This window comes from Aythya ferina (assembly GCF_964211825.1).
Source record: "Aythya ferina genome assembly, chromosome: 8".
NCBI lineage: Eukaryota > Metazoa > Chordata > Aves > Anseriformes > Anatidae > Aythya > Aythya ferina.
Window position 1 is genome coordinate 20869993 of NC_140304.1, and position 72089 is coordinate 20942081.

Consider the following 72089-nt stretch of genomic DNA (forward strand, 5'->3'; position numbering starts at 1 on the left):
ACACAGTCCTTTGAAGAAGAAAATAAAATGGCCCAAATAAAGTTCCTAAAAAAAAAAACAACAGGATACCTAAGTGCAGAGGCCTAAAAACAATAATAGCTACTGTAAATCATATTAGTAAATGATTCCATGATACCACAACCTGAAGTTGTAAAATACTACCTGTACCTTAGCTTGAAAGTATCTAGTTCTTTGCAGTGGTGTTTGTACCTAGTTCTTTACAGTGGAGTTTATACTTAATATAGAAATTTCTTAATATGTGACTGTGATGTATGATTAAAAATCTGTGGGTGGAGATATTAACATTCTTAGGATAAAGATTTCCAAACTAAACATGGCTTTTTCTTTTTTTTTAATTTTCAATTCTGTGTTACCATGAAATCAGTAAAGGCATACAGAGAAAGTGAGGAAGAGGGCAGAGAGAAAAAAAAATATCACACACAACAAAACAGCAGCTACTCAGAAAAAAAAGAAAAAAAAAGAAAGAAAGGAAAAAGAAAAAAAAAAAAAAAGAAAAAAATGCCTTTGGGATATAATGACTCAACTTTTTATACTTAACTCAGGAATTTTACTTCAGATCTTCAGTCCCACAGTCCCACATGAGTCTGGTCCCACATATATTCTGGGCCAAGTGTAGGGCCAGAACAAAAAATTAAAACAAACAAATTATTATGATTATGATTATTATATTATATTAGTATTATTGTTATTATTATAAAAATAATAATAACAATAATACTAATATAGTATAGAATAATAATAATAATAATAATAATAATAATAATAATAATAAAACAACAACTTTCTTCCATCTATGGCTGATACATTTAGTTCATCTAACTTCACACTTGCATGAACACAGTTTCAGTGTAAGAGTGTTTTCTACTGAAGAATTCCAAGGAAGGTTTGTGCAGGCTTATCCTCAGTAAAGTGTAATTCAGCAGTTTATCTTAGAGATGGGTGACCTGACCTTTACCTTAGTGGTCATATCTCTAAAAACTGGCCAACGACTTCTTAATGACTCCAATTTAAAGTCAGTAGTCAGTGGTGCAAAAAGCACATAACCAACGAGCTTGGTGGAATGCTATGATAGAACAATACCAGCCTACAGGGAAAGGCTGAAAGTGAAAGAACAGTAAAAGAAAGCTGAAAGCTTTTCCACAAGCCTAATTAGAAGAAAGAAGGGGGGGAGAAAAGACAGATGGAGTTCAGTTGGCTAATTTTCTACCTGACTGACTGGATGAAAAACAGAGATGTGCTGACCTTGTCCATCTGTATTTCTTAGAAGTTCAGATAGTCAGTCTGCTCCAGTTAACCAAAAAGCATGGGTTGAATACTCACTAACTGAACCCTAATCACTCATAAAATGTTTCTTAGTATTTTAAAATGGTCAGAAATGTTCTTTGCAGGTATGTTCTGCTACTCATCATGAAAATACCACTTTCCAATATCAGATGGGTGAACAGCTTTCACTAAAATAAGAGCAGAATCTAAATTGTTACCTAAAGCTTACAGTAAATCTCCCACCCACCCACTCCCAAATTCAAAATAGCTTTGTACCTCATTGATTTGTTTTTTATCTTCACACTTCATTTCCTGTTTCAGGCCAGGACCAAAGTGCAAATATGAACATCTTGAGATCAAAGGTGGTCTTTAAGATTAGATTACCTCAAGTAAATTAAGCACTCAGCTCCCCATGACTATCACTTTCTAGCTGAACCAGAAAGGAGAATTACTGAAAATCATTTCATTTTTCATTCATTCCTTTTTACTTATCACATTTGGTTCAAAAGTACTTATTCATTATCACTCTTTTAAAACATTTTAAGATTCTTCTTCCTTTTAAAGCACTATTAATGGTTTGTGCAACACTAATCTTAATAACCTCTCTTGTGCCAATAAAAACAATTTCTGAACTACAATGGGATTGACAAATTGAGTTGATTAAAGTAACAGGAAATTATTAAAGTTGATTGGGTGAATGGTGCACTTACTCTCCACACAAAATTATCTGATGCATTTTCATTTCTACTATCCTAAGCATCACTACAGGTATTACATAAATTATGCAAGGCCATCACTGTAACAGGCTTTGACTTTAGGTTTCCACAATGTTAACAAGCCAAAAATAATAATAATAATAATAATAATAATAATAATAATAATAATAATAATAATAATAAATCAACAGAGTTAAATTTAGAGCCACAGCTTGAGCTGGGTGCATCCAAAGAGGCAACAAAGGAATCCCTAGACAATTATGCCCATACACGCTACATTCTCAACCCCTCATCTGACAGTTCGAACCAATAGTTATATTAGGATCGGAGGTCTTTCTGCTCTGGATCTGTCATTTTCAGATGATGGAGCTTAAATTATCAGTCATTTATGGTGGACATAAAACAGTGATGTTGTCCTGTAGTCAATGTCTACATCAGCAAAACTACTGACCTCACACAGTCCTTGAAAGCACAGACTTTTCTGTTTTCCTTAAATATTTTTTTTTTTTTTTAGAAAAAATAAAAGGTGTTATTTCATGTCAGTCAAATGAAAAAGAAAAAAAAAAATAAATTATCATAAATGTCAAGACACACGACCTTAGTAAATCTCCCTGACTGTTAGTAGGGAAAAAGGAAAAAAGGAATACATGTACTTATAATTTTCCCCTGCCCCCCAACTTTTTTTTTTTATTTTTTTTTTTTTTCTTTCTATCTGCTTTAGTAATCCTAGCAGTCTTAGCTTCCCTTGCAACCTTCAGTCATGCCAGGAAGGCTAGCAGTATTGGGATATCTCTTTTACTACACACTTCTCAAATTCCTGCTGCTCTTCTCATACCCTGACTTGCCCACGTTGCACACTGTGCCTTAAATTGCTGCACACCACTTTAGCAATTCAAATATTAACCATATACCCAGCACTCATGTTTTTACTCCTCTGAGCTATTTACATCTTGGATTTATTAAAGGGTTTGCAATAGCCTGATTCCAGCTGCTACTGCTCACTTTCACCAGTTGTTTATGTTCTTCTATGCTTTCCTGTTTAGGATTCTTTACCATCTTTTGGAGTGAAGGACAGGTCTATGTGTCTTGACCACCCATGATGATATTTTTTGTTTAATTGGCCTGAAGAAAATTGGTCTACCTTATGTACTGCCATATAAATTTTACAGGCTTTTGCTTCTACATCTCTCAAACCAAAACCAGGAGTATTTGATCCTGCCAAATCATAGTATATCCGTTAACTTTAGTTAATGTCCAATTTTCATGTTCTCTATCTTTTTATTTTTTATGTTGGCTTTGTGTGTGTGTGTGTGTGTGTGTGTGTGTGTGTGTGTGTGTGTGTGTGAGATTTCACCAGTTCTGAGCATGTTCTGTGGCATTTCAGAAGGAGCTAGTATACCAAAAGAGTAGAATCATAACTTTTCTTCAAAAGCAAATGACTGTTGTTGTCATTGCTACTTTATTTGACATTTCTGGCATTCAGATTGTTAATATTACTGATAGAAAGGGGGTTTGGGACAGTCCTGACCGTTTTATATCTTATTGTGCCTTCTTAATACAGAAGTGATGATCTCCACAGTTCCTAAACCTAGGAAATAGACTTCTGAGGAATGTAGCATTATACCTTCTGTTGTGCTCCCAGCTGAGAAACTGTAACGGCTCTGTATTGAAATGTGGGCAACCTACTTCGTACCAAAGCAGGCAGTGCCCTAATAGTAAATTCTGTCATGTTTGGTGTGTGACCATACTTACAGTTTCTCATAATTTATTGTGTACTGTAAACCAATATTTGCTTTGTCTCTTTGGCAAGACTTCAAAGAAAGAAAAATCCTAGGAAACTGGACAGAATATTTTAAAAGATTTAACACTTTTTTTTTTTTTCTTTTTTTCTCTTTCATTTTTTCCCCTTGGTATTTTTAGCTTTATTTCCTTTTGGTCTATCTCTACCTGTGGCAGGCATGACTGATCTGTTTTATTAAAGCCAGTAAGATTGTGCTCAGTATAGGCAGATGATTTAAACTTGTGTCCTTCCTATCTTTTCTGAGACCATTTGGGAATTCTTAGTCTGGAAATGACCATGGATCATCACAGCTTACTCTAATGCAGAAGGAAACTTCTAATCAGTATTGCTGTTAATGTCATTAAGATGCAAAAATGTGCATCTTTTGAGCATCTTTTCATATTGACTTAAAACTCTGGCTGATGGTCATTTCTTGAAAATACTTTGAAATTAGGTTGCTAACAGGGGTTTTTACTTTCCCCTTCATTATTGTCAAATATATATTTAAATTATTTGAAGTAGAAATTAACTTTTCACTGAAAAACACTATGGCAAAACATTTTTAAATGTTGGAGCATCACCAGATTTGTTATGCAAATATTTTTAAATAATATTAGATGATTCTTTTGGAGTTGCAAACAAAGACCTATGAAACACTGCAGTAATGCTGATAACAGTGAGAGTTTTTCTTCTGGTCTCTGAAAATGAGACTTGTGCATGTGTCTTTTGCTTCTGCCTGATCTTCTTCAGGTTTCTCAATGATTACAGAACTTGCCAGACAATTCCAATAATATTTAAGAAAGTGATAAGGGAACTTTGAAAAGTCCTACAAGAAAAATGTAACAATGGTTGCATAAAAAGCAAGACCCACATTATCCTTCTGCAGGGAAAAGTGTTCTGTTTGGTGTTTTGGCTAAGTCAATGCTACCTGCACATGTTCAGCCTGAAATAGAGCAAAATTTAAATTGCCTCTAGTCTAACTAGCAATGAGAAAACTTACATTTAAGTTTTGAAGGAACATGCTCTGAATGGGGAGAACATAGAGTCATTGCAAAACAGTTTGGGGGATGCAAGACATCATTAGAACTAGTGCTCATTGAATAACTCCTTTTATTTATTTATTTATTTATTTATTTATTTATTCTCTGTTAATGAGAACCATGCTTGTGTAAGTCTGCTTATTTGTTTTTGATATACATAACTACCCAGACAGGTGGACTAAGTGAGTACATATCCATTCCTTTAGAAAAAATACTTCAAGAGCTCCATTTGATGCTCTGTAAAATCTGTTTATGAAGTATAAAAATTAAACAGTCGACACTGATATAAAGACACTATGAACAAGCCAAAATTATTTTAAAGGCTCCAGGAAAGATATCTTAATAAATATAAATAATAAATAATATAATAAATCATAGAATCATAGAATCATAGAATATCCTGAGTTGGAAGGGACCCTTAAGGATCATCAAGTCCAACTCTCGACACCGCACAGGTCTACCCAAAAGTTCAGACCATGTGCCTAAGTTCACAGTCCAATCTCTTCTTAAATTCAGACAGGCTCGGTGCAGTGACCACTTCCCTGGGGAGAAATTTAGAATGCCAAGAAATAGAAATTTAGATGCCAAGAGCCCATCTTGAAATTGTTTTAGAAGCCCGTACTTAGGGATTATAGCTAAGTGTACACACTGAACCTTTCTAAAACATTATTTTATATTTTTTGGTGAACTGAAAGGCTAAAACATTCAGTTATGTCAAAAGAAATTAAATGGTTGCCCAGCTTCCATGAAAATGAATGGGAATCGATCATCCAAATTCCCCAAGCAACTTTGAAAACATCTAAGTCAATCACAGTTATTAAATAATAATAATAAATAATATTAAAAAATGTGTCTACGAAGTGTAACTCTTTGAGTTTTAGTAGCACCTGTGCAGAATTTGTTTAAGTGCAGTACAACCATAAAAACATTATTTTATAAAATAGAAGATTTGTTGTTGTTGTTGTTGTTGTTGTATTTTAATGTCAAAGGAGAAATAATTTGATGTATATTGGTGCTGTCATAAACTGGGTCCAGGAACCAGGCAAATAGTGTACCCTATTACCTTTTTTATCTTAATTCAAACTACAAGAATCATTTCATAGTGAAGAAAAAAAAAGATCCAGCCAAACTCTTGTCATTGAAAACCTGAGTCATGTTTTGGGGCTTAATGTAGATTTCCTATTGCTGTTTCTTACTGGTTTCACATTCAGTTCTTCTTCAGTCATCTGCCAAACTGCTGAAAGTTCTGGAATTAGTTTTACCGTAAAGAAAACTGGTCAGAGTCATGTCAACAACTTGAATCTATTGCACTACTCTTAGATGTTTCATTAATGTGAGAAAGGAAATGATGCATGTTTAGGTTGTGAAAGGTTAAAGATTCTACTGACTAATTTCACTACAATCTACATCAGTCTGGTGATATTTTTTCTTTCAGGGAAAAAATGTTCCTCTAGCTACTAAAGACAGTAAATGTTTCCTTCTTTCTGCTTTTCCATTTTCTTCATTACAGTCTTTGCTCTTCTGTCTCATAGGGGAGAAGATGATTAAAAGAAGGAAAAAATATATATATATATTTAATTTCTTAGGCTGGAGGGCTGGCATTCAGAAGGTTAAAAGATCTGGGACAATAAAAGGAAACTAAAAGAAAAAAAAAAAAGTAGAAAATGTCTAGATATAAGGTAAAGAGAAAATAAGGGTGAAAAGAGAAAACATGGCAGTTAGAAATGAAAACAGAAAATCAAGGCTTGGTGGAAGACTAGGAAGAAAAGGAGACAATTTAAATGGAAGAGAACAAAGGGATATGAAGGAAAGGCCCGATATGAAGAAGTAGAAGAGACAAACACGTATCATGAATGATGTCATTTAATCAAACTATTAACCAAACTATTAACCAAATACTCCTTGTATCTTCTGTAGAATTCAGGTTTTGTTTCATCATGTTACATGGGTTTGACCTCCAGCGGGAATATCAGTTATTCAATTGTCAGTGACATTTGACAAGGTAATAAATAAGAGAAGGCATTATTACAGTTCTTAACTATTTTTGGCAATTCACAGTCTGAGAAGAACATATAACAGATTTAAATAATTTAATTCCTACTTCTACTGAAAAACTCTTTTATATGGTCCACATCCCTCTGAAAAATCCCAGATTTGTGTCAAAGAGGAAAAATGTGTTGCATCATATCAGAAGGAAAAAAAAAAAATCAGAAGTGGACTGGAGTAAAAGTCAGTTGTAATGAGGAAAATGGACAGTGCCAAATAATCAATGGAAAAAGTTTAAAAAATATTAAATATGTTTGTAATGAGAAAATAATATTTGATGTTTTGTTTTGCCATACATTGCATACTGAAAGATGATGGGACCATCAAAGAAATATGTTTTGTTAACCTAAGTCAAAAGAGACCTTGGAAAAAATGAAATTTTAGAAACAGCTACTCAGCATTACTGAAAACTTAGGAAAGCCTTTAAAAATATGAGTAGTTGAAGGAAGGAGTTATGAACAGGCTAGAGAATAGTGCAGATATAGCATCAGGAATAAAGAAACAGCATAAGTTCCTTTCTGGTTTATTGCATATGAGATTTGTTGCCAAATACCTACAATAAAATGTAGGATGTACAAATGCAGTACATAAACTTGAGCAGCTGAGTATGTGAGGCAAAATTTGGCCTTTTTTTTTTTTCTTTTTTTGGTATACAGTAAATTACAATTTCGCAGTAATAGCAGGGTACATGCAGTCACTTCTGAAAATATTTTTAGTACTTATATATGCTCAGTATTGCACATAATTGCCTCTGAGAGAGCAGTTGAACATTGACTTACTAATAAAGCAAAGGTCACTTCCACTCCAATAGATATTAATAAAAATTAAATAGTTGCCTACCTAATAACTATACTGTTGTCCTGTTTAGTGGTGGTATCTCTGCCCATAGCAGTGTGGGTTTTCTAATTGAGCAGAAATGTATCAGCAGTGATGTTTTGTTTTGGTGTGTTTTGTTCAAAGTCCTACTTTCTATTTTGTACTTGGTCAGTGCAAGAAGCAGATTAGGACATAGCAATGTGATCCGCAGTCTTCCTTCAACTTTTCTCTGCTTTGAGCCTGCCTCGTATCTGACAGAGTGCTTATCTCTCAGTGTGGCGCAGGAAGAGAGACAGTCAGGATTTTGATGCTGGTTGTTCCATGGAAGGTCTTTCCTCCCAGTTCCTGTCCTTACACTTTTCTGTGAGAATGAAACCTAAATTCTGTTTTGCCATAATGCAGTGGAGAAGAGGGAGAGAGAATGATCTGAAATTATCCTTTGAAATTATTTTCAAAAGTATGGTCAAAGAATAGTCATTTCTCTAAATATTTTTATCAAAATTGCCAAGGAAAAATATAATCAAGCAACGTCCATGTACTCTGGTGTCGTTAGAAGTAGGATTTTGGATTTCTACTTGTACAGAATGGTATGAAAATTAAGAGATGCTGAAAACAAACCAAGTACAACAAAGAAGTAAATCAGAAACCCTTGCATAACTGATTTTGTTTGTATGTTTTTTTCTGTTTATGAGGCAATAAAAGGGCAAACAAATATATTATGGATCTCCTTTCCTTTCCTTTCCTTTCCTTTCCTTTCCTTTCCTTTCCTTTCCTTTCCTTTCCTTTCCTTTCCTTTCCTTTCCTTTCCTTTCCTTTCCTTTCCTTTCCTTTCCTTTCCTTTCCTTTCCTTTCCTTTCCTTTCCTTTCCTTTCCTTTCCTTTCCTTTCCTTTCCTTTCCTATCCTATTCTATCCTATCCTTATACATGAAAAAATGCAACTGAAGATGCTACAGATAGGTGTGATCCATCCAGAAGAGTACACAAAATGGAAAAAAAATTCTACCAACCCTCAGGTTTTAAGGCAACTGTTAACAAGAACTATTCTAGCTTTGTGTTGCTTAACATAACACTAACGTGATTCCATAAGCAATAGCACCATGGCCCCAGAAGCTGCAGGAAGTTATGGACTTAGAGAGCTCCTAGGACCTTTTACTAGGTATAAAGTACTAGGAATACAGCACTAGCTCTGAAGGGAGGAGTTAGTACCGTATTAATTTGCTTCTCAGCAAATACAGAATCATTTTTGAAGACAGGTGAACTAAAGGTTAAAAATAAATCTCAGCTACTTGAATCTCACATGGCTATTTCTGTTTTGTCCAGGAGGATTTGGCCTTTCATTGATACAGTGTTAAAAATTTCCTTTATATGCATATAAGCATAGTCAAAATTTTCCCAGACTTTTAAAGGAGAGACATATTGATAAATAACTGAAATTAGCTGAAATGCAAAAGAACAATTTAGCTGGAGGAAACACGTGTCTGGTTCATCAGAAAGTCATTCTAACTTTCACCATGAAGATTTCAAAGCATTCAACTTCATCTACTGCAGCAACAACATTTGCAGTGACTTTTACAATCTTGATCTTGTTTTGCTTTTTCTACAGATTTTCTAGGTTGGGGCAGTAAAGGTAGGGGTAGTGTCCTCCCTTCCCCCTATCCCCCCCGAAAGAATTTTCTGTGTATCCAATGTGTAAAACTTCATCAGAAAAAAATGATTCCCTGTAATTATCACTTAAGACAATGGAGGGTTAACTCACTGTTGTCTCTTCTGCTCCTACCTGCCTAGCCACATTACAGCAATGCTTGTCTCCACTCCATCCACAGCCAGGAAAAAATAAATAACTAAATAAATAAATAAAAATGAGGGGATATTATTTGGAGCCTAATTAACAAAGCTGTGTCATCTGAGATTGAATCAGTGGGGTTTCAAACTGTGGTAGTCAGACCATACGCCATACACTGACATTAGAACTGTCCCTTACTGTCATTTTAGAAAAGTTCAATGCATAGCTCCAAAAAAGGCATTCCACAAAGTGATGCAATCCAAAGAAAATTAACAAGGAGAAAAAAATCCTCCTTTTTCCTATAGAAGAATGAAACATCTCACAAAGACTAGAAAACTCTCAGGTAAGAATTGAACCTGGTATGTAAAATAACAGATTGTGTCACCTCCATAGTAATTGGTTGGTACGCATCGCAACTAGGATTAAAATTTCAGTTTTGACTTGTGACTTTCATTACTGTTGAGGGTTTGTCTCAGGTTATTAACATCATTTTATTGCAGTACTACTATGTAAATTATAGAAAAAGTGGTATATGCCAGCACTATGTAATTATTCCTCCATATTCACAATAAAGTACAATTGAACATATGGTAGACATGGTTAACTGTACTTTATGCTAATCTCTGCATACTGTTTAGCTCACCTAATTAACTATACATGGTATACTAGACACTGCCTTGCAGCAAAAAAGCAGGGAGGAATCCCCAGTATGAAGCATAAAATACCTAAGAGAAGAGGAAAATATATCATAGTTACTTTATTATGATTTCCCTTTCCTAACTGTTTTTTTGTTTGTTTGCTTGTTTGTTTTGTTTTGTTGTTTGTTTGTGTTTTTTGTTTGTTTGTTTGTTTGTTTTGTTTAATTTTAAGCATATATTCTTTCTTCAGTAGCCAAGAGATATAAATCCTGGACCATATCATAGAATCACAGAATCATAGAATCATAGAATCATGGAATGGTTCAGGTTGGAAGGGACCTTAAAGATCATCTAACTCCAACTCCCCTGCTATCGACACGGATGCCACCTACTAGATCAGCTTGGCTAAGACCCCATCCAGCCTGGCCTTGAACACTTTCAGGGATGGGGCATCCACAACTTCTCTTGGCAACCTGTTGCAATGCCTTACTACTCTTACAGTGAAGTACAATCTAGGTGTAAAAATAGAGTCACTCAATGAATAGTTTATAAGTTGTAGTTTTCTTATAGAAAATCATCAAACTAAGAAAATACATTCATTCTAAAACAAAGTTGCTGTTTTCTCAGTTGCAGTAGGTTATTTAAAAGAGAAGATTGCCAAAAAAATACCCTTTTTGTTTGATCTTAGATAAAGATCAAATAAAATGCACCTATTCATAGTTCCTAAAAATTCTTTGTATGGTTTAAAACATACAAAAGAAAATAGCACCTACCTATCTTTTACATATAAGTGCCCTGTCTGTTTTAAGGATGGATATCTCCATGGATAATTATACACCTGCTGACCTGTTTTAAATGTGTTACAGAAACTATCGTCTAGTAAAGATGGACCAAGCTGGTGAGGATATTTCCTAGCTAACACAGAGACAAATGGTAAAGTAGCTCCAAAACTAGGAGTGTGACACAGTGTGGCCCATTCCCAGGAACTGCTATTAACTTGGCCTGCCTCCCAACTCAGGTTGAGGAGTATGCTTTAGAGAAGAATCCCACTTTCTCGTAGTCTCCTTCAAGTGGTGTTGGTTTTAATTTCTCACAGCCAGTTCAGAGCCCATCTTGTAGTCTCATCAAGCATCTCATCTATGGTTCACATTAACCATTAGACACATTTAAAAACCATTTAAAAACACATTGTTTTTAAATTTTATTATTAAATTATTTATCTCATATATCCATATCTATATATATTATTATAATATAATATAATTATAATTATATTTTAATATATTTCATTTATTAATTTACTTGCTTACTTACTGGTAGTGCTTATAATTCAAAAAAATTTGATTTCTGCCATGAAATTCTAGACCAGTGTTTCTTCACAACAACATGGTTGGATACAGGACCCCTTCAGCTTACATAGTTTTTCTATACTTGTTGTATGATAGCAATAACCTCATGGAAACCTCATGTTACCAAGATACCTTATTGTATGATTTAACAAACAGCTTTTCTTTCCTTTGCTGCCTGTGTGCTGAATACACTTGCTTCTTGATGCACTTTATAATGCTGCAGTAGAGGGTTATGACTTAATTAAATGTCTCTTCCTTTTTTTTTTAAGGTTTTATTTCAGTACCTGAAACAAAACAAAACAAAACAAAACAAAACAAAACAAAACAGTCAACTTCTTGTCTCTGATCCAATTTTATCCCTCTCATTTACAATCTGAGGAAAAATGAGCACACTGGATACCTCCTAGTGAGTGTCTGACAACTGAAGATGAACAAAACCTAATACTTTGTTATTATCTAGCTTACAGAAAAGTTTACAGGATAACCAGCTATTGACCTTTCCAAGTAAAACTATTTAAGAATTCCATGGTTGTGGGGAGCTTAGAAAAGCCACAGCATGAACCCTTCAGAAAATGTACAAATGCTTGTACTTAGAGTTTAACCGTATCACTGAAACATTTTTTTTATTTTTATTTCTTACAATTGTCTAACACTTCACAAGAATGCAATAGAGCTGAGGCTCAGTTTTTCACATTATATATATTATAAACTAGGTGTACAGTTTGAGTGTTTCTCAAATGGCACAAGTGCACACTTGCTCACTAAAGTGCCAGCATGCCTCACCCACTAAACTAGTGGAAATGCAGGTATTCAAAGTATATACTTTTTTTTCTTACTCTTGCTCTTCCTTTCTTTTTTTCTTGTTTTCTTTTTTCTTTTTTTTTCTTTTTTTCTTTTTTTCTTTTTCCTTTTCTTTTTCCTTTTCCTTTTCCTTTTCTTTTTCTTTTTCTTTTCCTTTTTCTTTTTCTTTTTCTTTTTCTTTTTCTTTTTCTTTTTCTTTTTCTTTTTCTTTTTCTTTCTTTTTCTTTTTCTTTTTCTCTTTCCTTTTCTTTAAAGGAAAGGGCACATTCAAATAAGCTCATTTTAATTAGAATTCCATTTAATTGACTATGGACAAGATTAAAGCAGGGTGGTTTTTCTACACAATAAAAATATATACATGAAAAAGAATAATGTATTTTTCGATTGCTGTCCATTTGCCATGGGGAGTTCTGTGCTGCAAGTTGATATAGAAAGAGCAGGAGATTGTTTTCCAACATGAGTAACCAGAACAGATGAGCCTTTCAAGGTTGTTGCTTCCCTTAACTCTTCAGAAAAAAAGGTTGAAAATTCACACAAATCTCATAAACTGTGAACATATTTGCTTTAAATAAACTTTCACTGGTTGCCTTGAAGTTTTTTGTTGTTGTTGTGTTGCTTTTGTTTGTTTGTTTTTTTGTATACCTTTCTATTCATGTGATAAATATACATCCAAACTGAGCATACCTGTATTATCAATTTCCCTCTAAAACATCGTACTTGAGTTTTCTCTTCCCTTCCTGAAGACAGCAACATGCAATGAGATGTGTTATGTCTGATTACATTGTTTTAAGTGCTCTGGTACCCTTTATTCCTGCAGTTGGTTTGTTGTTGTTGTTTGGTTGTGTTGATTTTTTTTTTAAAAACTACCATGTTTACTTTTATGCTAGCTACACCGTAATGTATCATTCCTAGTTAATGTTTGCAAGCTTAAGCATACAAGTGTCAAAAATCCTGACAGTAAATAATTAAAGTATTTAAACAAACGTGTGTCTGTATGGTAGTTTCGTGGTTGTAAAAATTTGTAGAGCAAGATCTTATGCTGATCTATAATTATAGCTGCCACTGACTATCATGATCCTTACTGAGTCAGATTAATTTACACATTAAGCAGCCATCTGTAGAAATTTTCATAGTACCTTGTTTGTATTGCCAGGGTTCACATGGGGATTCAAAAACTAACTTGGCCTCTAGGGATATTTTTTAACATTGCTATTGGATACATTTATTGTGAACAAATTGTTCTAGACACCGATACCTTGTACCCTTTGTCGCTGTTTTATATTATGATCAGCAGAAACTTTTTTAATATTTTGCATGTATAATGACATAGCAATTTGTAAGCTAAGAACAGTATTTTAAATATATACACATATGTATATTTAAAGTCCTGGACCCACTGTTAAAAAATCTTTGCAATACTTATCAACCAGAACAGATTTGCCATCATCTGTAGTCATAAAAGATAAAAACACAACATATTTTGGCTACAGTAAGAAACATATTGCAAGCCTATTGATGCTAATTCTCTAAAAAAAAAGAATAACAACTATAGTGTTGAAATAAGTCTTATGCATGAGTGTTTTTAAGTAAGCACAACTTGTGTGCTATAAAGGGGAAACAAAAAAAAAAAAACAACAAACAAACAAACAAACAAACAAACAAAAAAACAATTAACCTGATATAAAAATAAAAAGTAAAAGACATATGAATACAGTCAGTACACCCAGTTTTCCAAAATGAAGTGTCTGTTCTTCAGTTATCTTGAATCAAATGGGTGAACATGAGAGCAGCTGGAGTTTGAAAATGAAGGTTATAGTCCTCACTTCTGTCATTAACATGCTCTGTAATGGGAAGTAAGTCACTTCATTGCTATGCTCTGCATTTTCCTTTTTCACTTTTTTCTGTATTACCTGTTCAGACTACGAATGTTTTCAGAGAGGAAAAGTTGTCTAGTTCTGCTAAAGCACCTACACTATGGAGCTTTAATCCACATGGGGGCTCTGAGCATTATTGTAATACCAGTAAAAATAACTGTAGTGAAACAGCAAATGCACAATCGCTTGCCAAATTCAGTCACAAAAATGGGTTCTGTAATATGTAGACAGTGTTCTAGTATGCAATAAAATATTCATTATACTGAGGCCAAAAAAGTCGTGGATATTCATGGAATGGATCCAACAATAATATATTAAGTCACTTTCCATCTTAGAACAGAGCTTTTAAAAAGAGGCGGAATGATTTAGGATAAATCTGTAATATTTAAGAGGTTCTAACTCACAGCAGAACAGAATCCAGTATGCCCACTTTCTGACAGAACAGTCTGTGAAAAATGGTAGCAGGAGTCCATCCAAGCTAATTAAATCTGATTTAAAAATATACTGGAATAAATCAAGCTAATTTGTACACACATGCACACATAAAAAGAGTCTAATGCCAGTGAATAATGAGTTAATTATTTCTAATATTTCCCCAAAATATCAACTTATGTTTATGTAGGTATCCTCATTTACATATATGTAGGTATATGTGTATGTACCTATACATGTATATGTAACATATAGAAACATATCTATCCCTACAACCCAAGGATAATAAGAGAAGCACCAGTTGCTACAGTGATTGTAACATCAGAGGAACAGAGCAAATCAACCAGCATCTTTTTCTCAGCCACTAGAGGTCAGATGCAGATTCTTAAGACGAGCATATAAGACCAAGGTAAATGTACCACCCCATACCACAGTAGAATGCTCTAGGTTGTGATTCAATAGCTCATACTCTTTCTGAGTGTCTCATCCAACATATTTAACAACAACCAGTAGGGATTTTCTTCAAAATAATTCACATCCCTTCCTGAATGAATTTTACTCTTGTTATTTACAGCAGCCCGTGTTAGTGAGATCCACAATGTCAAGCTATGTGAAAAGGTGTTCTTTTTGTTGGTGTCTTTTTGTTTGTTTCTTTGTTTAAAATCAGTTTATTGGAATTATTTAGTGCTTATTTTATTAGAAATATTGAATAGTATTATTTCCTACTCATTTTCTTTCCACATATGTTTATATGGGCCTCTCAGTCATATTTTGCAGAATGAATTCTAAAACCATCTTTTTTTCAAATTTTCTCCTCATACAGAGACCAGACGAGCCCTTCACTAGTTTTTTTCCCACTCCAAACCTTCCTCCTGCCCATAGAGTTCCCTTCACTCTTCAACATTTTGGTTGTAACCAAACAAAAATTTTGCTTGGGCTAATCCTTCTCACAAATCTCAACATGACCCTTGAGAAATTCTCCCTATAAGACTGAACTGGATTTTTGTGAGAATTTTCTTTTCCTTCAAGACTTATGTCAAGCACTACAGATCATATTATCCAGTGAAAGTACAAGGATTTTTTTTTTTCCATTTATAGTATTCAATTTATTCCAAGGCAGTTTGCTGTACTGCTCTTCCTGTTGCAACAGGTGATAACTGTACATGTTAAATGTGATGCAAATTTAAAAACAGACTGGAACTAAACAAACTAAAGTTCATAAGAATAACATTTATATATTATTAATTAAAAAATAAGTAAATTATTATGAAATATTTAGTATATCTGGCTTGAAAATCTACTTCCTGTTTAATTTCTCATTCAGAAATAACTTTTTTTAAAGGACTTTTTATCAAATATCATATGACTTGCCTCTTCTAGCTAAAACTTGGGGCTGATCAGAGAATAGTAAATAGATACCAGATAAAAAATGCAGTGTGATAGAAAATGTGTCCATGGTTACAAGAACAATTGCCTGGCAAATGAGAGATTTATTTGAATTCAAAGATGATTTGGAACCAAAAGTTACAGATGATACAAAAATTCTTATTAGAACATTCTCTTCTGCCAAAATCCATGAGTTAGAACATAAGGGAGTGTAAAATCACCTCTTTAAGGGCTATGAGGGGAGTACTGAAACAGCTACTGTGAGTAGGGCACATAGCAAACTTTAACATGCTAATCTAAGGATACAGGTTTTCTGAATGATTAGGGGTGTCCTAGGTTAATGCAATTACAAATTATTTGGGAAAGGTTAAACACTTCTGATACCTGCATGAGTAAGTTTAACGTTCAAAGTCGTATTTAATGTCATTACAAAACTGACAATTACCAACACACAGCACAATTTCCAAAAGTTCTATGCTATCTCGCACTACAAGAATAATACCACTTGTAGGTATTTCCACTATCCAACGGGGCTGTTCTGCACTGCTAGTCTCTCTCCCCATGATAATTTTGAAATATTCATGACCATGCTCTAATCATGTATTTCTACACTTGAACAAAAGAACACTAATAAAAATGTGCCCAGTAACATGAAAAACTTAACAGTAGCCTAGAGAGCTAAGGAACATATTTCCAAAACCTTTCACTTATGCTACTTTCTTAAAATACAACTTGTTGTACAGGATTCAGAGGAACCATAATTTGCAAGACCTTATTATAAGGAATGGAATAACTATTTACACTGTTCCCAGTCCAAGGCAATCAGTAGTTCAGTCTCAGATTTCTCAGAAGTTGTGGCAGGATCAAGCAATTGACCCAGGAACTAAACAGGATTCAAATTCATCTAAAATTACAGCCCCCAAGGCCTGCACTCCGACCACCTCATTTAATACCTAAAATTTACTATGAACCCACTTAGAACATTGCATCAAAGCATGCCTCTGGATCGAACTGCCTTGTTTCAGGAATGACTGTCAAAGTTTAGCGCCTTGCTGCAAAGACAGGGTAGACCTGTGCCTTGGCACAGGCAGAGCTGCAGGCATCAAGAGAGCTTAGAAGACAAATGCAGAGTACAAGGGAATTCAAATGCTGATTGGACATTTACCTGAAGTTTTTGTATTTCTGTTTTGGACTTACATGCTTATTTGGTAACAGTACCCTTTCTTTCAGGGTAATCTGAAGCCAGTCTTTGTTGGAATCCAGGTCCCTGAAAACTCAAAACCAAGTTTACACAAGTATGACCCAAAAAAATAACATGATTGCAGAGCAACAGAATTTATAGTGTTACGTATATTAAGTGTAGTTAAAAGCAAGAAAATATTGCAGGTAAAGTTATCTTCTACCTGGAGTAAAATTAGCAAGATTTGAAAGGCCACTTCTGTGCTGTTTTGACTAGAAAATATCTTCTGTGTGATAATATTTGAAACTATGGTTTGTGAGGGATATTAACCATCTCATATACCAATAACCATTACTTTTACTGGAAACTTAAAATGTAGTGAATGTTTGAAGAATAAAATTATAAAAGGTGGTCCTAATCTAGGTAAATTGGGAGGAGAAGCTGAAATTTTAAAATCTATTACAATCCGTAAACCAGATGGCTCAGAGGGGAATTTAATTTTAATACATAAAATCTAATATGCTGCAGACACAGTCAACCCAGGTTACTATTTTTCTGCTAAAACACATATTGCAGCAAGAGTGCATACTGTAAACTGAAATTACAGAAGAACTCTAAAACATAGGGAAGCAAATTTCTTTAACTAAAAAATATTCTGCAAGACAAATGCTTAGGAAAAAGAAAAAACACCACTGCAATCTTCCAGAAACAAACAAATGTTATTATACAGGAAAGCTGAGATAGAAAAGTATTTCTTAATTTGTCAGCTGTTTTTCATTAAATCCAAATTTTTTAAGCTATTATATTTTTTCATACTGTGAATACATGTAAACAGAGAACTTCATTTGTGTGACAGTTTGGAGACACAATAAAGAATTGTAACAAATATAAAAAATACAAAAGATTATGTGAGGGGTATGGTATTGATTTTCGGAAATAAAATTTATCTGAGGAAACTAGGAGTATGCCTACATGGAAACGTGCACACAGACACAAGCTTACTCAGCCCATTGTAAGCTAGCTGAAAATATGCCAGATTTAGTCCAGTACCGTATAGCCATACAGTGACTTTGAGGTAAAAAATTCTGCTACAAGATTTGCCTGCATCCATCTTTTCAGACATGCCCTAAGTGAAAATAAAAAAAAATAAAATCTCAGTTTACATATACTCTGTGAAAAATTCCTAGAGCTTGGCAGCTAAATTCTCCAAGGATTCCTCTGCATTAAAAAAACACTATTCTTGAGCTGAACAGGATTCACTGCAATTTCCTCTGCAGTTGTTCCTCCTACCATCTAGAGGCAGGGAAGGTACTCCTTGGAGGAGCTGGCAGTCTTCTCTCTGTTGTTCACAGAATCGTGGAGTTGTTGATGTTGGAAAGGACCTCTGGAGGTCATCCAATCCAATTCCCTTGCTCAAGCAGGGACAACCAGTGCAAGGTGCTCAGGACCATGTCCAGGTGGCTTTTGAATGTCTCCAAGGAGGGATACTCTCTGGACAACTTATTCCACAGCTCCCTCACCTGCACAGTAAAGTGCAGGCGGAAAATGTTGCACTTCTTCTTATGAATTTCATGAGATCCTTGTCAGCCCACCTCTCTAGCCTGCCAAGGTCCCTCTGGATGGCTGCACAGCCCTTTGGTGAGTCAGCCACTCCCCCCAGTCTCATGTCTTCAAATATACTGAGAGAGCATTCCACCACATTGACCAGTTCACTATTTGGGAAAGGATAAAGTGAGACTCAAAAAATGGTGCCAAACCCAGAGCTGCTAGCATACCTGGGTGTACTGGGTTTACGTGGCAAGGTTTTGGTAGCAGGGGGCCATAGGGGTGGTTTCTGTGAGAAGGATCTAGAAGCTGCCCCATGTTTGGGAAGGGCCCCACTGCTGACCAGAGCCGAGCCAATAAGCGATGTTGTTTTGCGCCTCTGTGAGAGCATATTTAAGACAGGGAAAAAAAACACTGCGCCACACAGCAGCTGGGAGAGTGAGAGGAGTGAGGAACAGCCTTGCAGGCACCAAGGTCAGTGAAGAAGGAGGGGAAGAGGCGCTCCAGGCGCCAGAGCAGAAGTCCCCAGAGGCTGTGGTGAGGACCATGGTGAAGCAGGATGTCCCCCTGCAGCCCATGGAGTACCACGGTGGAGCAGGTTTCCATGATGCAGCCTGTGGAGGAGACCACGGTGGAGCAGGTGGCCCTGCACTGATGGAGGCTGCCGCCTGTGGAAGACCCCTGCTGGGGCAGATTCCGGGCCGGACCTGTAGCCTGTGGAGAGGAGACCATGCAGGAGCAGGTGACCTGGCAAGAGCTGCTGCCCGTGGGGGACCCAGGTTGGAGCAGTTTTCTCCTGAGGGATGGACCCCGTGGTACGGACCCATATCTGGAGCAGTTCTGGAAGAGCTGCTGCCTGTGGGAAGCCCACGCCGGATCAGTTCATCAAGGACTGTATCCTGTGGGTGGGACCCCACAGCACAGGGGACGAGAGTGACCGCTTGGTGGGAGGAGGTGGAAGAGGGTGGATGGGGGGGAAGGTGCTTTTGGTTTCTTTCCTTTGTTTCTCACTTCTCTAGCTTGTTAGTAATAAGCAGTAAATCATACTATCTCCCTATGCAGAGTCTGTTTTTTGCCCGTTACAATAATTATTGCATGATCTTCTTGTCCTTATCTCAACCTTTGAGCCCTTTTCATCGTATTTTCTCCCCGTTCCTCTTTGAGGAGGGGGAGTGAGAGAGCGACTGTGGTGGAGCTCAGCTGCCCACTCGAGCGGAACCACGACACTGGGTCACACCTGCTCCCAAGGCACTTTGTAAATCCTTCAGCCATGCCTAAGCAGTGAACAAACTTGGGAAAGAGCAGCCACTGACAACAGCCCAAATACCATAGGCATCATGTCCATGACCCACACCCAGGCTACAGCCACCATCATAGTGAAGAAATGCACAGACCATGGGTGCAGCACTGAAATTTGCTTTCTACTTGTGTTGTGAAAGTAAATGCCTTATTTTCTTGTATTTACCTCTATTAATGCCATTTCCAAGAATCACAGTGGGATGAATCAAAGAAAGTATAGACCTCTGCTGTTTTGCCTGTGCACGAAAGAGCTGTCATCTGCCACATGGACATGCACAACAGCCCACATTTAGCTAGCCTAGATTCCTGTACCTGCATTTCCTGCTAGCAATGACAACATTAGAGTAGGGAACTTATGTGGAATTGAAGCCGTCTGAATCTGGGCCAATGTCTCATCTTTACTACACCTGTAGAAGTGCTTCTTAGGAAATTAATTCGATCTATTCATTTTAGTCAGCTATTTTGATCATTTATGTGCATAAGTTCATTCCCAAAATTGCCAACAATATGTAATAACGTCAAAGGCAGCATGATAAATCACAGCAATGTAGTACAACTTAAATCTTCAAAACAAATCTCTCACATTCATTAGAAATGTGATGGTATGTTCCGTGTAGCTGGTAGAGCCGGTGAGGTGGTGCTGTTTATAGCAACACAGCTAATCAATGCATATGTATCTTTTCCTGCAAGGTTGCTCAAAGTAATTAGTAACAGTGATACGAGGAACTAGAAAGCACAACTGAAAAATAGTGGATATCAGCTACCAACCGCTCAAATATAAGGACAGCAGGGTACAGAAAATTCTTGGCTACCAAATACTTTCTTCATGGGGGATTTTAGCGGCTCATAAATCTGTTGGGAAACAGATACATCCAAGCATGCTGTGTCAAAGAGAGTATCTCATCATTTGAAAAAAAAGGCAAAGCTGCCCTAGATCTATTCCTTACTGAGAGGATGGAGCTGCCTGAGGATATGAAAATAGAGGAATGCCCTGTAGCCAAGGACCATAAGGTGTTTGAATTTAGTATGGCAGAAGATGGATCCATTGTACAAGACAAATGAGCAATGTACAAGGCAAATGAGAAAACATATTACAACATCTAAACTAAGTTCTTAGCTATTTCAAAATCAGTATCAGTGTTATCATTTACTTCAGGGGGTCCAGAATTAACAAAATGCAGGGTAGATTACTGGGAAAGGGTATTAAAATCTTCTTTTCTAATGCATTCTAATTCTTCTCTTCTTAAACAAAGAATCAGCCAATGTTGCTTCACAGGAAAAGAGCCCAAAGTCTGGTAAAATAAATACGAAATTCTACTAAAACTGGAAGAAGTGAAGATAATCAAATAAAAGTACTTTGTAGCCAACAGAATACCTTCCATCACTGTAAGATAAAAGCTATAAAAGAAAAGAATTTAAAACAATGTTTAGAGGCTTTGAAAACACAAAAGATTTGAAGTGTTCCTAAAATTACTAATGAGAAAAAAGGTCCTTTCAATAGAAAAAGAAGATTACATTAATAACAATTCCGAATTACAAAGATGAACTATTATTTTAAAATATGCCCTTAATAATAATAAAAATGAAAAAGAATGAAAGACAGTAAAGATAAATGCAAATAATTAATGAAGAGGACTTTGCAAGAATTGACTCACAAAAAGCAGATAAGAGTACATTTCACAGATTTGAACACAGCTGAGTCAGCCCTCCTTAGTGTTATTGTCTTCTGGTATTAAGAGATTCTACAAACATGTTTTGTACCATTGACAAACATTTGCTGAAAAGCCACTGGAAGAAGGGAGGAAGTTTGTCTGAAAAAAAAAAAAATAATAATAATAATCACATAATCACAGGAATCTCAGCAAATAATTTCTCCTAAGACTAATCACTGAAGTCCCTGTCCTGGAAGTCATGGCTCAGTTTAGGTACCCAGAAGCACATTTTCTGAGGGTCTAGCCTACTATAACAATAGAACAAATAATAAATAAACCTCTTATCCGAGCAGCAAGAGTTAAGAGAATGACTGTAGGGAATAAAACTTGCCAAAGTGCTTGATGTAAATTAGAACTGCTAGGTATCTCAACCTCAAAATTTGGGATAACATAGAGGATTGGGAGAATCCCATTGTGTGTGTGTTTGGGGGGGGGGGGGAAGGAAGAGAAAAACAACAAATTTACAAAGGAAAATAGCCGCTTCTTGGAAACTGAATCTTTCAGGAGAATCCTTGATAAAGTTCAATAAGAAACCATGATTCCATCATTTACACTATTGTGATGATGAAAGTTTCTCTCTCTTCTGTTTTTATGTCTCTAAATAAATTTGGTTCCAGCATTTTAACAGGAACTTCTGCTTGTCTTATTTTCTAACAGCCTCTCTATTCTTCTCACTTTAGGCATTAACAGTCAGAAATCTGCTAATCTGTAGAGCATGATTTAGCTTGATTAACATTAAAAACGTATCACTTCTTCTTTACTGGTTCACTTACTGAGAGGGAAACATAATGAACTCGTCACTTGGCATTGTTATCCACCTTTTGTCTCAGTCTAAAACACAAAGAAAAACACACAAAATTCTCTTCTGCTGATCAGCAGCCCCTGTCACAGGAGCAATTTTGAACTGAAACAGCTACAGCTCCCAGCCCCAAGGAAAGGTACCCCAGGCACTGAAGGGGACACAGTTCCGGATCCCAGCTCATCCTCCTCCCTGAGGCCATAACAGGACTATAGCAGTGTGACATGGGAATTCATGTATGTATTTGTATATATTATGGAAACATCTATTCTTGCACTTCCCCAGCCCTGGCCCTGCCACTAATCATGGTCCTCCAGCCAGAAATCCAGAACCCTGTTCTGATTTCACTGCAGATGGAGCAGAGGGAAACTCCTTTTTGGCTTGAATTTTATGGATTGTGGGGTCTGCAAACACAGCAAGCAATTCTGACAAATTCTTTGTCCTCTTCAACCAAGTTCATTCAATCCAAATTACAATTACATATAGCTGGGAAAGTCATATCGTATTGACTTGGACTGATCTTGCAAAAGAGCTCTGACAGAAACATGAATGCTCAGCATGTTGGTTTATATTGTGATGTGCAGAAGAATTGCTGATAGATAACACTAGGAATCAAGTAAAGCTTCTCTAAAGCTTTCTCCAGAAATAATCTACAATATGACGAAATGAAGGCTACAGAATCATTGAGATATTAAATATGAAAGACCTTTCTGATTTACTTACAGCATTCAGTATAACGGGTTTATTAACAGCTCCTATCTTTATGATAAATGATGCATAAATGATGGCAAAGGTGTACAAGAGAACTATATGAAGATTCTTGCAGAATGAATAAATTGGTTGAGTGCCAGCTTTTCTAAGGGTGAATAGTTCTGCTGACTTGTTTCATGCATGTCATGCAGTGATGGATGTAAAATACAAACTTTTAGAATGCCAGGAGTTCAAGGGAAGATTCCAAGTATATGAGGGACAACATTCTTATTCTAGTAAACCAAACAGGTGGCCTCAGCTTCTCCCTGCAGGAGAATCATTTTTCTATTCCAAGACAAGAGAGATGGAACAAAACACCTTCTATGCACAAAAGCTCAATTTTACTATATAAAGCTGAAGCTCAGTGAAGGCCAGACAAAGACTTTTTTTTTTTTTTACATTGTATTCATAGTTATACCTGTGCATTTTTAAGGCAGCCATTCCCATGTAATGCTCTTGGAAATAAGACCACCATTCCAGTGAGCCTTCTGCAAAATTCCCATCTCCTTTTGCACTGTAGTCCATTGCCATTTGTACAGGGCTTCTATGATACACATAGGGAAAATGTCAATTCAAATTCAAAGACAGAGAATACCTTTTTTTGATGAAGCATCCTGTATACCATGAACTAGCTGGAGGTGTTCTCTGCCACTTGACAGGGAACAATGACATGACAAGCAAGGAGAGAAGAAGCTTTTAACCAGTTTAATGTGCACAGAGTTGACACTCACTGAAAAGTCATTTGCCTGTTTGCTAGTTTTTTTATGTATGTCTCTTTCCTTTGACTTGTCATTACTCCTGTAAAATACAATTTTGTCTTCTGTTTGTTATTTTCTGCAGCAGTGATTCCAAATGTTCAAAATAATCTTTTTCTCTCTTACAAGAAATAAGGTAAGGAAATGTGTATCTAAATGTGTATTCTAAAACCTAAATTACTTCCCCTTTCACTTCTATACTTTTCTTACTGCTTCTGCAGAGACCTTACATGAGTGTTGCAGTGCTTGTGCTCTATACTTTTCATACTTACTGGAAGTGTTTGGGGCCAAAGGCATTTTTCATAAAGAAACTGGTCAAGATTTACTTTAAATTGTATTCTATTGAGCACTGTTCAGTGGGGAAAAAAAAAAATAAAAGAAGAAAAAAAAAAAAAGAAAAAAAAAACTGTAGCAAGTCATTTCCCTTTTCTTCTGGGAGAGAGAATTCATATATTAAATGCAATGCAGCACAAAATTCTACATTGAGCTAAATAACATATTTTGAGCTGTTATCAAACACATTGCATGATGTTAAAGACAAAATCTAAGAATCGGTAGAATGTCTACCAATCTTGCATACAGTTTATTTTTCAAGTTAAGCTTTCAAATATTAAAAGTTCACATTCAGTGCCTTGATCAAAAATGATAAATGAACTACTGAATTAGAAGAAGATGCTGCTATTATTTTAACCAGTGAACTAACTCAGGGTTAATCTGGGTGTTATTTAGCCTATTGAAAGTGTTTTGAGTGAACATATGGTTTCTATTGTGAAATCAAGGCACAGTTTTAACTATGAATATAGATAATTACCCTTTGGACTTTAAACATTTATATGTGTCATGTTATGTTGGAGCATTTTTCATGGTCAATAGGTTGAAAGGTTATAGAGTCGAAAATGTAAATTCAGTGTGTTTGAGTAAGACTATCCAGGTTAATGATAGTACAATTCGCTACTGCTCTCTCTTGGAAAGAGCTAGTAATAACATTCAGTGAGCACGAGCACTATAACAAGCTATTTATTTAAATACAGATTGTTATGGAAAAAGATTTTAATATGAGAATTACAGGAATTCAACCATAGTATATATAGCTAGAAAATCCCTGGTTACTGGAGCTTAATTTGATATATATACACAGTATATTTGGGGGCCTAATTATAATGCTAACAATAAAACCTTTAAATAAACAGTGTGTGCATGCGTATATGTGTGCACACGCCTTAGCGCTGGGAGCATTGCTGTATTCCCACCAATACATTGTGCTCTTGAAAGACTGTTTAGTTTTACTCCCTGAGTGTAGCCCTTGGCAACGTCCCCTTCCAAGAAGCCAGACATTATGTCTGCACTGAGGATGACTGAGGGACCCAGTTCATATGTGCAAGAAGTGCTGATGTCCTGGTCGCACAGCAGCCGCCGTTCATCAGCCCCGCTCCCATGCACCCACCTGGGCAACCTGCCAGCCCAGCGTACCACAACGGGTGCTCGAAGGGCCTCAGCGATGCAGTTCCTGGTGAAACAGCTCATGGTGAGGTGCCTCCCTGGTCTGAGCAGACCCCTTTTCACCCCGCTGTAACAACTGGAAGTATGTAGGGTGAGGCGAGCAGCTTCCCACTTGTGGACTTGTGGGTCACGGGGTGGGGGGGGATGCTGAGCCCTGGGGTTGCGTTTCTCAGCTAGACAGCTCCTGAACCTGAGCTTGTTTCTTCAGGGCTGGCAGGCATGTCTCTGAACACCCACACACAGCCTCTGTGTAGATGAACCCAAGGGCTAGGTGTAGATTTTAGATTATGAATGACTGCATTACTTCTGTTGATCTTCCAGCCATTGATAACCAGGGAAATAGATGACTGAAACTAGCTTTAATCATAACTAATTAATTAATTATGAACAATTTTTGAGCATTTAAATGTGTGTTAGTACTCACAGAGCAAGGCATTAAACCACAAATAGTTGCTCCAAGAAAACCAAATTCTTCCTCCAAAAAAAGAACCAAAAAACTAAAATGTTTATTCTTGCGATTACTGTTCTGTATATGTTAGTTTTCTTATATTACTTTTAAAATGTATTATTCCATGCATTGTATCAGACTTTACATGAGAACACTGGCTTTCTCCATGCACAGTAAAGAACAATACAATCCTTTTCTCCCTGCCCACACATGCTTTATGTAATGGGAGTAATTTCAATTACAGCACATCTCTACTCCTGCTATTTCCCATTTCCAGAAACACACAAAAAAACTATATTTTAGTCATTTCTAGAAGTGTGCATATTCAAAATATCTCTTGATTACTCTTTACGCCAGTGAACTGCATCCAAAACCACTTCACTTATCTTTTGTTTTCCATGGCAACATGATTTTTAGCACTTTCCAACACCATTTTCTAATGTCTGAAGAGTCGCTTCCTCCCTTCCATCACTGGTGGTCACTCCCTGTCACTGTCACACTGTGAGGTTATTGTTGATATCTTGAAACTGTTCCCTGGGAATGGCAATTAAAAATCTGCTACTCCATCTAAAATCCCAAATACTCAAATTTGAATTTAGAAAATTGGTACAGAAGATAAAGGTTGAGGAAGGGTAGCAGAAGAAAGTGAAGACTGAAGAAGGCAAATGGGACATTCTATAGGTTAACTAGGAAAGATTTATTTTATTTTTATTTTCAAACAAACCTCAATTTTTTATTCCCTCAAAATCAGCATTTTTGCCCCTTTTTTAAAATACATTTTGCTTATTATCTTTCTGAGTGTCTCTCTGCCTTTTTCTGTGTCCCTCCTTCTTTTCCTCTCTCCCTCCTTTCTTCTCCATTATTTAGTTTGAAAATAATTTTCCTAAAACATTTAGCTATCTCATTTTACCTATTCAGTTTAGGATTTTACATCAATTCTTAGACCTGTATATATACATATATATATATATATATCCTCTCTAAGGAAGTCTGCCTTTGTTATTCCCTTCCTATATGAAGTTTTTCAGTTTTTTCTACCTTTATTGTCTGTGTTCAGATGGGACATTCAGATGCATTGATTAGAGATGTGCAAATTCTTGGGGGCAGAAAGAAAAGATCCCTGAAGATTTTATAACCCAGTAGTGCATAAAACAAATTATCATGCTTTTCTTTTAAAGGGCAGAGGGAAGAATGGAGCCACCAGTGTTCTCCAGCAGTTGTTCCTTCCCACCAGCTGGTGTTGGAGGTGAGCCTAGAAAGAGGTGACAATTGCATTGTGTATCTGCACTTTGAATGGTTTTTCTAGTGAATGCTGCATTTGCATAGAAACAACTACTGCATTGAAATATACTTTCAAATACACAGGAAACCTATTTTGCTTGTGAATTTTCAAGTCATTTAGGTGACCACCATGTTTCAGGTCACATCAGAATAGAAAGTCTCCCAGAAGCTGGCTGTGGCCTGTCATTATTTGTGTCTATGAGACCTCATGTTACAGCTGAAAAAACACTGAAAATGGGGCCCATGTATGTTTTTAATCCCCCTTCTTGCTCCCACCAAAAAGATCTATTTTTTTTACTGCACTAATATTCTTTCCTATTTTTCTCCTAATAAGCTTATCTTGCTGATAGTTTGACTAAGCTCATGTTGTATTCAAAACTCAAAGTTTCCTAATTAAAGTCCAATTCCAGTATTCCTCCTTAGATATTCAGTGCTTCTGCACACTGTGAAGTAAGATATTTTTAGAAAATATGGGCCACTTAATTCCCGTTAAGTTTTGTATAACAGATGGCATAGTTATTTGATTTATGCATTCACCTTCACGTGGCCCTGCTGACTGCCAGGTTTTTTTAAACCTCTGAAATTCTTTTTTGTTATGCACTGAAACTTCACCCTTTCCACTGCATGAAATATTAGTTTTACTTAGAAAATCTAACTGCGTGCAATTTTCATGTTACTAAAATTGTGCACGGTCTGGTGATTAATTGTATTGTCTTGATCACAGTCTCAGCCTGATGTTCAGGGCTCATTACGGTGGGAGGAATTCAGCAGAACTCGAATCTTAACCAGGTGTGGCTTATTAAAGTGGCAGTGCCCAATTTAAAGACTATAAAAGATTTGTATCAAAATTGATGCTTTTAGCTACTTTCCCCTCCCAGGATCGTAGAGATGTAATACAAAAAGGACAATGTAGCTTGCCCATGAAAATCACTCACATCCATCATGTGAAAAAGCAGCTGAGATCTGTTCCTCCCTTGAGTGGAAAGAGTTGCAATATACCTTCAGTACAGCACATTCATACCAAATATCGTCAAAACTTTCCTAAGCTTGACATAGATTACACTTCCAAATGCACTGTTTACATTATTTACTGAATCATGTATTTCCCATCTCCCAGGAAAATGTTTTTCTTTCCTCCAAAGATGCCCTTACAGCATCAGTACAAGAGCTGCAGAGAGGTAGATCTTGTAGGAAGGAAGCTATCAACAGCTTTTACTGTGAATTCAACCCAGACTTCAAATTTCCATTCCATATTTTATGCAAACTAGTCTGATGTGGGGAAAAAGTGCATGGGGGATGGGGGAAGGAGGGAGGAGAAAACTTTTTAATATCAGGTGAGCTTATCTTCACCCCAGTTTGAGTGCAAGATTTCTCTCAGCTGATGCTAATATGCTAGTGATACACTGTCAGGTGGCCAGTAAGGCTCATTACCTACCAGAGAAACAGTGCAGCCTGCTGTTCGCACACATTTGGGGGAGCTTTCAGAACAGAGAAGATTTAAGTGGGATTGTTTCCCCACTCCTAAGCTTTGAATAAGCCTTGTAACTTGGGTGTGCTTTCATTGCTGTTGTGAGGAATTAATGCCTGATACTTCCCTGCTTCATAAATGTGAGTAAGGCTTTACACCATCTCGCAATGAAAAAGTCTAGATGAAGGAGTTACATTTGAGATTGTAGCTTGCTGCTATTTCACCTTGCTCTGTTGGTGTCAGGTGAAAGTATCAAATGCAGCTATTCATTGGGTGTTGTGTTTGAAGTAACTGTTCCTTATAGGTCAGTGCCAGCTTGTGCTTCCTTAATCCTAAAATGTGTTTTCCCACCATTAGGAATGAGACTGGGTGTGCTGCAAATCTTTTAGGAAAAAAAAAAAAAAGGCTTCTGTGACATTATTTATTACTGTAAAAGATTTGATTTCATGACAATGCTCATTTTTTCATAGGATGTGCCTCTGAAGTGCTTATAAGGAGAAATCATTCTGGGAACTCCAACACCTTAGTATAAACAATGACTGTTTAAAGATAGTTAGTAAATAATATGACTAGGTTCCTTGTCATCAGGGAAAGCAAGGAAAAAAGCCAAGGATCTTTAAAATGTGCTTAACGCTTAATCGCCAGCAAATCCAAAACTTTCTGCAAGGTGATATTTTCACTTTTTTTTTTTTTTCATATTCTACATTCTTTAACACTAAAAGAGCTGCAGGCAAGTGGAATACCTTGTTTCATGTCCACAGGAAGAGTAATCTGAAACATTTTCAGGGGTCATTAAAGAGGAGGAAGATGATAATGAGGAGCAAGTAATGACAAGAAAGCCATTAGAAATGTAGGTTATCACTTCAGTGTCTTGTCTTCAGAATGATCATGTCTGACTTCTACTTAATGCTTAGAAGTTAGGGGTGGGGTGGTGTATATTTGCTGAAGGAGGTTCTTTATTCAGAGGCTGTGTGTGACAAGTGCTTTGATCCATTAATTACATAAGGCTGATCTAGAATTTTGGCACTGGTTGGTAACTGGTATTCCTTATCTGGAGAGGAGCATACCAGTCAGTGGAAAATCAGCTTTACCAATAGCTGTTGTTATGGGAAACTCAAATAAGTATGATGAAGGACAATGCCTCCTAGAGCTGGCAGCCTGGCACAGGCTGCTGAGAAAGGGAATTTCCAGGCAGCAAGGGCTGAACCAAAGGTAAGGTGGGCATCCTGGCAGGCTTTAAGTAAAGGATGGCATGCTGGAAGGCTTAACATCTTTCCATGGAAGCAGCACCTTGGGAGTTAGTGAGCCAGCTCTGGTGTAACATTACAAATAAAATGTATACCTGAAGAAAAGCAGCATCCTCTCAAAGACTAGGAGTATTATCTCAGTGAGCAGGAAGGGGAACACTGGGGGGGATTCTGGCAACACCATCTTCAGGTACGGTGAGCTGTCCTAAGGTGCAGCAATGTTGTCTGCACTGTGTGTGAATTACACTGCTGGGTTCCCATATAGAACTGCTAGCAGTACAGTAAGATTACCTGCCCCACTCCCAAGCCTATAATTCATAATTCTTATATGGGCTATTCCTTTTACTGCCTTTTAGTGACTGGAAATCTAGAGACTGTGGCTGGTGTTGAGGTATGTGTTTCTTTAAGAAGGTGCTCTATAGAGATATCTTAGAATTAGCATGCGTATCATGAGACACAGAGGTTGCCATGGTAAGTACACATTTTTTAATTGAATAGCAGACTAATAGGCACATAAAGCCTCCATAACTTGTTGGCACATAAATTACCTCTCCAGGGGCTGTAAGCAATTAAACATACTTCTCTGAAATTCTTTCCAAGTTTTTTTTCTCTGTTTTTGTTTAGATCAGAGCCTCTCATACTTCTTTCTCTCTTTCCCTCAACAATGCTATTTGGCTTTCTTTTGTCCCTTTTAGTATATTCTATCTGTCCTGATTTCTCTTGAATGTCATACACTTCACAGAGCAGGGTAATATGGAGGGTATCAATCTATAAAAGGGCTCTGGTTGGTGGATTTTTTTGTATAATTTGGTATTCTTGGAATTTTCTGGGTGCAAAATAGTGTGGGGCTTATGCAGTATTACTCTTCTGTTTGGACAAAGAATTGGCCATTAAATCCCCAAAGTTATGTTAAAATTAAATACGTGCATTTATATAGTACAGTCTAAGTAGGTGTTTTAATAGTCACCTTCAAGCAGTTCCCCTAATGCCATACATTTGCCACATAACATAAGTTTATGATATTTTGTAACTTTAGAAAGCAGAATAATGCTGGTGTAAATCTTGGTAATTTATTTTGCTTCATTTGATCTATTCTGTTTCGAACTCTCTGGCTAAGAGGTCCTTTGTTTTTCTTTTTCCTGACAATACTTTTCACATTGGTCGTAGTTTTTCGCTCTTCCAGTACTGTAATGAATACACCATTTGCCTATGCACATTGTTTCTAAAGTGTACATTTGCTCTAATCTCCTCAGTGATAACAATAAATCACAAGCCGAGGGCACTGCCTTCTCATTCCAGTTTTTAAAGATTTTTTTTTTTCCTGGTTACACAGTTTTTACAGAGAAGCAAATAGAATGTTATTTGTTCTTGCTCATACCTCAGCTATTTTTAGAACCCATATTGACAAATTTTCAAGTAGACATTGTATTTCATAAAGAGCACTGCCCTGAAATCACTGTGGCTTGAACAATACAAAAATTCAAGACTCCAGGAGGCCAACGCAACAGGATATCCATAAGTTACAACGCCTACTTATCAACAAGGGGTGAGCTTAACAGTCTTGTTCCTGGCTGTGACAAGTGGTGAGCAGAATTCTTAGTGTGCAGTGAATAAATGCACCAGATAACTCTGAAGAAAGATTAGGTGCAGCTGACTTGGTCTGTTCCTTTGCAAAAATCAAGAGCAATTTGAAGCAATAATGACTGATAGTTTTCCACAACTGTCTTGACTTTTATCCTATTGCAGTACAGAGTTCACCCACCTTTGGTTTTTTTCTTTGATTTCTGTGTTCATTTTTTATGATGTTCATTTTTTATGATTAAAGTGGTCTTGTCTTGAAGGAACAGATGTGTAGTCTCCTTTTTTAAATCTTTTTCCTGAGTAGTTCAAAGACACCTTTAACAGCTTGGAACAAAAGGAAATTATTGTACAGATCAAGGGATTACAAAGCAATGTTTTTACAGAGTTAAAATATAAACAGCTGTTGAGAGATGAACAGTGCAGAGACAGTTGTTGCCAATTCATTAATACCAACACAAATCCACTCTGTTTATTATGTTTTTAACCCACGTTTGTCAATAGGGAAAATGGTCTTAATTTGAACTTGTAAAATAATGAATGTATATGAGATAGGTTCAGTGTAGAGATTTGAGAATACCAGGATGACTAGTGGTTGCCGTCTGTGTAAACAATATTTTCTAACAGTGTAACAAGCAATAGCTCATTTGTATCTTTGCCCCGTTAGCCCAAACAATTAGTCAGTGTTTGTAGCCTTATAGGCTTATATGCATTAGGAGGGGAATGGTGTGTGTAGGCAGCCACGTGTACTAGTACAACCCAGCTCTAGGTGGAAGAAAATTTACAGTCAGTTCCTTGAATGCAACAGAAACAAACCCACTGCCAGGCCTCTGAAATGGAGCTGTCTCTGTGCTCTCTGGTTTATTCACTCAATGGCTTGTCTCTCTGCTGGTTTCTCTTCCAATCACATTCAGCCTGCCTGAGTGTTCTTCCCTTCCATTTTGGTATGGAGCACTCTGAGCATCTCAGCAGCTCCTGCAGCCATTGATTTGGGTGGCAACTTCATGTTTCCTTCTTGCTGCAGGAAGATGATGAAGTGCTCCCTCCCCTCAGCAGTTTGCAAGAGGGATATTCCATAATCCCATGGGTGTGATCAAATCGGTGCCATTGAATGGGAAGCTTGGTAGCTTTTATTAACAATTTACCATTGCAGAATTTCTTTGATATACACTGTCCAGCACACTGCTTTCTAATGGAGTAAATAATAGAGAAAGGTGATGGTGATCAGGTTTGATTTCTTTGAGCCATATGACAAGTGCAAAGAGAACAGACCTGAGACAAGCTCAAGTAGCACTTCCTCATCCCTTGCTAAGAGTATTGCCATTGCATAAAGACTTGTAGCTAAACACAAGTTCTATGGAATTTCAAATATAGGACAAAATATTTTGTAACAGAGTAGTAAACTACATCAGGCTCTTACACAGCTGCAAGATTACAACTCTCATTATTAAAAAAAATCAGTGTATGGTTATAACAATTTTCATGTTATAAATTGCATAAATTTGGCTTTCAACTAGATGAGATTTTTTTTTCAGCCTGGAATATCTTACTGTCTTTCTATACCTGAAAGGTATACAACAAATTGATAAGCTACAATTCTGAGAATTGTAAGTACTGTAGCTAATAGTCCACTCTGAAGTTTTTTCTCTTTGGAAAAAGCTTTCTGTAATTGAATGGACTTAGATAAAGCTTTCTAAAGAATTTCTGAGTTGTCTATCACTGTATACTAGAGAATTACAGTTTTCACTTTTGTACAATCACTTCTGAAATGTTTTTATTTGCTAAAATTGAAGTCATACAGGTCTTCAGGTTTTACAAGGTACAGATTTAGGTTGATGTTAATAGTGTTGGCTGCTCTCTTTCTAGAAATTCATTAAATCAGTTTATATAATCTCTAAAAGATCTTTCCAAGTGTCAGTGTTCTTTTTCCTGAAAAAGGATACTTGGCAGATATAATAGCATTTAAGAACAGGGCCCCAAAATGCAGGGTTTGGTGGGATTTTGTGTTGTTGTTGTTTAGTCTTGTCAATATTAAGCATATGTCCCTGAAGGAGGCTTACAGGGTTTTAAACACTGCACATTGGCTATCATATCCCTGTTTTGCTGGAAGCAATCAGCAAAAAGGAAGTACAGGTACCAAGCTTACATAGTGATGAGTTATTTCTATGGACACATCTGAGGGCACTAGATTTTCATTAAACTGAAGCCTTCCAGAGGCCTCTCCCATGGTGCGACCTTTGTCTTCCTTGCTGTTCTGTTGGGATTCCCCAAAATACCTGTGTGTTATCATAGACATGTAGACCTTGTTCAATTTGCTTTGGATGAGCTGTTAAACCATGCTGCACTCTGTTAGCTGAAGATTAGAATTTAGGCTTATTTTAGCTAGAGTAAAAGCAATCACAGTATCAATGCCAATTTACACTTTCTCTTAGTCCATCTTTTCAGTACGAAAAATGTATTAATTTTAAAAGGTAGATTTAAATTATAAAGCTTTTTTAAATATGCAAGGCCTGATCCAGATGCTTTTACTTGTGCTGAATAGGACTTATATTGAATAAGATCAATTCTTAACTTCATAACAAGAATAATAATCTGGCTCCTATTACTTCTTGAGGTGGAGGTATTCAATGAAAATTTTGTATATTCAGGTTGAGGTAATTTGTTCAATCAGAGGTGAAAAAGTGGTATGTGTATGATGCATGTAAGCATAAGGAATGAACTGCGGATTACCATCAAGGAAACTCTCTCAGTGCTGAACTTCCTTTTGGGAAGAAAGAAATGTAAGAAAGAACATTAACTGTTTAAACACACGAACAAAATCTTGCTGTAAAAAGTAATTAAGATACATGCATCTAGTGTTCTTTGCAGATGAAAATGAGATAATGCAGATGGGAGGTGTAGAAAGAGGCATTTAATACTTAGCAACTGAGTGATGTGTTTATTGACAAAATATTCCAGGCATGATACTCATACTGCTCCTACTCATACCCTTAATAGTTGATTTTCTGTGGGAAATTCTGTTCTCCCCAGTGAAAGAGGAGACATAAATCTTGAGCGCTTCATCAAAACTCTGTCACCACTCAGCATTTCACTTGGCTTAAATAAGCCAAATTAACGTGCCATGGGAGACTTAAAAGACAGTTTTTCCTGTGCCCCCAGGTGTTTCTTCAACTGTAAAAGAATTTAGCCATGTTTTATCAGCAACATTAATAGTAAGTGCTTACTTGGGAGTCCTTCCTGCAAATGTACATTTCCTTCTACTAGCATTCTATGATGACTCTGATGGAAAGGTAACTTTTTTCCCTGTTAAGATATCTGAAAGTCAGAATATTGCTCTTGCTATTATGGTGGCCTGAAATAATCTCTAAATATTAAGACAAGCTGAATTTACAGTAAATTTGTTCTTAAGCATATGTTCTTGGTAACCTCTTTAATTTTCAAAAATTATATATAAAAATACCTTTTTTTTGCAATATTTTACTTAAGGCATATTATGGAAACTATAAAACATCCCTTTCCATAAACCTAGATCCCCTTAAAATGTGTTATTTTAGGTACTAGGACAGTCTCTTCAAAATTTTCCTCTTCTGAAATCCTAAACTACTTCTAGAATATACTGATTACTACCTCACCCAAAGTTGTGTGATTTTGTTCTGCTCTGACATAAATGGACGTTTGTAACCTCCTGGTTCACCCAGCAAGAACCACGAGGACAGGTGGGAATAGCATGGACACTTCTTAATTTTCATTGTAATGTAAGGACAGTGGTTTGTAATGAGGATAGTTTTTATCTGGCTTGCATCTACGTGTACATGCTTTTCAGTTTCATACTGTGAACTTCTACTAAACACCATAAACATCAAAATAAACAAAAAAATATCCATTAATGTGTGTGTTCTTAATTTTCTAGGTGTTTTCCCACATTCAGTATTTAAATGTTCTGTTCTTGACACTGAATTCCTCTAGGCAATTTTTGGAAGCTTCTTTTTAAAATTATGAATTGTGAAATGTTTGTTACTTAAATGTTTGTTGCATGCACCAAAGGACATGCTTGTGCTATTTACTCTGTTTGCCACTAATTTGTTCTGAAGTGTGTGAAAGTTGCTATTCAGGAATGAAGGAAGTTTCAGTACTAGATTTTAAGATGGTGTTAATGAGAAGAATCTAGAGGGGAATTTTCCCTATGTGACTTGCGTCGTTTAATCACTTTTGAAACCAGACAGGTTGCTCTGATTAAATTTCTACAGAAGCTAAGAAATAATAGATCTTTAGTATAATGGCAGTTAGTGTTTCTCCATCATGGGACAATGTTGACAATGTAAGAATTTGGGGGTAATATAAGACTTAGTGCACTCCTCTCAGGCAGCAGAGCAATTCTGTTGGGCCTCGTGCATTGAGGTCATGCTAGATTGACACTTGAGCAGCTCATTACCACCTGCCCAAGCAATTAACAACCTATCTGTACCTTCAGGTTTTCTCTGTTCAGGTAGTTCATGGCCTTTTAAGCTTTTTTCACTTCTACTATTTCTGAAATTATTCTGGGGACAGAGAGTTGTGGGAGCGAAGGTTGTTTTTTATTATTGTTTTTGCTTGTTTTGCCTTATAGACATTGTGGGCTTCAAAGAAACTTTAAAATATCATGTTCAACACAATTACAGTAAAATGTTTTTATGATGTATAGCCTGTCATAAACTGACAAATATAACAAACACTTGCTCTAAATATTTTTAATTTAAACATGGTAAGATAATGCAATTTCATAACAAATTACATTTATTGATACCGACTGAGAACTTACATAATTTGAAACAAAATGACAAGCCTTGTCAGAGAGCCACTGATTATTATTTGCAACAATATTTGTGTTCTATTTGTGCAGTGAATATTTCAAATAACATAATCTTCTGACACATTTTTTTCTATTTTAAAACAACTTTTATTCCAAAATAGTAAACACAGATGTGTGTGTTTCAGGGCACAGAGCTGAGTCCTGCCCTGTAATGAGTTTTTTTTTGCCCTCTTCTTTAAGAACTTAGGGAATTGAACTGTGGCAGGGCAACATTTCTGGTATATGTCTTCATGGTGGGCTGACTTTCATTGTTTTTGTCCTTTCTTCACATATATGGATAGCATCTAATACAATATGAGAACTAACACTATCCTCAAGAGGAAGTAAAATGCAATATAACTGCTAAGCCCAGAAACAAGATTGCCCAGAAGAAGGTGTTGGTGGAAGACAGATGTTCTGGCAATCCCAGATGTCTGCTCCAAAAACAGAAAGGAACCCCCATCTTCTCTCCTCTGAAGGAGTGCATTACATACGGGAGCAAGTTACTTCCTCAGGGCTCCTTAACCAATCTGACTGTTTTGACTGTGTATTATCCAAGTGATTTTATTTTTAAGGCCCACTATGTAACATCAAGCACATCATGCTTTCAGTGCCACACTCCAAGAAGTACAAGGTTGTGTACATATTGTGACATACAAGACAACTTAAATAGCAGGAATTAGTCAACATCTGCTTTAAAGACTCTTGATTGTACACCTGGCTCTGTGTATATCTATTTCTCTGGAACTTCCAGAATTAAGACAGATCCTCATGCTGCAAAGACGCCCTTTAATGTGACACAGGCAATGTCTCTGGCTATAGTTTTTGTGCATCTGGTGCATGACTCTCTCAGGCTCCAGTCCCTCTTAAACACAAGATAATCCTTTTCCTTGTGACAGGTTTCTCATTTCAGGTGCTTTCAGTGTAACAACCCTTGCCATCCATTGAATCAATAACTTTAAAATAATATTGTTGTTCCCTTCTGAATGTAGGTCCAAAGCTGCAATCCAATGTAAGATGAATATCTGGGAGGAAAAAGGTAAAAGAATGACTTAACTGTCATCAGATTGGTTCACTTAAATTGTAAGCTAGACCTCTTGTCATAATTTAAAAATGCAGGTGAATACAAGATACAACCGTTGCTATACAAGAGGTGTAAAAGGCAAAGAATAGGGTAAAACTTCTCCTCTGGATGCCTGTGGAAGTCTGTTGTTAACCTGTTGTTCAACCTTCCTTATTTGGGTGATGTTTTTTGGGGAACTTTGTGCAGATTTCCTTTAAACAATACATTTTAGAAATCCAGGAATGTAGACTAACCTCACAGTTGGCTCTTACCATCATGGCTGTGAGATGCTGTGCTCTTAAAAATAAATAAATAATGCCAAACTGCTGTCATCACACTTAAAAGGCACTTCTGAGGTGAAATTCTCTTGGTAAAGGTAATTTGCTGTTGTGCAGGATTTTTTTGGCAAGATTGGACAGCAGAGTGCAACAGCGTAGGTCTCTGAAACAGATCAACGTATATTATCTTTTCAGTAAGGCAAGAAGGATAGAAGCTTTCCAGATTCTGTCATGGCTGATGAGAGTCAATGTCCATCAGCAGTAATATTCCGCATAAATGTTTACCTGCACAACAGAGAAAACTGTTAGTGGGGAATATTCCCCCAAATGGTACCACTTTTCACATTTTTTGTCTGGATTCACACTCCAAGATAGAATGTGTGTTTGCAGTGGATTGTAATACCAGAATCGTACTTGAATTTTAGTCATATAATGTGGATTACAGTTCCTGGATTTAGGCAGACATGAAATGTGGATCAAATACAGTTATCTATGATACTGCAGTGTGTATGTGTAAAATGTTGATTTCTGTTTGTCTTCTAAAAAGCCCTCCTGACTGGTTGGTGCCCTCTTGCAGTATGTTCTTCCCAGTCAGAAAGAAGATGGAATGAGATGTGGAAACACAAACAAGAACAGTTTTGTTTGGAGTTCTGAAGGATATTACTGCTGAGCACATCTCACCCTGGTTTACACAATTTTTTAATACTTTTTCTTGATCTTTTTTCTTACTTAAAAAATTGCTGTAAACCATCCTGTTTTTATTTTGATTTTACATAATCATGTTACGACTTTTTTATTGGTGCTAGGAATTGCAGTTTTTTAATTGTCTTTGTTCATCACACATGCAAATTCAACTGTCATACAAATACTATCACAGGTTAGTGCATTCCTCTTGTCAGCATTAGCAGTGACTCTTAGAGGTGTTTTAAAAATAATGCTGAGTAAATACAGACATATGAGATGGTCCTGAAGATGAGGGGATGGGGAGTGGAAAGGGAGAAATGTTTTAATGGGAGCAAAATTGGCTTTTCTTTTTCAAGGGTTGTAGGGCAGGAGTAACAGAAATATCTATCTACAACCACCACCCCACCACCCCAAAAAAATTTTTTTCTTGTTGGACACTATATACTTCTGTGTTTTACTTCTGAAATTTTAATTTATATCTTTTTTTAAGCAATAACATTTCCATTTTGAAAATGGAAATAATTATTTAAATAATATGACAAAGTGAATTGACATTCCTTAATTTTTCTCCCAATGCATTTTGTTAATGTACATCACAGAACGTACACACTTTTTCATCCCTCACATTTGCATTTATAGCATAACAAGAATCAACAATATAAATTATAAACCGTATATAAAGTGATTCTTTCTGTGTCAAGGTAGAGAATTTTCTTATGATGCAGAACGATTTAGTTAATATTTGTAGGCCCAACAGTTCAGTAGAAATATATGTTAAACCTGCAATATGTCTTGAGAGGACAGAAAATCCCACAATGTTTTTTCCCATTATTGAATTATTAAACTCATGTTAATGTGCCATTGTTATTGGGGGAGAGGAGGAAAGGAGGAAGAGGGTGCAGTGTGGGTAGTTGCTGTAGTGAAATAAAGAAAAGAGTAAGGGAGATAAAACATTTTCTTCTAAAGCATTTTGTATTTCTGAGTGCAAGTTCAGTAAAGGTATGTGTAGTAATGTTGGCAGTAATGCTAATACTTAAAATCTCTTGAAAAAGGAATGTTTCCAGTAAATATACTTGTGAATAGGGTACTCTTGAAGAATTGTACTGTTTGTGCATGTGTTTTGGGCTTTTTGGAAAGGAAAAAAGCAAGGAAAGAAATCGCCCACTGATATATGAGTGTCTTTCAACTGAAGTCAATGGAGTTTGATTATGTTATCAGAACAATTGACCCTCATGCCATAACAGGAAGGTTTAGTTGTGATATTTGTAGGGCTATCATCTCGTGTATCTATAGATGAGAAAGATTGAGAATGACAGCATGGTAAAAATTTCTGTACTGTGGCCTGTCTTTATTGAGATATCTCAGAAAGCTGTCTGAAGATGAGAGATGGAGTTAGCCACAACAATGAATCAAAATGCATTGAATCATGTTGTCTAACCTTCTTTCCTGCAATATGTCTGTCCTGTGCTGCCCTTCCTGGCAGCTTTCTATTCCTGTTAATGGGTACAGGAGGCAAAGACACAGAGTCAGAACTGGAACTGGTCAGCAGGCTGACCGAGCTATCTGTTCAGCTATCCAGGCTGTTATTTGACATGGGGAGGAAAATGCCCAAATTATGAGTATGGCCTGATCAGTGATGAAGTATGATGTCTTCAGAAGAGATTTCACTCCTCCTTAGCAAAAACTATGAAGATCTGGTTCTTGTCCCAATGCTTTGAACTGGGGTGGGAGACCCTATACTCATCACCTGTGCAAGGCAGCTGCTCAGGTGTGGGTGAGATCTGGGCACCAAGGAATGTAGCTGACACCAAACAAGAGGCAGTTATTCAGATACACCTGTGCTCTATGTTCCAGTAGCAGTTCTGCAAATTATGTACCCATGAGCAGGGGGGTGACATGGAGACAAGTATGTTAGCACTATTCCCACACAGTGGATTTCTCTGAATTAAAGTTTCCCAGGTGTGATACGTTCACATCCACTCTGCACTTCTGAAAAGATCAGTATCTGTCCCAAAACATGCTGTTGCTGTTCAAAAAGGCTGCATATTTCAAAATTTACTGCATAATGATGTATTAATTGAATATAATAGCCTGTTCCTAAAACATAGCTTTCAGTTTTAGCTTATTTCAGATTAACTGGTTTAGCTTTACTTTTCAGGCCATTAGAGGAAAGCAACAATTTACAGCAATAGTGTGTAACCAAATACCATTCTCCAAATTACTCTTATTAAATGCAGTTGGGCTACAGGTTACTGGGGAAAGAGATGAGCTTACAATTGGCAACGTTTATAGATATGGAACCTGTTATGTGCACGAGGAAAGTGTAGCACATGGTTTTAATTAGAAGTCTTCCAGATAGTAAATTATAATAACCTGTGACATCTAAAGGAAAAAGCTGACTGCTGCTACAGCTGAAATGCAGGCCATGCCACTGCACTGCGCTGCCTCTTGTTACAGGAGATGTAATTCAATATAACCATATCCCAGAATCCTGTAACTGATTATATTTGGTCATGTTTTCTCATAAATGAAGGGGGGCAAGATTAGTGATGAGTGAACTTCCAATAGTTTAGAGGTTTGGATCAGTAAAGCTTAATCCTAAAAATCTCACTGCTTGCTTGAATCCTTTGAAGTGTTTCTCTTCTGTCCATTTCTGTGCAATGCCCTTCACAAATCTGAGGCTTCGTCCCTCCTTTATGTTCATCTGGCCTAATCCTCCTGTCCATCAGTCTCATTATTTCCAGCTTCTCACAGCAAGCATTATCTGCCCACCTACATTTCTAAACCAGGCAGCGATCTCCATTTGTTGCTCCCACCTACGCTTTTTTTTCTTTTGGTCTTCTACATGGTGTTTTCAAAGGGTCTGGCCTGGTCTTCCTATCTATCTCCTTGTTAATTCCCAAGCAAAGCGAGGTGCTACAGTTAGTGCAAGTTCCTTTCCTTAAACCATTATCCGTACTAAGACATAAATATTTTGGTGGAAAACGGCTGAGAGGAGCGAAAATTGAACAGACTTAGAAAATTGAAAGGAAATTCTACCTAAGACTAGATATAGAAAATTATGGCTGTTTAAAGAGATATGTAAGATATGTAGGAAAATAGTTAAGTGGCACAGGGAACAAAAGAATGGACAAGAAGTGTCAGCAAGAATAGGCACTTGTACCGTCTGAACTATAAGTGGATTAACTATGCAGTGTAAAATGCAGGCCATGGTGGACAATTCTTTCCATTTTTTTCTTTTATTTGGATATACTTTGAATTAAATTGTTAGCAGTTCTGTTAAAAACAAGCAACTCTGGTAGCAGAATCTGCAGGGAGAACGTTATTTTTGTCAGAGCACAGAATAGATCTGAGGTTCACAAACTAAAAAAAATCCTGACTTACACTGACCAAATTCTCTACACAAGGCAGAATTAATCATTGTAATGATATAACACTTACCCTAGCTAATGCTCAGGACAAAAGCAGTCAGTTTGTAATGCTGACACCGTAATGCTAAGTCCGAACTGCAACATGATACAAACACTTGCTATTTAGGAAGAATACCTTTGAGCTTGGAAGTTTTGTTTGCTATTTCACTGTTTTTTTTCCTGTTATAACAGAGAAGCTGAGACTTTGACCAATGTGGTATGACAAGTATTATCACATTTCACTGCCCTGCAATGATAGTTCAAATGAAATCCAGACTTTCCATGCTTACCACATCCAGGCTGAACATTTCCATCTGTGATATTCTTCCACCATAGTCAGTGTGAATTGTTGGGAGAGTTAATGTGTATATGAGAAGATCCAGGTTTTTGCAAGGGAATCTTGAATTTTAGTTAAGGGTATATGACATTCCCTAACATGGCTAACCTGAGCTCACAACCACACCATCATATTCCTCTGTTTAAAGCTAAACCCAAACATGAACAAACTTTGAATCTAAGCATTTGAGATGGGTTTCTAAGTTTTTTGTTTTCTGTATTTATTTCTGTCACAAGCAGAAAATGATTGCTACATGACAGGTAGTCTTACTAGCAGAAACACAATAAGAAATATTAAAGAAAAGTTTTGATTGTCTGTCAGCGTGTCCCCTTAGGAAAAACTGCCACATAATAGCTGACATTGGTCCCGGCTCTACACATTTATGCTATTTGATTTGATGTGAAGCACAGTGAGTTGCAGCTGGCAGATATTATTGCAATATTGAAGTATTTTACAGAGTAATGGTACATACAGGCAGTATGGCATATTCCTAACAGCTTCTGTGTACTTTCAGTTCAACAGCACAATTGTGTATACAGACACTGAAGTGCTCTCTGCATTTACTTGACAAGATCTCTGCAGTGATACAGTGTGTTACTTTCCTTACCACTACTCAGGTAAACCGAGGGTAAAAATACAATGTGTAAATTAGTTATAAACCACATAAGGCATATCAAAAACTTCAGAAATGTATAAAGTTTAAGAGCCTGAAATTTTATAAAGCGTTCATAGAATCATCCAGGTTGGAAAAGACTTCTAAGATCATCAAGTCTAACCATCCACCTAACATTGCAAGTCTACTACCCAACATTCCCAAGCACCACATCCAATGTCTCTTAAATGCCTCCAGGGATGGGGACTCCACCACCGCCCTGGGCAGCCTGTTCTGGTGCCTTCTCCATGAAGAAATTCTTCCTGATGTCCAATCTAAACCTCCCCCGGTGGAATTTGAGATTCTTGCTTTATGTCTTCTCACTTGCATGTGACAGTCTCTTGCCTGACCTTACTGCAACCTTTCAGGTAGTTGTATAGAGTAATGAGATCTTCCCTCAGCCTCTTCTCCAGACTAAACAGCCCTAGTTCCCTCAGCCTCTCCTCATGTGTCTTGTTTTCTAGTCCCTTCACCAGCTTTGCTGCTGTTATCTGGACATGTGCTAGTAACTCAATATCCTTCTTCTAGTGAGGGGCCCAAAACTGGTTGCTGTCCTAGAGGGCTGAAGTCTCATGAATGCTGGGTATAGAGGGAAGACCACGCTATTGCCATTACTATCCGGGATGCCATGGCTTTCTTGGCCACCTAGGCACACTGCTGGCTCATGCTCAGCATACTCAAGTTCTTTTTTGCCAGGCAGCTTTTCAGACACCCTTCCCTGAGCCTATACCACTGTGTGGGGTTGTTATGGCCCAAGTGCAATACCCAGTACTTAGCCTTGTTGGATGTCATGTGACTGGACAAGGCCTATTGATCCAGTCCATCCAGATTATTCTGAAGGGCCTTCCTACCCTCATGCAGACCAACATTCTCATTCAGTTTAGTGTCTTCTGCAACTTGGTGTCTTACTGAATACATTCAATCCCCTCATCGAAATAATTGATGAAGATATTAAACAAAACTGGCCCCTGTATTCCTCAGGGCCAAGTACTACTTGTGACTGGTTGCCAACTGGATTTAACTCCATTCACTGTGACCCTTTGGACCCAGCCATCCAGCCAGTTTTTTACCCAGTGAGCAATACAACCATCTCAGCCATGAGGAGCTATTTTCTCCAGGCTATGGGAAACACTATGGAATTCCTTGATAAAGTCCAAGTAAACAATATTCAGAGCCATTCCCTTGTCCATTAAATGGGTTATCTTGTCATAGAAGGAGATCAGGTTAATCAGTCAGGATCAGTCTTTCATAAACCCATGCTGTCTCTGTCTGATCACCAGATTGTGCCATGTGTGTTTTGTGTGATAGCACTCTGCCAGGATAATCTGCTCTGTGGCCTTCCCTAGCACTGAGATCACACCCACAGGCCTATAATTCCCTAGGTCTTCCTTCCTGCCCATATTGTAGATAGGGGGTTGTATTTGCAAACTTCCCATTAACTGGGATCTCATTGGTTAGTCAAGAGCATTGATAAATGATGGAAAGTGGCTGGGTGAACACTTCTACCAGTTGTTTCAATGCTCTTGGGTAGATCCCATCTGGATCGAGGATGTTAGTGTAAATTTTCTGACTGTGGAAGTACATAGCCAGTTCCACAGTATTTCAGTATTTCAGCTTTCAATTTTGGAAGAAAACAGAGATAGCAATGCCAGAGAAAAATAAAGCTTAACAAATTTTTTGTTGATTTAAGCCGTAGTTTTAACGCACCCTAATCCATAGTGTAAACTGCTCATCTTTGCTTTTTTTTTTTTTTTTTTTAATTTTAATCTAGAGCACAACTAATTTGCTCCCTGGTGATGGTCAGCAGTATAGAGCTTGTTTCTCTTACTGAGTGTTTTAATAGAGTACTTGGCCCCCACCAGCTGATTTTAAACTTTCAGTTATATAAATTATTTTGAAAAGTTGAATTCAAGCCCCCTGGAATATTTGAGAAAACTACTTCAAAATGTGAGTTAAGATAGATTATTTATTTATTTATTTATTTATATTTATTGAAATGTTCTTAAAATGCTTGGAACACCCCATTTCAGCACTCAGATCAGGCAGGATCTTATACTGACAAACAAGACTTGCTATGGAGGAAGTGTTCTCTTAAGATAAGTTGAGTATTGTGGCTTTCAAAGGTCAAACATTTAATAGCACTTATTCTGTTCTACTGTTTGAAAATAGAAATAAAATACTACTAGGATTACCACCCAACATTTAATCAGACTATTCATGTAGTGTTTGTTTTGGTAAGCCACTTGCCAAGTCTGAATGCCAGAAAACCTGAGAGAGAAAAGAGGAAGGAGGAATCTAAAGATTACAGAGAAGTCAATAACACTTTTTTTTTTTTTTTTTTTTTTTTTTTTTTTTTAAATCTTAAGAGACTATGGCAATAGGATACTTTAGCATTTGTGGAGGGATAAATTAGAAATTAGAAGTAAATGACTTGTGTCTTTATGAAGCCTCAGAATTTTAAATCTTTCTTATACTCAGTGGTGTATTAGGTACAGGGTAGCCAAGTGCATGAATGCATTGCTAGCTTGGACAGGATGAAATAATATCTGTAGCCTACTCCAAGCATCTGAGTGTTTCTTATCCTCCTTCACAAGCACAGGTGATGGGGTGGAAACTGTTGGCCTCCAACAGGTGATGGAGCACAAGGAAGCTTCATGGCATAGTGAAATGCCCTGTCTACGGAAGATGTTGGTACTGGATAAGTTTTCCCTGAAGTGTTTGTTTGGGTTCACTGCAAAAGGGTTTTTTTGTTTGTTTTTGTTTTTTTGTTTGTTTTTGTTTGTTTTGTTTGTTTGTTTGGTTTTTTGTTTGTTTGTTTTTTTTTTTAATCTTCACATTTTATTATTTCTTGTTACATTAAAACAAGTTGAAATACTTTTTCAATGAGTTGTTTTGGTAACGATCCATCAAAAATTTAGAAGGAATCAATGTACAGCTGTGAAAAGTTTCAATTTTATCAGATCATTTTCTGTTTGAAAAAAACTGTTTCACTGGAAAAATTTCTGTAAGCTTCATTAGAAAAATCCCTGGACGATTATGCAGTCCAATAGCTCAGCAAGAGTCTCTCTCCTGCCATTTTATATTCTTTTGATGAAAGCTTCTACCTCCTATGGTTTTTTTCAGTTTATTCTTCTACTTTCACAGTGTATCTGGTCAATAGAAGAACTGTTCTTTCTAAACACAAGAGAACACTCCAAAAGATAAATCTTTGGGTATCTGTGTCAATTGTGCATGAAGTCTCTTTTGGGCTAACACCTTTCTTTGTGTTATCCTATTGGAAAGCCAGTTTTAAGGCTAAATGTTCATGGAAAGGAAGTTTATAAATCAAAGGGGAGAGTGTTTTTAGGGAGAGTACAGATTTGCTCCCTTCCTCACTGAACCAAGTGGACTCCCCCTGACAAGCTGAGCAACCACTGCTAACCAGTACTGCTGAGATTCAAATTATACTGTCACATTTTTGAGTAAATAGTTTATTATTGGACCATAGAAATCGGAAAAACAACTTGAATAAATCAAGGGAAACTCACTTGGCTTCAGAATGTGAGAGGGGCAGAAAAAAGTAAACTAAATTGCTCAGGTAAACATCATTATGGACTATTTGCTCACCTCTGAAACTTCTATAAATGTGAAGTGGTGTTTATTAAGAATGCTCATACTTCTTTGAGCCAATCCTATTTAGAAGTTAGTTTAATCACAAGGCTACTTCGAGACCTCTGCCAAATGTCTGAATGCTTTATGAAGAAAATAATTATTTGACTTTTTAAATTATGTAACAAATGCAGTTAATGTTTTTATTCATTAATGGTTAGTTTAGTTGATTCATCTGTATGTCTGTAGGAGAAGCATTTCTATTAAATTATCTCTTCCAAATATTCTTTAATTACCTATCAGTATTTATTAGATTCTTTCAACAGAAGTGAATATTCCACTGAATATGAAAATTAATTTTTAGAAATGTTTGTTTTTTTTTCTGAAAATAGCAGAAATGGAAGAAAGTTCAAATATTAAAGATCTTTAGACTGGCACAGACCAGTCTACCACTATCAAACAGAGCATGATGGTACAGCAACCAACAACCTCAGCTGATTGTCAGCAGGACAAACACAGGGAAGTCAGTGGGAATGGTAATTGTGTGTTCCACCCCAAGCACATGTGCAAAGTCTTGCAAATGGCAGCAACTACAAAGAAATAGCCTTCTAGAGGCAATAAAAGTTCCCTGATGTCCACAGGGATGAGGTTCCTGGCTGAAGAGAACTACATTTTCTCAAATTATTCACTCTGGGTTTGACTACTCAAGGGTAAGAATTGCCTTTTTCAAGTTGTGGAAGCTCTTTCACTCAGAAAACAAGAAATAGCCTGAATAAGTAGGAAAGAAAGTTAAGGTGTTATCTTCAATCTTCACAGAAGCATATAAGTTTCTTTCCCTGATTCCCCTTGCTACGTGCACACCTTGCGATTTGCTGTTTGGTATGACAAAATTCACATTGAACACTTATAGCAATCAATGTTATATGTGATGTACTGTCATAACATTATGGGGAACACACAAGTTCAGTATGCTTGAACTGAAAACTATAGTAAATAATACAATATAGTGGCTTATATTTTCAGTAAAAAAAATAATTATAACAAAAATCTACTGCTTATACTTGGATTCATGGTAACTGTACGTACATGCACTGCTGCCTCCATAAATACTGGCCTGGCTTGCACTTCAGTGAGATGAACTGTAAAAACAGGCTCTACTTTAATGTTTCATTGACAGTACTGCAAGACAGTCTTGTAGAATGAGTTAAAGGATGCATGTCAATCATAGCTGATCCACATGTTCACTTCACATCCCTCTACCCTTCTTTAATATCGTCTGTTTCTGAGTTATCCTGTTCAACCTTAACAAGCTGCCAATGCTGATTGCACAGGTTTTTTATGCTGCTCAGTGCAGCTGTAGGGTTTATGACAGGAAAAAGGAATTAGAAACAAAAACATCAAAAACAAACAAAACAAAACAAAAAAACACCTTTGCCTTATGAAGTGAGGATATGAGTGAATCTACTGGACAACCAAATCCCAAAGTTATTGCACTACTTACAGTCCACCCACTTCCAGGGAGATTGACCACAGTTTTCCATGTAGTTTATAGATTAATAAGAAGAAGAAAAAATGAAATCAGTGATTTTTTTTAATGATTTCCAATCATAGTTATAATAAAAAATAAACTGAGAACTAAATCTTTTTGATAAGACAAGCCATTATGACTTGATATTAGTAATCACAATGTTACATGCAGCTAGGAAGAAATTATTGCTCTTTCCAGTTGTTGTCCAAGGTGAGTTATCCTGTAGATTTTAGTTTGGTTCCTTTTGGAATTGTGAAGCACCATCTTATAACAAAAGTTTGTGCCTTGTGTTTGAAGCCCCAGGAAAGCTCCTGTTGCATCTCCTGTCTTGGAGATTGTATGCATTGCTAGATTTTTCCTAATGATCTGTAGGGCAAATATTGCTGTCAACTCACTTCATACAGCTAGTGAAATAAACACATAAGAGGAGAGAAATCATTTCTGATTTCTTCATTTCCACACTGGCGTATGGCCATTAATCCTCACCTCCAGCCTACTTACAGTGTGATATTCCCTCACATGTGCTGGCCTGGGGACAGAGGAAGACAAATCCTATTTTAAAAACAGATGGCCAAAACCATATACTTAATAAAATATTAAGCAGAAGTCAACATGAATCTACCATCCCAACAGCATTACCTTTTGACTCCCGCAGGAACTCTCTCTCCTGTGTTTATTGCATTGTGTACTCTGTGGAGGATCCTGCCTGTCCTTCCCTCCCGTTTTCAAAACACCTTGCAGAATTAGGAGCTTTTCATTACAGCTGTAGGCTTAGCCTAAGCAGTTCTCTCCAAAAGACATCATCTAATTTTCAAGCCTAATTTTTCAATTCCAGAATGTTGATATCTGTTAGCTAGCAAGGCTCCACTTAAAGCTAGAACAAATAAGCACTTCTAAGATAAAATTGATCTTGTCTTGAGAGTATGTCAGGACATAAACTTAAGGCAGTTACTGGACTACTAGTTTCTATCCTTTGGCAGCAATTGAGTCTAGGTAAATAGTTCAGATGTGGGTGGCTGTGCTTTATAGGGAAAAATCAGTTAGCAGTTATACAAATTTAGCCATTAGGGAAGAAGTTTCTCCTTTGAAGATTTCAAATATGCTTACAAACGTTACCCATACAATCAGTAAAAATGAAATAAAGTCTATAGGTTTGTAATTCCCACAGAAAAGTCAGCCCCATCTCATTAGATTTATCTTCTGTGATTTCTCTTCTAGCCATTTCTTCTTCAAACTTCTTTGCTTTCAGACATTCAGGTTTTATAACTGTCAGAGAGAAGGAAAAAAATGTGTGGGGAGGGGGAGAGGGGAGTGGTCTAGAGAAAACCTAAGAGTGAAATATTGACTAATACACAGTGACTTGGCAGCTCCGGAGCCAAGAAACATCAGTCTGGAAGCAAGCAAAATAGCATGTCTCTGAATATAGAAAGTAGAAGCCTGAAAGAGAAGAGGGATCCAGTCATGACAGCAAAGAGCAGAACTGAGAACAATAGAGCTAATTTAATATATTTTTCCCTTGCATTTACAAAGCTTGTCTTGAGCTAGAAAATGCAATTTCTTTCTTAGCACTTCTGTCCTTCATTCAGCAAATATTTTCCCTGTCTGCCTTGTGTTTGCTTCTCTCCTGAGCAAGCAGAAACTCTGCCATCAGCTCTGGAAACAGTATCAGACATTTCACTAATACATCGCCTGACATTTAAAACATGAGTCTGTGTTTTGGGGAGCTCACATTCAGAGGATGCTTTTACAACAAAAAGGCAGATTACATGCATTCCGCCTCTGACTTAACCAACTCCTTTTGTAGGTAGGTATTTTAAATTACCCTCTGTGCAGAGGAGAGGACACTTCATTATGAAAACAGGCTGATGAAAACATGTCCATTTAATGTGAACAATCTGACACTTCCCTTTGCACATTAACTGAGTTCTGCTGAGGATGTGACATTGATGTCTGGAGTAACAAAAAAAAAAAAAAAAGTTATCATTAGGGCTATGTGAAGGAATGGATTATTGAAAGATACATGCCTTGATTTTTCATGTTATTACTTAAACTTTCTGTGATTCTGATGCCCAGCTCCCGTCCCTACTGAAAATTGATGTGTTATCAAGGTGAGTAAATTCTAAGCAGCCTACATGTCACCAGGCTTACTCCCTGGTGTTAGTGCATGGGTTTAAGAGCTGGGAGAGTGTTTCTACAATGAACTGGCTGAAAACCCTTCTCTAGAAAAGAGGTGAAAAAATGTCATTAATTTTATGAAGAAATGAATGATCCCAAGGGAAAGAAAAATCTAGAACATTGATAGTATCTAAAAGTAAAACTAGAGCAGGTACTTCTTTAACACTTTTCCTTCTGTGTTATACAGAAATGAAGGCAGAATTATTAACTGCTTTTTACTAGTGTGCCATGGCAAACACAATTAAAAGCAGAAAGGAGGATTAGGACTGATGTTCAGTGAATGCAAAGTAGTCAGGGATTTTTAATTGGAACAATTTATCAAGCTCTCTAATGGTAAATCAAGACTGGCAATTTCAAACTAATAATTCTGATTTATCAAAAATCAGGAATAAAGCACTTGGTTGTTTTGGTCAACTTGGCACGTCTGTTGGCTTGAACCACCATGGTGTGTTAAGGTGCAACAGTTTGTTTCAGTTTTTCTATATCGGTATTTGGTGCATCATCCTGAGAAAGGAAAATGGGAGTCATAATGCATTAGTTTGCTGATGTCTCATAGCACTTGAGTGTGACACAGATTTGCACTGAAATTACTCCATTCCACTTAGCTTCATTGAATCATACCATTTCAGTGCAGAAATGTCACATTTGGTTTTTAGGAGAAAAATAAAAACCCTGAATTATTGTTTTCCACTCTAAATGGAAATATGCTATAAGAAATAAAATAAAATAAAATAAAATAAACTCTTAATCCTGATTTGTGAAGAAAAATCAGAAGTTTTCCATGGAGCGAAACTTCAAATTTTTATTTGTCTTTGAGTAGCTTGAGTCAAGATACAATTCTTGCAAGATAATGCAGTGGATAAATATCATTGCTTTTACATAGTGGAGTCTCATTGTAGTGATTTGGGAGTTTGGGGGTGGTTTGTTTTTACTCAGTGTTGTATACTTTCTTGTTTTGTTTAAGTATAAAAGATAATACTTGATGTTTTTGGGCATTTTAACTGAGTATGACTGAATCAAACCTCAGAGAAAGTTTATTCTGGAAGGATGTAAGATTGTGATATGTCTTTTCTTGAGACTAACACAGAATATATATTCTATAAAGTGTGTATTATAGAATACCTTTTTTATTCTTCTACCTCCAACTTCACTGTACGTTCAGCCTGAAAACTTTTTACATTCCTTTAAAAGAAAGCCAGGAAGTTTGAAGAAGAGGAGCTGATAACCATCTCAAATGTGGTTAAAAGTGAACACTTATTAATATTTTAAATAACTGAATATATTGCAAGTTCTGAAGAATTAAAATTAGTTTTAAAGACTCTATAGATCAAATTAATTTCTTGAGTAGAAGTAGAAGTGTCCCTTTCAGGATAAGAAGCCACTGGAAAATCTCCTTGATACTTTTCTAATTCTCCTCAATACTTTTCTTATTCTTCTCTTTCACTAAAGGAGATTTATCTTTTATTTAAATAACACTGGATATGTTTCACATAGAAAACTAACTTCAAAAGTACCCAGCTTTCTTCTTACCATCAATTATTAGAGCCCTCCAGGTGTTTAGTCTTCTAAAAATGTTCAGAGAACTTCATCTGATTTTTGACAGATTCAGGAGGGTTTGGATAGACAAGAAATTCACCTTCAGCCTCAAAAGATCTATCTGCTCATGGCAAATTGATTTCTAACCATCCTCCTCCTCTAAGGCGCATAATCCCTTTACAATTGTTTATAAACTAGGAATTTATTCAAGATACTTTAAAGATCTCAGAAGTAAATATTATTGACTTATTTTTCTGAAATTGTCACAGATGTAAAGCTCTTGCAAATAGCGAATGTAAATAATTTTATAATCATGAAAAGGGAGAGTCTGTGGGATACATAGCCCTCGTCACAAGCAGACGTCAGGAATGACTGATGCTTGATGTTCACCTGAGGACAGCCTGGCCAAATGCTGGGGGAGTAAATGCATGTGGTTTCAGTGAGATGAGTGCTTGTAGCACTGCTACAGACACAACACCTCTGAAAATCAATTCGGACTTGTATTCTTTTTCTATTCTATTTCTTTCTGAGATTTATTTCAGCTGAATGGCTGCCAGTGCTCTCTTTATTACAGTCTCTTGAAGCCTACAGCCACTTTAGCCAACCAGTCCTGCCTAACTCTGTCTTCAGTATATTTTGAAGTTGTTTTGGCTGAAGGAGAGAAACAGTGATTGTAGAAAAAGCCTCTTTCTCTCTAAGCTGATACTGGGTTTTAAAATTTCTAACACTGGACTCAGATCAGAAAAGGGGAGGGAGGGAGCACCTCAAAGCTTTTTTCTAGGACTACTTTTCCTCCACCCCATCATGGGCTATCTGTGAAGATCTGGTTATTTCTGAGATGCAGCAGCTTCTCAACACGTGCTAGGAGGATCTGCAGAGCCCTGGCAGAAGCATGCTAATATCTTAGGGGTAGTTACTTTATGTTCATTTAAAATGCAATTAAACAGAACAAATACTGTGAGGAAATGGACAAGATTTTACATTTGCATAGAAAAATTAGGAGGAAGATCTTTTCATCACGTTATAAATTTTATATAAACATTTTGGAAGGAAAATAGTGTGGCGATAATATAGACTGATATAATGAAATAACTGGAATGATAGTACTTTTGTCCACAGGTTCAAAAATTGTTCCCAGAGAAGAATTAATAATTTATGGAAGTGTTTATCCCTGTAATTAAATAATGGAATTGAGAGCCTACTTGTTTTAGTCTACAAAAATAGTCCTAAACTCTAGAATGAGAAATTTGCATGAAAAAGTACCTTTAGAAGGTTATTGCATATTGTAAAGGAAAGGCTCCTTTGTTCTGATTCAAAATGGAATGAGTCTTTTCTGACAAAACTCTGGATACAAGCAAGGGAAGCCATGAGACTCGCCATGGAAAAGGAATTGGAAATGAGGAGCAAATCTATGCTTTTATATTTCTACTGTGCTGGTATTTAAGGGTAATAACTTACCTGTTAACAAGTTTAAGGTCTGTAATGCTAGACACTTTGGCAGTTGGAGCACACCTTCCTAGCTATTGATATATTTGACAAAGCACCTGGTTAGGTCTTCGATGAACTTGAATGAAGTATTTTCTGCATAAGGGCATGGAACTGAAATTGTAATAGGAGGCTGTAGTATTGAATAGCACTTTTTTAGGGCCATCTTCTGAGCCAGTATCCCTTATATAGCTCTTTAAATAAACCAAGATAGTTTAATTCTAATCCAGACTAAAGGGATGAATTCCCATTTCAATGAACTTTACTGGATAAATGTGAAAGCAAAGGCTTAGCTTTTGGCAGGCTACCTTCCATATTTTTTCTTCCTAACATTAATGAGTTTGATATTAGCATAATATAACTACTGAATTTTATTTCTAACCTGAATAATTTAAAAAAAAAAAAAAAAAAAAAAAAAAAGGTGGAAGGGTAATGGGGGGTAATGGGGGGGGGGGGGGGAAATGGCTTGAATTACAATCTGCCCTGATTTCAACTCTGAGGTACTAATCTTTCTTGGCAAACTGAGTATGCTGAATTTGTTTGTGCTGCTGAATATGTAGCACAAAACAGGTAAGTAGGGGGTGGAAACATGAATTCCCCCTTGCCCTTGAACAGTCAGCCAAACAGGTCAGCCCTACAATTCCTTATGCCCCATAAATCTACACAAAGGTAGGCACAGGGGAGGACTTCTTTCTCAAATAGCCAAGAAATATTAATAGCTAGAGGGCTTGAAAACACTGTGTGCCTGTGGGAGCAATATAAAAACACTGAATCCCTCACACTGTCTCAGTTTGGAAGACCATGGTGCTGCATATGATACTGTGGGAGCCACAATTACTCAGAAGTGATCCACACAGATCACTGATGCATTCTGGTCCTCAGTGATATAAGTGTTGTAAGTCACGTCTTTCTTCATTACCACCGCAGAAAAACATGATTGCAAGTGCTGCAGCTACGCACTATTAAAATTCTCTTTTTGTCCAGTGAGCACTAAGACGTAGCTGTGGGGTCATCATACAAAGGCAATCCATTATTTTGAGCAGTGTAACACTTAAAGGCCAGCTTGCGCATTAACTATTTTAATTGTCAACTACAACAGCACTGTGGTGTAACATTAAAGGTGCTCTAAAGTTTGCTGTTTGCTGACAGTGCATGACAGTTTTGCAGACCATAACACTTTTACAAATGCTACCTTAGGCAGGCAATATATAATTTTTTTTTTTTTTTGGTGTAGCTTGAATTAACATGAGTTTGACAGAAGCCCAGATGGCTGGATTATTATTAGTTTTACATGAGAACTGTGTGACTAATGTTAATTTAAGTTCAGAAAAATAAGGATGAGTTGGTCTTTCATTAATTGGATTCCACCAATTGGTGCAAGCAAAATATTTTTTTCTTTAAATTGATTGAAATTTCATGCAAACTACACTGGCTTTATATTGTAATTGACCAGTCCCCTTCTCTGTAAACACTCATATGACTGGTGTCACTCTCCTCATCTGTCTTTGGCCTTTATCATAAGTAAGGCTTATATTTTGGTATCCCCTTAACCTTTAAAGATTAGAGAGAATTTGCTGAGGGTCCTCTTGGATGTGTTCCTGCCCTGAGGCAATGGCCTGTCTCTTACTCCACGATGTCCCTATCTCACCACCTGGGACAAAACAAAGTGGTCTTGCTTTCCTTAAAGCACGGAGTAAATGTTACTGGTGAATTTTCTTCTCTAAACCTGTCCAGTGTACTCAGGTAGTGCTTCTTCCTCTCATAGAACCCCTCCACCCCCCATTTTTATTTTTTTTTTCAAGCCTATACTCAGATCTCTTAAGTTTTAAACATCATTACAAGGTCGTATAGGCCAGTTGGTATCTGACAGGGATTGCAGGCTGCTCCTGCAGTCAAATCCAGCCCTCTGTCACTACATATCCTATAAAAGAACTTTCATTAGTGATAATATTTGAATTCAGAGGTTGTTCTGTAGTTTTTTAGTTTTGATGAGATTATGGAGGAGATTTTCAAAAGCATAAACCAGACTTAATGTCAAAATCCCATTGGTTTTCAGTGGGAATCATGGGTGCCAGAAGTGTTTTGTGCCCTCAACAATTTTTCCCTATTTCTTAAACAAAGGTTGTACAAATGAAAGGTTCTTTCATTTTAGAGGACTTTGTAGAGATCATAAATTAAGGCTTAGATAGATAAACAATTTAAATCCAGTGTGCTTTGTAGTGGAACTATGCCCCAGAGTGCACTGTGTGCTAAGACCTAGATCATGCTTAATGCAGCAGTAGTCAGGGCGTCTGCTGATTTACTGCCATATGTGCCAGACCCATCAGGATATTGTAATGCAGGGAAAGGGGCTGAGTGAGGAGCTTGCCGAAGTAGGACAGGGAGAATCGGTGGGGGACTTGGAGGTGGCAGGTGTCCGGTGTCAGGAAATGGAATATTTATTGAGAAACCAGATGGAGTGAGGATGTCTGTTCCTCTCTTGCTTCTCTCTTAATTTGAGGGAAGTTTTTTCTCTCTACATTACCACGTGACAGAAAATTTGGCAGTTGTGGTGACTACTGTGTGAGGAGACAGCTAAAAATATCAAACCTCCAGCATGTGAAAAAGCAATAGCATATGAGCTACCTAATCAGTTTTCTACACCTCTCACCTCTACAGATTGAAGTACTTAGCTGTATACTATTCATTAAGTAAAATCCCACTGCTGAATTCTGTTTACCAGGTAAAGACATTTTTTTTTGTCACTGTTCCAATTAATCGGTGTTTCCTATGCACATGGAAAGAATTGCTAAGCTCTGATTCACTGCAGCACTTCCCCTGCTGCTAAGGATAATAGCAGGGTGGGGGTGGGTTTGGCTGACTAATATGCCTTAAAATGCCATTTGGGTTATAAGCTCTTGAGGCATAATGATTTTTAGGTAGTCTATCATGTGTCATAATGTCACATCACATAAGGTAAATATGACTCATGTAATCCAGTTTGATACATTGCCATTAAAATATGCTGAAGGTTTTTTTTTTTTTTTTTTTTTTTTTTTTATGCAGTAGAATACCCCATGTGAAGTGTTTTCCCCCTGTATGTTTGTGCATCTGGTGGGAATATTTGCAGGAGCGGTACCAGTTCTTCCTGTTCAGTCTCAGACAGAAGAATCTCGAGAGTCTCTTCAGAATCCCATGACATGGCCAAGTGCGGCATGGTTAAAATGTCTACTGAAAGTAGCGTGAAAGTGGCAAGTTTTGACCCTCAGGAAGACAAAAATATGGCTGTTTTAAGAGAGAGAACCTCTTAAATCCCTCTGGTAAACAGCGGGAGTTGCAGTCTGTCAGTGTCTTGAAGTCTCTAAAATCTGCTGAACCATTTGGCACTGCTTCAGAGTTGGAAATGTTTTTCTTCATATGATAATAGGAAAAGGGGAATTTTGTTGGGGTTCTTGTTATGCTGCTTGCCTCTTTTTTTTTTTTTTTTTTTTTTTTTTTTCTTCCCCTTTTAATGTCTAGGGGACATTTCGCAACAGTAAGAAATTGTTCCATATGGATATTTTTTCACCTTTTAGTTGTCAGGCAAACACAGTGGTGATTTGGTGTTCTAGTTAACAGGAGGTAAATAGGGAAATAAGGAGGTGTTTCAGTGACCAGGTCAGTGCTGTCTCTTAAGTGTGGTGGCTAAAATAAACTAAGAAGTAAGTGATAATAGTTCTTGCATAAACTTCTGGAACAATAGAGAGTTTGCTCTTTCCTTACCGATTTTGGTGGGGGTGGAGTCACCAAGATGGAGCTGATTACACCGGCTGCAGGGCTGTGTGGCACTGCACAAATAATGGAGTACAGGCTGTGCTTTCCAAAGAGAGCCTTTTAATTGTTTGGAGTCTCCAGGAAGTCAACTCTGCCCTGGTTTCCGATGAGATTCAATAGGCTATTTTCCAGAGACGTCTGGAACCAGAATGCAAACAGGCTGATAGGGCTGCTGAGAACATTCCCATGATTATAAAACCATGGAGGGACAATTTGTTTTGGGAGGTGTACTTATGACAAAACAGTGTATGCATTATCAAGCAGATATTGTGTTCCTGTATAAAGACCTGATAATGCCCAAGCGCGCGGGGCTTTCTGCTCGCTGCCAATAATGAACTATGGCTACTGACTTCAAATAGTGGCATGTAACTCAGGAGAAACTCAAAGTTTTCCCTCTGAGGTGTACTTTATTATTAATTCTGTCTAGGCCCTCCACACTTCAAAACTCACTTCTGTAACATACGTGTATTAACTTCTTTGAGCTGGGCTGTAGCCTTGTGCACCTCAAAGAAGGGGTACAGTGTGAAGAGCTTTGGTTTCTGAACTGGTTTCTGATCTAGCTACAGGAGAGAAGGATACTTGTGCTTCTGACATGGCGTTTCTGCTTCCCCCTACTCCCCTGTGACAGGGCAGGAAGCCAGTGAACCACCAGAGCTGTCTGCCCTTTCCCTTCTGACAGATGCCTGTGTCACACAGGGTGGTCACAGCGTCCACTCTCTCTCCCTCCAAAGCCCTGGAAATTCATACTGCCCTGCGATATTCATGACTGAGCTTTTTTCTTTCCACTAGTGTTTATTTCTTTGGTCTGTAATGCTTGTCTCTACTTACACATTATTGCAGCAAAAGGCCTTTTAGATGAGCACCTAGTTCTTGCCTAGACTGAATTTTTACTTTCAGTCATTGTTATGGAGCCATCTGGATATGAATAGATTCATCTGGCTCAAGTGTAGCAGTCTCAGTCTCTTTTACTTTGTTCACCTAAGTAGCTCCACTAACTACTCATAAAGTGCTCCTCCTTTAGACTGATGCTAAATGAGTGAGGCTAAGTATATAACACATTTTCCTTGTGGAGGTATTAATATCTGCTGAAATCCTGCTCCTTTCCTCTTATGGCACAAAAGAAAAACTGCAGAAGTACTTTTCTTCTTCTGTACATGATGGCTAAGAGGGACAGGAACATTTAAGAATGCCTTATCCAGAGAATAGGATTTTTTGATTTTTTGCAGTGATTCTGAATGAGGATATTCAGTTTGTCTGGTTATTTTAGAGAGAGACATTTGTGCAGTGGGATGGATCAGGATTACTTATGTCACTGGAATATGAATTAGTGTCCCTAAAATAACTTAAGAAACTATTGGCAACAAATGAAACTGTTCTGAATTTCAAGTCTTGTCAAGGATATATGCACAGATTCAACTCACTGTAATGGTTATGGGAAGAAAATGAGAATTTGGGCCACTGATTGTCTTTATTGTATGTGGTACTGAACACAGCAAAGAAAAAACTCCTATGCCAGCTAAAGCAAGTGACAAAATTCTGGTAGACATGCTGGAGAAATTGCATTCACTGTATTTAACATTTCTTCATTTTCCACACTTCTCACCAAATCACTTTGCAGCAAAATGTTATACTGCTTCACACTGTCAGATTTTAATTGGGAGAATTTGATCAGCACTTATATTAGTTCCAAGAACTGTTGATAGGAGTTTAAAAACTTGTCTGTTGCTAATGCCAAGTACTTTTTAGAGGGGAGGGGGGGTAGCGGGGAGAAAACCTGTTTCTGCTCTAACTGAAAGCAGTGGAAATCGGTTCTCCTGAAATCAACTTACTGTCTGTTGCAAAGATGATCAGCAGTAGAGCAAGAGTAGCTTTTAAACAGACTGCTGGCATACGGGCAACACAAAGAAAGCTGCACATTGTGACACTCCTAAAGAAAAGAGGCGAGAGATTCAATGGTTGCTTTCCAGATCTCACAGCTGGACCGCTAAGTTAGGAAACATAAGCAAGCTATCATGTCACTTTTACAGGAGCAGAGAAAAGATGCTTTTGTCCCTCTGTACAGTAGCTGAAGTGCTGCAGTATTTTTTCTAATCCTTGCACATCGTATATGGTGTTTGTGGACTTCAGCTTTAATAAAAAAAAAAAATCTCCTACCCACAAAAATGTAATGTACTGCAGTGTGTGTGTATGTATATATTTGGACAACAAAAGAATTTTAGATGTGTGTTTTCTGCCAGCACACAACGTTGCTGCTGTGCAGCTTGACTGATTTCTGAACATTTAAAGGGGAAAAATAAAATGGTTGTTTAAGGGTTTATAGATTAAAAAGCATGGCAAAATCTTCCCTAACTAGGCAACAGTTTCAGGCCTTGATGCTCACGTGTTTTCCTGGTTCTTTTCTATAATCTTATTTCACTGCAGATGGGTGGGGGGTGGAACAGCAGTGAAAGATGTCAAGACAGAGATTATCAGTAGAAATTAGTCAAACGTTCAGTGTTCTCACAACGTAACCATTTCCATGCTCCAGCAGAAGAGTCCTTTGCTGTTATTTCCATGCCATGATCGTGAGCAATCTCAGCTGCTCTGAGTGATAGGGACATACAAGCACTAGCAAAGAAATTCTACTATCTATTTTGTAGGAGGCTTCTGGATAAGGAATGTGTTCCAAGTAATATCTCTTACTAAAGCATTTTGTTTTTGTTATCTGGGAATAGAAAGGACTCTTCTCTACATCTATCAGTTGTATGCATGGGTGTGCATAGACACAAGTACATGTACACAGTTCTCTCACACGTGCTGACGTGTCACGTACTATACAATTAAAATACTTCACTCTTAAGTTACTGGATATCACTTCAGCAAAGTCTTCCAGCATCTCTGCGTTTTCATTCAGAAGAGCAGTTATGCCTTAGAACTGCCATAACCAGAAAAGCTGCCATTCATGATTTTCTGTTTTGCAAGTAGAAACTTTAAACTTATTTAAAACTGAAACAATTTTGATCTGATTTCATGACAATATAGAATTTGTAAAAAGGGGGAAAAAACAAGTATTGCCTCAAATCATCCCTTATGGCATGTCTTTCATAGCTTTACTTTTAAGAGTTTTACAAAACAAATACAAAAAGCCACATTAAAGAGGCATAATCCTAGTACTCATTTTGTGTTTCCGAATGTTAAAAACTAACTCTATTCAGGATTTAACAAGCATCCACCTACAAAGGCTGTCTGAAAGTAGTTAATCTGCAGTAAGTGTACAGGGCTAATGCACATGGAAGAAATGGCTGTGCTTCTCCATATTTAAAATGGTATAAAATAGGGTGGCTCAGAAAATTTTGTGTAGGTCAATTTTTTAAATATTCAAGAGTCAAAAATGTCACAAATTATGTCCTAAAGAGATGTAAACCTTTGTAGTCAAGATATAGAATAGGCGGTACAATTTCCAGATCTGGCTGGAGTAGGTATATGTTCATATTGGAAATACATGTACCAAAATATTATTTTTAAGAAACAAGAAGAAATGCATCTTGAAGGTTAAATGAAAAGCAGCGGTGTTAATTTGTCTCCAGTTAACCTAAAAGATCTGTGAGAAAAGGATAGAAAGCCACCTAGTGTGGGAATGGCTGTGCGGAAGGCTGAGGGGAAGGAAATTCAGGATGATGTAAACTAAGCTTGAGACCCAAGAAAGTGAAACAATTATTTTAAACACACTTATAAAAGAAAGTACATTCTGTAAAAATATAATGATTCTTTTTGTGGATTAATAAATTTGCTACATTGATGCAAACGGATCTGTGCTACCAAAATAATACTTATTTGGTGAAAATGATTTTTATAAAGGTGATTAAACCAAATGATGATGATATCTGTCAAAATGCACTGGATAGGATAGACAGGATAACCACATTTGGGCCATTGTATCTGAGCATCTATTATGATAAAGTTCTTTAGGTTGAGTAGTGCATGTGGAATAGCTACAGAAAGCCCTTGCAGGAGGGAAAAGAACCCTCATTTCACAAGGAAGAAGGGAATAAAGTAATGTTTTCTCAAGCAGAATGTGTGAAAACAAATCTTTTGTGGGAGTTGTGCACTTTTGTGGGAGGTGGGGCAGGGAGGGTGGCTGCAGACAGAGGCAAGATGTTCTGCAGTCAGTGCCAAGTTGCTTGCACATCCCATGGAAGTGGAAGGGGCTTCCAAGTCAGCCTGGGCAACTTCTGCAACCTCTTTTGCCAGCCTGTCTGTTTAACACAAGATTTTTTTACATGGGGATTCTTACTAGCTCCTTTCATACAGCTTACATACCTATTAGATTAGGTTCAAGTTTCGCTTGCATCCGTACTGTATCCAGATGGCATGGATAAACTGTCCAAGCCTACATCCTGTTCTGCACATTAATTAAGATCCGTAGTTGCTTTGTTTAGCATGCTGGTTGCCTGGCTCCTAGTTTCCACCACTTGCCCAGCATCACAATCTAGCAACAAAGGGAGAACAGATCTTTCCCTAATCGAGGGTGAAGTGTCCTAGCCACAAAGGAAGGACACTAGTGTGCAGGCTCTCTCTCCAGAGCCAGATTATTCAGTAGAGCTTTAGCCCCTAGATTTCTTTTTTTAGCTTTGAAATCCTACACTTATTCAAGAAGCTCAAAGTATTAGGAAAATGCTTCATGTTTCAGCAAATGTACAAGAGGTTCAGGGAACTGGCTACCACATTAAACAGTTACCCTGTGGCCTGCACTGTAAATGAAGAGGAATAACAGCAGTTATTGAAACTTGTTCTACTTTGTCACAGAGCTACTGTAGCTGCCTGAGCTTCATTGCTTGCTTTTTGGAAACCTGAGAAGAGAATATAACCCAGAAACAATCATACCTCTGTAGTCCAATTGTTCCCCCATGCTTGGGGGAAAAAAAAAAAAAAAAAAAAAAAAAAAAAAAGTGAAAGGAAAAAGTGGTCAGAGTAGCAATCTTGTATCATGTGGCTACGTTTTCAAGTTGTTCAAAGCCTATATGGTGTTACATTGCTTTCAGACACAATAAAATGCCAGTTATTAATCCTGCAATTATCCAGTCTTATCATTGCTGTCCACATAGGCTGGACTTCTAGATGATATTGTTTTCATTAGTGTGACCAAAGGAAAATTTAGAGAACCATCTCTCAAATGGACAAGTGAGAAATATAAGGATTAAGAAATTAATCCTAATACTTAATTACATTAATATATTTTGTCATTCTGGATGGGGACTTTTTGATATTCTGGGCAACTCTTCTATCAATTCATTTTTGTGGCTGCAAAACATGATTACTGGGGAGATGGGGGAAATGCTGCTCATGACATCAAAAAGCATATCCTTCCTGTCAGCTCTGAACATGGAACAGGAATATCTAATCAAAAGGGTTTGCTCTGGATAATATCAATTCCTGACCACAAACTCTAAATCCATGTTATAGGAGCACAGCAGAATGATCTACAGGTAACAGAAATGGAAAAAAGGAATTGATAGGGAGATCAGACTGTGACTAAATGGAAGCAGGGAGGCTGAAAGGCAGCATTTTAGTAAGAAAGACTTTTGCATGGCTTTCAGGTACAATTGGGCAGATTTGTATAAAATAATTTCATCCTGGAGACCATTTAAATTTCATTGATAAGAATGCACTTCATTGCCTCATTTAGAAATTTCCATTGTGGCTTTTTCCCCCCGATTTGTATAAAAATAAGAACCATCTGTAGGGGGGGAAGAAACACAACTTGTTTGTGTGACTGCTTTGCTGTTGTTGTTTAGATTTCTAGGAAACAGATGCGTGTTTTTCATTTGGGGAAAGCATACATCTGTTCTGCTAAATTCTCTCCAGAAACCCTTAATTTTCCAGTAAGAGCTTATTCAATTACATTTGAAAATAAGAAACTTTCCCTCCATCATCTGTACACGGGTCTGAATTACAAGGAAAAATGGTCAGTTTGACATAGTGAGAATTTTTCTTCAGCAAATCTGTAAGAGTTTGCAAAATGTTATATAATAATTTACATAACAGAAGAAAAGGGAAAGTAGTAACAAATATACTTCTGTAATCTATGAAGGGATATCTGCACAGTTGGAACTGTTATTTTTATAGTCTCATATTGAAGACTGGACTACAGTTCAATCGGGATGAAACCAATAAAATTGTATAGAAAATCCTGTATAAGTTTTACTATAGATAGAATTCCCATCTACAAATTTCTTAAAAAAAAAAAAAAAAAAAAAAAAAAAAAAAAAAAGCATTCTGTAACAGGGATATTATTGGCTTTTATATGGGGATGGCTTAAATATTTTACATGGAAGTTATCATTCTCTTGCTAAATTTACGGGTCTTCTCCAGGAGTTGAAAAGGAGAGTTCATCTCATGTGTTCAGAACATTAATCAGCTTTGGGATCCTACTTCAAAAAATTACCTGGTATATTTCTTCCATTTCTTACTATTTTGAAAAGAAACGAGCTATAACACAGATTGTAATATCATGCAAGTCATTCATATATGCCCATTTCAGGGTTCAAATTACAGTATCTTCCATTAAGAAATCTTTCTTTGGCTAGGGGATTTTTATCTTTAGCTTAGAAAATGAAGAAATTTCATAGTCAGTAGTCAAATCTCAGTGCAGAAGAGATCTAAGAGTACATCAAGAGGAGTAAAACTATTAACTCATTCCCCTTTAGGGAGAAGATCCTACAGTAGAGAAACATTTTGGAAATAAATTTGAAGCAGGTGGACAGAGCAGCAGGAGGGCAGTATCAGGCTAATACAGCAGGAGGGCAACACCAGCCAGTTAGAAAAAATGAATTGCATGGGCTGTAGGGGACTGCGTATTAGAATTGCCAAGCTGAATATTTCCTACTGCATATCCTAAATAAATTAAACCTGTCCAGAAATATGGGCAATGATAGCTCCCCACATGATACAAGTAGCAATGGAAATGAAAGTTGGCCATGTGTGTTCCTGTAAAGCCCTGAAACTTCAGGTGGGGTGTCACTTCAGTCCCATTTAAGCCTATTGCTGTGAGCTAGGCCCCTAGACAGATGTAAATTTCCCTGTTGGTATATTTTAATGATACTACTCACATTGTCTATACAGCAGTGAATGTCTTTCACTGTGACAGGCAGCTTCCTCTGCTTTACCTTCCTTTTGTAAGCCAGGACTGGTGCTGTCTGGTGGTGGAAAACAGGGTGGGCAAGACTGCCTGCAGGAGATGCATCTGTGGGTGAACCAACAACTGGGAGAACCCTGCCAAGTTCCTCCTGCTGTACCTTGAGTCAAACTGCTCTGCACCAGTAGCAGGCCCCACACCCTGTGACAGGGACCCTGTTTCTCCTTGAACAGTGGATTCAAGTCTGACTCCTGGAGCAGGGTGGGCCCAGTCCCCTCGAACCTTTATCTTGCTGGAATAGCCCCCAACTCCCTTGGTCGGCCACGCTGGCTGGTGTATGGCTGCTTGCATTGAAGTGTATTAGTTGGTTCATTTGTCTCTGCCTCGGCTGCTTTGCTTCTGGAGCTTTGTGATATTGGCTGGTGCTCCTCAGGCAGCCATTGTAATGCTGCCTGGATGTTGCCCACCTGCTTGTTTGTCCGTAGATGCCTGATAGTTTGCCTGCTGTCACTCTGCCTATATCTTTTCTCTCTTCTGTGGCAGCTGGCCTGGTTGTTGGTTGATTTGTTGCATGCAGCGCTTTTCCTCCCCTGACAGCATACCTTAGGCTACAAATTGCACTCTGAATTTTCTGTTTCATAAGAGTGCAAAGCAAAGCCTGTTGAACAGAGCTGAAACCTCCTCCTGACTTCAGTGGGACACCGAATCATATCCTAGGTCACTGATGCTACAGGATAAGCCAAAGAGTTTAGCTCTGTGCTCAAAATACCACACTTCTGGGAATAGTGTCCAATAAATTATTTTTTTCTAGAGAGGTCCCTGCTCTATGGAATATTGAGGTTTCTCAACATTTCTCCTTCTAGACTTCATCTTTTTCTTTAAAGTACAATTTGTGAGAACATCTTTCATAATTTTAGCCTGATGAATGTTCCTCCTCAAAGTCTCTTGATCTGCATTTCACTTTGCTGTTTTTCTGATGCAAAGGGTTTCAGGGTTTTATGCTGCTGAAGAAAACATTCTTCCAAGGAAGACATCTTTCCTTTAGTCTCCCATGGGAATGCATCTGTATTTCTGAAAGAGCAAAATTCTCTATTGGACCTTTTGAAAGAATCGCTGGAGTTTCCAGACTCCTCTGGGACTCCTGTCTGTCTCCCCAGTAGCAGATAAAAACTGATTGGTGAGGCACTCAGCATTTTTCACTTTCTTGTCTTTATTTCAGTGTGCTATAGAGGAGCTTGAGTTACTGGTAGAGCCTGCCCCCAACCGCATCCCAGGGTGGGCAAAGGTCAGCTGAAAGTATTGCTTAAATAATCATAGGATTTTATTGTGTGATCTTGCACCACATGTGACTTCATAGTGGCCTTATGAAATTCTTTCTGCTTTAATTAGCAGAATGTCAACATTTGTCTTCTACCCATGGCTTTAGGAGAGGTTTAGCACTAAGCTATTAGACATCATCTGAAAACTGACAGGCATTTTAATCAAGAAACATGTTTATAAAACTTCAGTGTAACAAGTTAGCTGTGAGTAGGTTAGAAGAGGACAGCAACAGAGACATCATGCAGATTTAAGTATTTGTTTTCTATTTCAATAAAGAAAAGAACAGATGACCAAGGTTAATCCACCATAACACCAGCCTTGGAGCTGTTGGGAAGTGTCCTGCCAAGGCTCCTTGGGTTAACTCTTTCCTATTCACACAATACCTCATGATGCAGGAAGGAATATAACAAAACTATTTTTCTGGTCTATTATGTTGGTATAACTCTTTCCTCTGCTTACAGAAGAAGGCAGATGGAGTTTTCCGTGTCCAGCTCAGGTGTATCTTTTTATCCCAGTAAGTTCAAGTCCTTCCCCTCCTCCTCCCTCTGGAAAGTTCTTCCAACAGTACTTTTTGGGATCTGCCTTCTCTGGCAGTATAGCACCCTGCACAACACCTTTTTTCTTGCACATGAATGCATGTAAAGCAAACACTCAAAAGCAGTACTAACATCTAACAAGTGGATGCAGAGTAATCACAGGAGGAAGTCAGAAATAGGATGCCAGGAAAGGGCTTCAGGGTGTGTTCTGTACCTGGCCAAACAGGCGGGATAATCAGCTTTGTGATGCTGATGCCATGCAGAGATCCCAGCTCATCCCACCCTGCAGCCCCACAGGCTGTGCAGAAAGTGGTAATGTTTGCAAAATAAAAGTTACTGCCTTACACTCTCAACTTGAGGACTACGCTTTCCAGCAGTCTCCATTCTCAGACCAACTAGGCAACAAACAGAAGTTGCTTAAATAGGAAAAGACAGATCTCATTTGTAAGTAATTACAATGTAGTCTGAGACTTTTGGTTCCTGTAAGTAAGAAAATACCTAGAAATTGAACATTAAAGATAAATAAAATGCTTTAAAAAAAAATAAATCTAAATCAGTTTTCTGTTCTTAAAAGGCAATCATTGACATTTGTCATTAGCCTTCCAGCAAAAAATATGAGCGTGGACTTTTGGCTTCTGCTCCACTATCTGCTTTATTTCTTTTGAGGTACATACCTCAACATCCTGATTTTTAAAGATTTTCAAGGGACTAATAATGATTGTCATTCATGAAGTCTGATTTCCAGTGTCCCAAATTTATGAGTATTCATTTAACAATTATGATGCTAAAATAGATTTGCTTGTTTATTTGTTTATCCTGGGTTGTTTACTGTCTAGGTCAGCTTCACACTAGCTCAATAAAGTACTTGCAGGATATATTTACTATTGTTCACTAACTAATAAACGGGCTTGCACTTTTCATACTTACAGGAGATTCTGCAGAGCATGTGACTTCCGTTGTAGGTTAAATGGCTTACATGTCTATTAATATTATATCTTAATTTTTCAGGATTGCAGTACTGAGTAAATTGCAGGAAATGGTTTATTCTTCAGTCTATTCCAATCTGTCAGAACTGACTTGGTTAGTATGCAGGACTGAGCATGTTATCTTGGGAGCAAAAGGTCAGCTCTGCCAGTTCGGTGAAAGACAGTTGCTGGGAATCACATGGACACAAGCTCTATGCCAGTCAAAAGAGCAATTTGGTACACTCTCAGGACTAGACTAACAGGATGAAGATGAAAGAGCTAAAACATAATTTATCAAGTTGAAATCAACAAGACCAAAAAACTCAGATTAAGTCAGACATTCTTTTTCACAGAGCTCCTAACGGGTAATTGGGGGATGGAAATCCAAAGTCCCTTTCTTCAGCCATAGATTGACTTTGTGACTGGAAAAATATACAAAGTTCAGTTCAATTGGATCCAGGTTAAAAATAATGTTCATGTGCTAATATGGAAATTAAGCTTTCTGAATCTATTCTTATTTTTCTTCTAAAAAAAATCAAGTCACTACTATGGGAAAAATAAAGAATTCTAAAGAGGTAAACAACTTCAAAGGATATTTTTTTTAACCAACATGGTTAAAACTTGTTTTCTAGGTATTCTTACAATGACATAAGAAAACAGATATGCATGCAATACAGTCACTGAGGAATGAAAAAAAAAAAAAAAGAAAATCAAAAGTAGGGCACTGTCTTATACACAATTGATGAAAAATTTACTTGCTTCACCTGACACTTCAGTATTGACTTTATCTAATGTGGAAAACAATCATAACAGAAATAGTAATATACAGTATTGGTAACTGAAAGCAGCACAAATTGAGTGCAAACAATATGAAAAGAGAAAGTCACTAGTCCAGGTAGTCAATAAAGATCACAGTATTCAAGTAACATGCTTGAATCACTGTTATTAATCAGGCTCCCAATTTATAACAGATGATATTGTGCAGTCGGTGATTGATAATCCTTTCGGGCCTAATGCCAGTTCTTCCTTGAACCATGAAGGCACAGTTTGTGTGTGTTTGAGAATTCTTAGACTGGTGAGCTCCACAGTTCACCAGCTGCCCAAATTACTTTCTACTGGGAAAATAATAATAATAATAATTATATTTTTATATATATATATATATATATATATATACACACACTCTTTCTTTTCTCTCTTTCCTCTCTTCTTTTCTGGTATAGAGGTGAACTTGCAATACATTGAACATAAACATAAGAGCTATTAGAAGCAATTGTTCTATAATAAAACATAATGTTTCTAGAGCAAAAACATCTGTCACAGCACAGACATCATCCTGTAAACCCATCTAACTAACTTCATTTTCCCTTCTGATTGTATCAGGATAGCTTGCGGCATGACAGTGATTTGAGCGACAGACGTCCAACCTGGAACAGTGCTATGCATATTTATGTTTGTTTACAGAGCCTCATCACTCCTGGAAGATGTAAATTTTAAATTTGCTTTTATTGGGAAAAGGAACTGTGAGGAAAAGGTTGTTACCTTGGAATGCAAAGTCAAAGTTATTGTAAGGCTCTGCCTTTCATAAAAATTTTACCAAGTTTTTAAATTGACTTTTGGTTTCCTAATGAAAAAGAGCGTGAATAATTTAAATGTAGACTGCCTTTTTTTTTTTTTTTTTATTAGAACCATACTATACCAATACAGCAAAAGAGACAACACTCAAGATACAGCTTAACTTAATCCTTCTCTTCCCAGGCTTTGATTACAATCTTCAAAACAGCTATAGAGCCTCTGTATTAAAGGCAGATTTTCCTTATCTTCCTATTAAATTATGGTTAGATTTCTGGAATGCTACCTTAGCAAGTTTAATCAATGAGTCCTCAGAACCATAACAAAAAATAGCTAATTATTTAAAACATATAGACATAAAGCACCAGATACTTTGCATTATGAGGTATTAAAAACCTCTATACAAAATATCTTTCAGTTTTTCCGTTATGCATCTATTGTAACAAATCAATTCCCAATTCTAACATGCCTGTAAAGAAACAGGCAGTTTTGTTTGTGGTATGGGTATGACAATCCTAATTCTTGCACTTTCATTTCAATCCTATTTGACCATATCTTTCGTTTCTTTATAGTGTACAAGATGTAATGGGTCATATATCTTGTATAAACAAAGCTTTCTACCATGAGATCTGCAATGTAGGCGAAATATGTTCCCTCGCCAATAAAACCATGCTCTCTCTTTAATGATACCAATCTGTAAGTTGGCATTTTGCATTATGTGCTTATTTGTCTGGCAGTAAATTGATTTGTTCGACTCAGAAAGAGAATAATGTGCAACCTAATAATCTTGAACTACTGTAGTCTACTACAGAAAGGTTTAGGTGCTTATTTTCCAAAGGCCACACTCTCATTTCAAATCTCTGCTCTTCGACCTGAAATAAAAAAGAGGGGGAAAGAAAGGTAATTTCTACCTGATCACTGTTTCCCTATCCTGGGTCCTCTAATCTCATATCTATCAGGCAATTGGCATGGTCAGCTGACTTTTTTTTTTTAAACTGCATCTATTTTCTGTTTTCTGTAAGCTCATGGCTTTCTGCAGAGGTAGCCTGTAAAGACTACAGAAAGATACACAAAATGTTCCCAATCTTGGGATGTATCTCTTGGAATTTTTTTTTTCAAGGCGGGAGAGAAAACTGTCTTGCTTAAATTTCCTAGTGAAACACTAAACTGAATGACAGTGATGTTTTTAATCATTACTTTTAAATAGATACATAGTCTTTATATGATGAAACACAATATTTCATTTTAAATATTTGTCTGAGATACAGGAACAACAAATATTCATAGCTATATCTGACTATACTTTTCTGTGACAACTACTGATGCTGTGATAACTGCTTCTTTTCATAAAAATAAAAAGCTTTTGTCTCAAACAGTTTTTCATTTTGAAGCCTGTGTTACCTTAATTCAGGTACTAAATGACTTTTGTCTGATTTTCCCACAGTAATAATAAAGCAGCCTTTCCCAGGGGCTTACTTCTCCCCAAATCTCACTGATTTGTGGACAGTTCTAGAGCATGGATTTCTGTCATGTCTATTACTTATTTTATTTCTCTTATATTATTGTTACTTTTGTGATACAGCACAACATGTCATGTTGTGAACCCACGAGTTAAAAAAAGAAAAGACCATCCTTTCCTTAGAAAGTTTAAAATGACTCCATCTGAAGATAGAAACTGTATGAGGTAAAACCATTGTGAGAAATAACAACGTAATAGTGAAACGGTTATGCTTTCCATCAGAGAGGTAGTCCAAAATGTGAAAATGTCATCAAGTATCTTGGGAAAGACATTTTTTAAAATTGCAGCCAGATCTACACTTCAGCCAGCAGAACTAGCAGATGTACTCTGACTCCTTGTGCAGAGAAAAATGAAAGTCTCTTAAATACCTTCTAGTCTGAGGGGGAAACTATGGAACTGCAATTTTGTGATTGAATTAAACTGTTCCATTTCCTAATTTTATTACAAGCTTTGTCAGAGGAATGGCTAAATGTCTCCTTATTAGTCCTCATCTCAATCTTTATCTCAGGAGACTTTTATCATAATGAGTGTTAATTCTATGAAATTAATTGAGAGGTTGTTATTTTCAACCTCTCTAAATGGTGTGTATTTTTGATTGACTGTTCAATGACAAGTATCTTCTCATTTTCCACTATAATAAGGCTATGAAAAGGAAAAGAAGTGGAATAGTTGGCCAATTAAGTTATACAATAATGACAAAGTCAGGCCAAAGAGAGTACATTGTGGTAGTTTACAAATTACTAAGAAATTTGGATTTTTCATGTTCCTGACAGAAGTTGTAATGAAAATAGAAAGTGACACACGAATCCATTAACATGACAGCACAATAAAAGGGAGGAGAAATAATTTTAAGCATACAAGTATACATCACAATAATTTGAATGGGTCAGAGACAAACCCACAAGAGAACTAAGACTCTTTCCAAAATAAGATGATGCACCACAGAAAACATACATTTTTCATTTCCTCCTAAATCCGTGTCTTCCTTAGTTTCCTGTATTTCAGGGAAGTTTTTCCTTGCTTTATCTCTTCAATCTGCCCTATCTCTGAGTCATGCAATGATGGTTCAATTCATTGAAATCTTGTGATGTTGGTTCCTCGTGCTCTGATGAATTTGCATTGCTCTGCCAAGGAAAGAGCAGCTCTCATCATCAAAAATGTGTGAAGCTGTGCCAGTACAAAGTGACTTGTTTATAAATAAGGAACAATGTAGTCGTATTGAACCTGTGCGTGCAAACATCCTGCATATTACATCATGCTGGTTGAACTGCTTTACCCAATAGTCTTGTGAAACTCTTTTGTTGAAAGAAGAAGAGTAGAGCTCCTGTCTCAAAGTTTAGCAAAAATAAAAAGTCTTGGATGAGATTTTTGCCACTAGCTGCTTCCAGTGTTTCCTATGGCTAAGGTACGGTTGTACATTTTGTAAAACCATGATCATGAATGATTTGTTCTGTTTTACACCTATAAGAAGGAAAAAAAATATCATCTGAACATGTTATAAAATGAGGATACGATCTCTTTGAACATCTGAGGTACTCTAGGTTTTCTAACAGTGATATCAGTATTGTTCATTAATTATCTTGCACAGCACCTGCATAGAAAGCTTATAAGAATGATCTTGTCATAATGTGTTAAGTCAATGAAGGAAAAAAAGTGGGTTTTAGGAGTGGACTTTGGGAAGTGGACTTTCCCTGTGACCCTTGCTTCAAATGAAGATGATCCCTAAAACACATAGGAAATTTAAGGGATCTTTTAAATTATGCTACATAAGATCATTCCTTCCAGGCCTGCTGTGCTATATCAGCACAGTTCACTCTGCACCTACCTAAAGCCTTTGGCCCACCCTACAATGTTCCCAATGACTGGGAAAAGTGGAAGGTATAGCACCATCTACATCAAAGAAATCTCCAGCTGTCCTGTTAAAATAGCTCTTCATTCTCTTGGCACTGATGGCACAGTACAAAGGAGACAGAAAGGGTCAAATTTCAATGCCGTGTAGAAGAATATTCTCACACCAATGCTCAGCTTACACAAGTACAGCAGCTTTTATCTCTGAGGGCCTTAGATGATTTTGAGAGTAAAAAATAAAAAGACCAAAACAAACTGTTTTAGTTGCAGGTCTTGACTCAATTTGATGCAACTAGGTGCTGCCTGAGGTCAAAGCAGGGCTCTCTTAGAAGTCTATTCTTGCCAGGGAATT

At 37.1% G+C, this 72089-nt stretch overlaps 1 long non-coding RNA gene across 1 annotated transcript; it reads left to right on the forward strand.

The window, feature by feature from the left end:
• Positions 1-28752: 28752 nt before the first annotated feature.
• On the forward strand, positions 28753-56464 carry LOC311440303. The gene is made up of 3 exons (XR_014695323.1): positions 28753-28822; positions 55730-55793; positions 56117-56464. It is a non-coding gene; the product is annotated as an uncharacterized lncRNA (long non-coding RNA).
• Positions 56465-72089: the final 15625 nt, after the last annotated feature.